The 72,089-nt window shown below is 40.9% G+C and overlaps 1 protein-coding gene across 8 annotated transcripts; it reads right to left on the bottom strand.

Moving 5' to 3' along the window:
• Positions 1-20,218: 20,218 nt before the first annotated feature.
• On the bottom strand, positions 20,219-70,968 carry SLC12A4 (solute carrier family 12 member 4). Of its 8 annotated transcripts, XR_012634177.1 has the most exons (26): positions 70,615-70,967; positions 50,640-50,734; positions 48,341-48,472; positions 41,900-42,046; positions 41,262-41,316; positions 40,800-40,930; positions 40,117-40,358; positions 37,987-38,201; positions 36,859-37,023; positions 36,678-36,776; positions 34,539-34,596; positions 32,952-33,126; positions 32,399-32,517; positions 31,809-31,907; positions 31,334-31,453; positions 30,499-30,603; positions 29,317-29,485; positions 28,012-28,207; positions 27,154-27,323; positions 26,845-26,976; positions 26,639-26,746; positions 25,336-25,520; positions 24,600-24,614; positions 22,530-22,663; positions 21,212-21,387; positions 20,219-20,481 (listed from the first exon to the last, which is right to left on the bottom strand). XR_012634177.1 is itself a non-coding variant. In XM_074912881.1 (25 exons), exons 1-25 carry the CDS (start codon positions 70,886-70,888, stop codon positions 21,296-21,298), a joined length of 3,432 nt encoding a protein of 1,143 aa, XP_074768982.1. In that variant the 5' UTR covers positions 70,889-70,966; the 3' UTR covers positions 20,219-21,295. The 8 variants fall into 8 exon arrangements, 7 of the variants coding, with proteins under 7 accessions (XP_074768982.1, XP_074768986.1, XP_074768987.1 ...); XM_074912881.1 differs by having other exon boundaries at positions 20,219-21,387; positions 70,615-70,966; XM_074912885.1 differs by lacking the exon at positions 24,600-24,614 and adding an exon at positions 63,105-63,124 and having other exon boundaries at positions 20,219-21,387; positions 70,656-70,943.
• Between the last annotated feature and the right edge of the window lie 1,121 nt (positions 70,969-72,089).

Genomic DNA, 72,089 nt, shown 5'->3' with positions numbered 1-72,089 from the left:
AGGATAGAAAATATCTTCTATTATGGCACCAAATCTTTGTGCTTACCCTCATTTGAAATTAGCCCATCACAGTGCCTGCTCCAGAAAATTAAAGCAGACCAAATGTCTGACCCATCTATCATCTCAAACCCTTCCTCAAGCTTTTCTGTTGCACCAATACACCTGCCTGTTGCTGCTTAGTGCTTAAAGAAGATACTTCCAATGAAGCAGGCGAACAGTACCACCACAAACAAGATTTGGCAATGGAACTACAAGACAACTACTGATTTTAAATTAAAACCTGTATCTGATGGAGCTGAAGTTATACCTGTTAAATGAGGAAGAAGATGGGAACTGCACAGCGCATCACAGTCACATATCGTTAGTATTTCCTCTAGCAGCACAGCATTTTACCTGTGGTTGGTTACATGTTGTAACCTGAAACTGCGATTTACCATATTTTGAAGTTCAGACCATATTGTTCAGTTTCTTTCCAGGTGAGCTCCTCTGTGTGAAGCACACAGCAAGGCAGGTGCTCCCCCAGGGCACCCTGAGGCCCCACACGCAGGGCCGTGGTGTGAGGTATCCCCAGCAGCCTGACGCCCCTCGCTTGCTGCCCAGCTCCCAGACGGCCATGTCACGAAGGACAAAGTGCTGCCGGGCAAGGAAGCTCGGGGCCACCTGCAGAAACCAGCAGCCGTCGGTGTTGCGGGGACCCGCGCTCAGCCGCCCCCAGGCACCGCCGAGCTGCCGCCACCTTCGCGCCTTTTTCCCTGAGGGCAGCTCCGCCTGCGCGAGGCCGCCCCGCCCCGGCGCGCTGCGGGCGGCACCGCCTGCCACAGCACCAGCACCAGCGGCTGCCACAGCACCAGCACCAGCGGCTGCCACAGCACCAGCACCAGCGGCTGCCACAGCACCAGCACCAGCGCCTGCCACAGCACCAGCGGCTGCCACAGCACCAGCACCAGCGCCTGCCACAGCACCAGCGCCTGCCACAGCACCAGCACCAGCGCCTGCCACAGCACCAGCACCAGCGGCTGCCACAGCACCAGCACCAGCGCCTGCCACAGCACCAGCACCAGCGCCTGCCACAGCACCAGCACCAGCGGCTGCCACAGCACCAGCACCAGCGCCTGCCACAGCACCAGCACCAGCGGCTGCCACAGCACCAGCACCAGCGCCTGCCACAGCACCAGCGCCTGCCACAGCACCAGCGGCTGCCACAGCACCAGCACCTGCCACAGCACCAGCACCAGCGGCTGGCGCCTGCGGGTGTGGCAGCCACAAAGCCGGCCGGGACACTCGGCTGAGCTGGAGGGAGGCGCCAGGCGCCCTCCCCATAGTCACCCCTGTATCTCCCCAACACTCGGGTGATTACTGGCCCGGCCGCCGGCTGCGGAGCCTCTGGCACCTCCCCTCAGCGAAATGTGCAAAAATGGTGAAAAAAATCCTTGGTCAGCACTTCCCACGACGACGCTGTGTAGCGGCTCGTGGTGCAGCCCGCTCCCGCCGAGCGCAGGGCTAGGCTGGAGCCGTGGGAGGGCCACAGCGGAGAGCGAGTCAGAGCCTGCCCTGGGGTGTGGGCTGAGCCGAGGTGCCCCCATAGTGGTCTGGAAATGAAAGCGATTCTGAAGTCGGTGCTTCCACAAGCATAAAGCTTCCCCCTCTCCACAGCAGCTTCCCCCAGCAGTGCCCCGCGGGACGGGCAGCGCGGCATCGCCCTCGACAGCTCCCACAGCAGCTTCAGGCACCGAAGCACTGGTGTGCAGAACTGTCCTGCGGAGAGACCCGCCTGAGCAGTGAGCCCGAGCTTGCCGGAGCTAAGGAGGCGGAAAGTTAAATGCTTGTTTAAATCTCAAACTTGTTGATACACAGATAGCCACCTGGCAAACAGATCTGCCACAGCCTTAAAAGGTTGAGTGCTCAAGACTACATTTTTGTGTCTCATTTATAGTGAAAAAAATCTGCTTATACACACTTTTGGGCAGTTGAGTAACAGCTATCATTACTTCTATTTCAAATAATGTGGTATGCCATTGCTTTCCCCCCATCCTCTGTAACTGCCCTAGAAGAATCCTTGGAGGGCCCCAAAGGTATCCCAATTAAAAACTAAGTTCTTAAATTCCGGGTATCCTTACGGATCTTTATTTATACAGCATGTGGGTCTTCCCCTCCCACCAACTGTAAAAAGCAAGAGGTAGTGAATAAAGGAGAAAAGAGGGTAGAAGAAATAAGAGATCTGGATCCTAGCAGTCAATGTTTTCATAAATATTCCTGTCTAACCAGCTGCCATAAGAAACTAGGGGTCAATGTCTACCATCTATTCAAATACCTGGAATTGGATTAACAGGTAACATGCCTATAGCAAATTCCATTTATTGGGGCAAAAGAAAACTAGAAGGCAGGAGGGATCCCCTCTACCTTTTCTTCTTATGCCTACAGGGCTGCCTAGGTATCAGCTGTAGCATTAGGGTGAAGGGAAGATGAGAAACAGCCCCTTATTACTGCAACTCCATCAGTAACATCGGCACAATTGTCTAATTTGGTAAGCTCCTTTTCTCCCAAATATCAGAAAAACTAAAATTACTGTTTCCCCCTTACTAACCAGACTTCTGGACTAGTTTCATGGTGGAAAACTCTATCAATAACATTTTTAATAAAAACATTTTGACTAATTGTGTCTTACAAGCAGTTAGAAAATGCAGTAAATTGGAAAATTACCTCTTGTATCTCTCTATGTAAACAATTAGAACTAAGGTAACTTTGCACTTGCTGTTTGCTTTGTACCTAGCCTCAAAGTATTATTTGGTGCTAAAATATCACAAATATTCTCAAAGAATAAACACTGCAAGAGAATTTAAGGTTATTCTTATACAGGTATTTTTTAGTGTGGTTATTCTTTAGATAAGCTTTTTGACAAAGTCTGCAGCCACCAGAACTGCAGCTACGTACAGCCTGTTGGAACGGATTAAAGAACACAGCCCTAGTTCAGTGCTGTAAGACCACCATTTAACATCTATGTATGGATAACCCTTTTTACAGTGCCACAAGGGTATATACACTAAAGTACCACTTGCTCAAGCAAGCTTTGCCCAAACTCAAACAGAATAAAGTCTCATTTGCTACACTTACTTTCTGACAGTGTCCTCCGCTCTGACAACCTGTTGTTCAGTTCTGAAACTACGAAACAGTTTTGCTTTCACATATCACACACAGTATGATATGCTTTGTTCATGCATTAAGGAGCAGAAACAAGGCTATGACTCTGGGCATGTTCCGTAGTCATGCACCCCCATTCAAGAGTGCATGGCTTACCATTTTTATTAACCTTGATATTGTAAAGTTTTATGATTGCTGGAAAGTTTCATATAGTAAGTGTAATTGTTATGCTTATAATTTACATTCAGTTAATGAGATCTACTGCATATTCGGGGTCAGAATAAAAATTCAAGCCCCCTTAGCTCACTGCAGCATGTACAGATAGTAAGCCATTGTAAAAGAAAGTAATACCAAGTTATAGCAGATATATTCTGCAGTTTCTCCTTTGCTTGTAGGCTGTGCAGCACATTGAAAAGTTTGTCTTCTGTTTCTGAAGTAAATTCCTCCCTGCGCTTTTCATCTGGTTTAATTCAGCTGAAGGAGTTGTTACAGCAGTTAGCATTTTGTTTTAATCACATGCGCAAGGGACAAACAAGACTGTTTATACAGTTTGCTCACTCTTGAAAAAGAAGTTAAGGCCTGTTTGTTGTAGCTGGTTTTTAAGACAAGCTAGAAATTGAGTATTTAGCCAGAAGTTGCCACCTTTTACTTCCTTAGTGTTGCACATGGTCTAACATGGGGATAGATTATGGAATAAATGTTTGGACGTTAGTCAAGCAAAGGACTGCTGGTTACTACATTATCAAATTATAGGGTCTGTTGTAGGAAACAAAAGGAGCAATTTCCTATCCTATGTTTGTTTTCCTCCAGAGTCGCTATGTGAAGTAAATCTTCTTTAGAGAAGTCTTGTCATCACGGGGAGTCTCAGCTGTTCTTTGTGGAAGACCTACCACCCTCCAGTATCCCAGTGCCTGTGTGACAAAGGTCACTGAGAAGATACCTTGTTAGCTTGCATTGACAGGAAGTGAAGTCCTGGCCTAGATCTGTATGTAGCAGTTTCTCTGTTGCCATTCGTAATGCAGTATTCATTGTGATAATGACAGAGGTGAAGCGTTTTAACTCATTATAATGAGGAAACATTTTTGCTTCTGCCCTCTCAGAAGGACGGCCTGCTGGCTCAAGCTAAGACTGAAATATCTTATTCCAGGAGGAGATAAAGGGTTGCTGTCTCCACTCACTTAGCTCTGGTATTCTGCATGTGGATCATTCTTAGCAACACACACCGTCATTGGTCCTATAAACATGAGTGGCAGGAGGAACATGCAATTTCAAAAGCCTTCTCCTAAAATTCTTTGTAATCCCCTCATGGGTCATCAGACTTCTTTCATGAGTCCCAACAGAATAGTAGCCACAAGGACTAAGTCCAAAATAGAATCACAGGAAAAACTGAAAACGTGTTATGCTGAGAAGGCTCACAAGCAGCACACTCAGATAAATATTCCTTACTGCTTTTCCATAAGGCAGTGTTACGTCAGACAACATTACCAAGCACCAGATGTATCTAGTAAATTGTTGCCAGCTTCTCAGTAAAGTCAATATACCCATTTTTATTATTAATCTGTTTTTTCTTCTTCTTAAGCTGATGCAGACCATAAACTCTCCTCTAGAGACACTGCCAGCCTAGGAAAAACATCTGAATTACAGTTAAACAATGAGACTCTGTTGTCATCTATAAATATTACCAGGAACAAAAACCCTAGTGAGGGTGAAGAGTTCTTTAGGCTAAAGGGCAGTTTTGCTATGAGAACAAGTGCCTATAAACTGGGAATAAATCTAGGTTAGAAATTAGAAGGCTTGAGTTCTTGAACTAGACCTTCTATCTTAGAAGCTAGGCAAAAAAACCCCAACTATTTGAAATGTAGAACTCAAGTTTGAAAAGAATGCATCCTGTTTTCCCATATTCAGTCCTATCAATATTTACAGCTTACTAACATTTGGGCAAGTCAATATGCTGCCCTAAACTCAGTATGTGAGCCAGTTATTTTATCTCTGCTGTTCTGAGATCTGAAGATATTCACAGTGCACTCCCTAGCTAAAGAAAGTTATAGTGCAAGTCTAAAATATCAGAAATTTTATCTCTGGCCATTTCAGTGCATGAGCTGAAAGATCTTCCAGGTGGAATGTAAAGACTCCTATGAGGAGAAATAGGGTATTCTACTGGTAATGAAAAATATAGAACAAAACAAGTTATCAGTGCAGTCATACATATGCACTGAATGTAAAGCCTTATTCCATAAGGTTCTTCAGGCTTCAGCAACTGCTCTGGATTTCATCCTGCCAGCATTCCTCCTGGAATTCTCGACTGTTCTTTGTGGTAGAAAGTTCCTAATGGCAGGGAGCAAGGGCACCACTTTATCTTACCTAATTCTTCAATAATCACATTAACACTAAAGTTAATGTAACAGGGTTGTCTTGGATAGGTAATAGTACTATTAACTGAACATCACAGATGGGCTAAGCCTGAACAAAAGTCACAGTGGTTGACACACAGTACCCCTGGGAATATTTTGATATTTAAGGAAGAGGGTAGAGCAAGCAAAGTTTGGGAATAGGTTCTTTATTACACGACAGATTTCACCCTTCTGTTGTCTCTCATAACGTAATCCTCCTTCCTTGCCTTGCACTGACTTCCTTTCTTCACCATGAAGCGTTATTGCAAAAACTCTATTGGCCTTACAAAAGTTACTTGACATTTCACAACTTTTCCATACATTCTTCCCTCCTACAGCTGAAAGAAATCCCACAATACCACATTAATGAGACTGTCAAATGAGGTGTAATAGTTTTTTATTTACTGCAAGAATCAGTCTTTGCTATAAGTGAAACAGCACAGCCTGGAGTCCTCAAAAATACCCAAATTTAATTTAATTGTTCTCCCTGTGGACATCGTTAAAGAGGTATCATCACCTGCTGTGCCTGGTTTCCAGGATGAGATCTCTGGTGTGTATCAACGCACAGGTCTGTTGAGTTCTGTATTGTTAAGGACGTAACACTATTGCAAGGTTTACTTGCTTTCATTCTGGCAGGAGCCCTGGGCAGACCCTATCCCTTCTGAATCTGAAAACTCCAAGTTCCTGTCTAAAATGGAGGTTCAGTAAGAACTAGGAACTGTAATATGGCCTCTCAAAACAAAGCCCAGAAGCTTCTTTGAGGTAACTTAGTACTCAAGCAAAACTTAAATCTTGATTTCTTAGCACAGTCAGGAGCATTCTCCATAGGTGACAGATATTAGTTTCTAAACTCAAGTTCACAACAGACTTGCAATTAACGCAGAAACATCATCCCCTAGTTGGGTAAAAAACATCTCTCACCTCAAACAGGTTTAATGAGACAGAATAATTACTATAAAAAACTATATATAAATACAACTTTCCTTTCCTCTCCCCACCCTACATAACCTTTAATTCTGACCAGCGTAAGCATCCACCATAACTGACAGTTTTTTCCCACCCCGTAGCACACTCCCTACCAGCCATATTCGGACTGCAGCTCACCACAACAGACTCCATATTTCAGTAATTGTGTTAAGAGGATTAATAAAAGATAGGCTGATTGGGTAGAGGGGAAGGCAGAATTTGCCTCCTTCCTTTTTCTTTGTGCTCTCTTAGATTTAATATCTTTAATTTCAATCAAATTAGCAGCTGTCCCCACTTGAATTTTTCAACCATACAGCTTGTCAGCAGTACATTCTTCCTAAATCAGACTTCCTGCCAGCTCACAGGACATCTTTAATATGGATTACTTTACATCTATGTATTTGCTTTGCAGCTTTTGTGGAAGAAATACAACCGGTCCCAGTTTTATAACAAACTTTCAGTGCAACAGGACTAGAGATTGGTGCCATCAGTCACATGGGTACCAGCATTCCAGAAACATTGCTACACTTCTTCCATACAGCTCCAGCAAATGCTTTGAGATCTTTCTTGAAGGAGGGATGACGATAGAATCATTTATTCTGATATAATGGCTGTCAAAGTGATGATTCTCTGGAACAAAAACTCCTCATAAAAACTTTTGGCAAAGATCTACTTTGTTATCTGACAACTCATGTATGTAGCATGTACACATCTGGAACAGGGCAACACAAACCAGACAAGGATGCTGTCAAATTTACTTCATTTCAGGTTGTTAATCATCAAGTTTCATTGCAAAAAAAAAGTCTTGTTTTTTTGTGGGGTTTTTTTGTGTTTTATTTTTATTTTTTTACTTTGTCTCCATTTGGAAGATGTTTTTATAAACAAAAGTTTTTTGCATAATGTGGAAATTTTGTCTCTCAGCCAGTTCTGATTATGGTTCTCACACTAAATATATCATAAACATGTATTTTGGCAGTGGTAAAATTACTGTCTTCCAAGTATAAAGAAACCAGAATCCTGCTGGTTTGAGCTTTCTCAGCTCCACCTTCAATTCATTGTCCTTACTGTTCAGCTGCAAGATTTTTTTCCTATTGCTTCAATTGCAGAAAAAAATCTAGTATAGTTGAATCATACATACCACTTCCCTGCACCTGTCCATCTAGGAAAAAAAATGTATACTTAAAGTATCCTGAAAATCAAAAGAGAAGTCTATGCTAAGTTTCTGTTTGTTTAAGTACAGCCATGAGCAGAAGCAGTGACAGTAGGGGGCACAACTGCTGAGAGCTCACAGCTCTGAGACAACTTTCATCCCACCCTGACCTGGCTTGTTTACCACTAATATATATTCCCCACAGATGAACTGCTCCTCTAAGCCATAACAACCAGCTAGCTGTTTGATTGAAGCATCTCTTATGCAGGCCAAACAAAAATACTATAAGGTCTACATATAAGCCATTTTATTCTACATATATTTTCCTGCATTGTAGGACAGGAGTACAGCTCTCAGATCATCATGGTGCACTGAGGAAAATAAGGGAATTTTCCATACTCCATCATGGAAAAGGATTTGGTAGGAGCTTTTCTCTGTGTATTTGCAACCCTTGCTGTTTAATTCCAGCCACATAAAGAACAAGTGCAATAGTTCATATTTGGAGGGCACAGGAAAGGAGGAGACTAAATAAAGAGGCAATTCTAGATGAATCGCTTTTTCCAGAGCAGCAATTACTGTCCATGCCTTGCTGACTTCCTCTTGTAGAAGCAAAAAGAATACAAGCTCTAGCAACTCTAGAAGAGCAAGTGACAGCAAGAGAAATCATACTCCTCCTCCACACACACAAGTAGTACTAACATCAGATTAGAAAAAAGTATAAAACAAGGCAGACTGGATCGGCTTGCAGTCATTAAGAGGTGTCAACATGGAAGTTATTGAATGGGGTCCAATTCTAGAAACAGAACATTTCAGTGTAACTGTATACAAGAACATCTGTAGTTTCTTTCAGTCATAGGGAAGACATTAGTTCCATTCTTCACTCTTGTGGACTTTTTACAACAGTGCACACAAACTCTGGATTTCATACAGAGTATCTTTTAACACCATCTCAACAACACTACTGCAGGGTAGAGTTTCTGCTAAATAACTATGCCTTATTTCTGTGGTAGTGTGTATGTTCTTGACTACTCAGAGTCAGTGGTCCCCAATGTGAACTCCAGAAAGGAGAATTTGTCCACAAAGATACTAATATTAGTAGAGTAGACTTGTTAGTAACTGTTGTTGCAAGCTTTTGCTCTCATAATGACAGAAGACGTATTTGAGATAATGTCACTCCATCAGAGAAGTTCTGACATTTAATCAGTTCTTCCTTAGATAGTCCCTTTACATCTTGATATAAATCCTGTTTATCCCAAAGGGCTCATAACTGAGCTCAGCCTCTGGAACCTCTAGGGAAGTGTTACTGAAGAGGGTTAGTCAGCACTGAAGTCTACTTGCTTGAAAACAATCTTAACAGAAGTTTGAAAATGTTAAGGTAGTGGAAAGGTAAACAGGACAGCATTTTGTTTACAATAACCAGCAAATCTCACTGGAGCTTTCAAGACTTGATACATATCTTGGAGCTTTTAAGACTTAACATCTCTTGCAATAGGCTATTGAGCCTGAGATAGAGACGGGTTCTATCTTACACATTAAAAGGCTCAAAAATAAGGGCTTACTGTACAATAGCACACATAGGACTGAGTATGAGACCTCTCTGAACTGGCAGTTGCATCTGTTCTGTGGCACATGCTTTGTGAACACAGTACACTGCGACCCGTGGGAAAGTGTAGTGCTACAAACAAGCTCTTACAGATCACAGTTACAACTCTTTTTCACTCCTCCCCTTCCCAACCTGAGAAACTTCAAGGTCAGTACTCAGTAATGATGATTTCAGAATGAATTTCATAATTGAAAAGCCGAATCAGCTGCTCACTGCAACGTAACACAATTTCTTCTTTTCCATCCCGCAACTTAGATGTAGAAGTAATATTTGTTCATCACACCCTTCTGACCATTTCCTGTGATGTCACAGAAGTTTTCCCATAGACTAGCCAGGTTTTTCACCTAAAACAAGATTTAGCATTGATATTTCCAGTAAGCCCCAACAGCACATAGTAGCACCAGGTTGCCTTTTATTTTGATTACTTACAGGTCATTTGTGTTTGGTTCTCTTTACTAGGCTCTGTGCTACTTTGGCCTCCTTGCTGTTTCATCACCTGCTTCTTAAAGGATTGAGCTCTCCAGTGACTGTGGGAGCACAAGTTTAACTAAGCAAAAGTCTTATGCTTGTTGCAAATCCTACACAAATCAATGGCAGATTTGCTCAGTGCTGATACTGAGACACCAGAAGCAGAGGAGAAAACTCTTTGGGATTACCTCAAAGCTAGAATGAGAAGCTGTAGAATCCTGTTGCTTGAGCTGCAGTTAGCTTTTTCTTGAAGAATACTTCATATCTTGCTGAGACTGACAGTAAAAAGGCAAAGGTATGGCATTTTAGTGCCTCATTTCTCCCATAGCCGTGAGCCCTCACACAAGACTTCTGTCACTGACTTAGCTGTCTAGCAGGACCTGGTTGGTTTTCTTTATCTGCAGGGCATCTTGTGAAGCCTTGAGGCTGTTTCCTCAGTAATCCTGTTCTGGCCTCTGATATCTAGAAAAAGAAGCAAGTGGCACCAGCAGCATTTCTATTTCTCATTTAGGCACCTTTCCCAAGGCACAGTGTTTTGAGAAGCTCCACCTATCCTCTCACTGAAAGCAATGTTCTAATGTTTGGTTAGCTCTGCAGGAGCTATCAGCAGGCAGTAATGCAGGTATGCACATAAACAGGGCAGGTAAGATAAACAAGGCAGCTTGTTTATTCTGTGTCCAGTTTATCCTTTGTATGAGGGCTAAATATAAGCTTTTCCCCACAAAAATTTAGCCAATGCAGCCAAAAAAATGGTAGCCAAAGTAGCCAAACTGCTTCTCACATCTCTCACTCTCTATAGGAAGAGTTTTTGATTGTTTACTTTAGAGGCTTTGAGCTTTTTTTTTTTTTTTTTATATACCTTTCCCAGTTAGTTCTCCTATGAAACTGCCATGTAAGTCTTAGGTTTACCCTCAGCATCCAACAAGATACCTTGTATGTATCTTGCCCTTCTCTTTTCTGATACCTGAGAACCTTCTCCATGTTTCCTCTCCTTACAGGGCTGCTTTTTCAGGAATTTGGTCATGTCTTTCTGAACCATATAATCATGTTTAAAGAGATTTGTCTAAAGTGAAAGGACACCAGGGAGCCCATTTCCTTATTTGCTGTTGACAAACCAGTCAGGGAAATAATTGCAGTTTTCTGAGTTACAGGTGTTTAAGGCACTTGCCGCCTCCCCACTTACTTGTCCGTACTAGAGATGCACATGCTTGTTAACTCACTCCAAACAGAGTCCTTAAGGTCAAAAAATAATAAAAATCCCAAATTATACTGATCATAAGCCCTCCAAACATCAGAGAAGGTAACACAGTGAGAAGTAGAGTTTACATTCTTAAGAAGCAATAAGGCAAATACTTCTTTCCAAGCCTCAGAAGACAACCAGTACTTCCAATGAGATATAACAATGAAAGATAAACAGCTAACCACAGACAGACACACCTGGCATACAGTACCATGCTGCTCCCAAGAATTTCACTGTCAGGGAGGAAGCTCTGGTATACACGAAACTCCATTTTAACCAAATCAGACGTTACATCAACCAGAAACTTCAAGAACACAGTTTCAGCCTTGAGAAAACAAGGCTGTTCCTACCACAGGTGGTATTAATACTCATCAGAAGAGCTGCAGACCTGAGTGGCAGTCACTGCTGGCCTACAGAAACCTCAAGCAGATAATTATCATTGCTGTTCTCTGGACCTAGGAATTCTGTGTCACCTGTGGGGCCCCCAGGTGCCCTCTCCAGGTATTCAGGATTCTTTTCCAGATCACCAGTAGCAACCCAGTGGTGGGTTTCATTACTCTCATGGTCCAAAAGATCCAAAGTAGCTAGAAGCTACTGCCAAGTAGAATGTAGAGGGCAGCCTGGAGGCTGGACTGTAAGCGTTGGTATCTCAGAAAGAGTGCAAACATACAGTATGCAGAAGCTACTGCAGAGGAAATGCTGGAGGCCAAACAAGGGAAAATGTGGAGTAGAGAAGGATCAGCCTTCTACTGAGGAAAGAGATCCCTTCTCTTAAGATTACCAAGAATAGGTGCTGTAACAGAAATGAACTCAATAATGTGATAGGCCTATGTGATATACCATGTGATATAGTGGTATCCAGGCAAATAGGCCACTAATGGAGTGGCACTACTGACTATTTCTATTCATGTTTTATCATAGTGATATGCTGAGCGTCTGGCAAGTTCTGTTTAAGAGATCTTTTGTTGAAAAGTTTCAATTCAGGGAAAAACAAACTTCTTCCTGAAAGCAGGTGTTCAAATGTGAAACTTCATGGAGTTACCAGTGAACACATAAAGAACATATTTTGAAATGTGGAAGAATAAACATTTCATTGTGCAATTCTAGTTGTGAACAAGAAATTAGATAAAATCCCAAGGCTCCTGTTCCCACGGCATGCCGAGAAACATGACATCAGTATACTGAGCACATCCTTACTTTCTTTGAGAATTCAGAAGGCTTTTAGAAATGGCTAAAGAGACTGCTAGAGGTATGACATACATAATGTCACCATCCCAGTGACATTAATGGAAGTTGTGTCTATTAATAACATGTTTAACATTTATTACCAAAAAAAGAGCAATGAATAAAAAGCATGGGGGTTTTCCTTGCTGCTGAGCCTAGCAGCAGAAAGGCTCTTTACTTCATTCACTTCATGTACTGAGAGTGGCCACTTAGACCATCTGTGATAGAGTCAGAGATTTTTTTTGCTTGGAGCAGAGATGAGAAATATAAATTTCTCCCTGAGGATGTATATGGTCCATCAGGAAATGATGGAGATGAGTTTTATTTCACATTTCTGATATGGCAACAAAGATGACATTAAACCTAGCACACTTTAACTGTCCTTTTGAGAAGAATGGTTATTTGAACATGGGTCTATGGGACCTGCTGACTGAAAGAGAAGCTGGATTTTTATGTTGCTACTGTCTATTTGGTTTTCAATGGTAAAGTGAGCAGTATGAAAGACCACGTACTTATGCTAGTAAATAAAGCTGTCAAGTGTAATTCTGATGAGGAGAGTTCAACATAAGAAAAACTCTAGCCTCTTCCCTTGGCTTGTTAAGATTTCTTTTTTGTTTTATTTGTGGTATGAATAACTTGTGGAGATGCCTTGGCCTGCAAAATTTTCATCTAAATTCCATTTTAATCCAGTAGCTCGGACTCACAGTATTACATTTGCAGTAATTTCTGATTTTAAACTGAACGTCAAGCATTCATTTTAAACTCCAAAATTTAACAGAAAAATTGGCCCAGATCTGAGTCTTGTTTCCTGAGGAGTTCAGCAATTCTGTGAGCTCTACTATCTCCAAGAAATTATAGATGACACTGGCTAGGTATCCTAATGCAGCAGGTTTGGAGTCTCTTTGTGAGTGTTTGATGTGGGTTTCTTTAATGATGCTGGTATATAAAGTGACTTGGACATCTGGGGTTGAAGCATGTCTAATTCTTTAGTTACAAAAATGAGATCAATTTCTTGGCCAATTTTTGTATCTGTGAGATACACCTTAAAGCAAAAGAAAAGTCAACATCAAGAAGAGGTCAACTTTTCTAAAATATGTATACTTTTTTCTTTATTGACTTCTAATTTTTTTTTTCCAGTTTGCCTTCTCCACTACTTAGAAAATTTGCTACTGTATGCCCAATTTAAAGAAATTATTGAATTTCCCTAAAAATACTGACAGGCAAGTTGTAGTACCAGGATTTGATTGTGGACATATATGGTTAGTAACGAGAGTCTAATTAGATTTCGATACTTAAGCCTGGTGTGAGAAGGGTCAGTCTTTTAATCAGGTTAGACTTTGAAGAGATTACAGGAGTGACTTTTTCCTCTTTACAGACTCTGCTCTAAGAACTGCCTTTCTTTAACTAGATTGCAACACTAAATGCAACTTGATAAATGTTGGTACTTTGCTGTATTAGCTATAAAATTCCCCCCCCCCCCCATTTATTAATTTTGTAACCTATAGCACTGAATTGCAGCATGAAAAAGGACACCCCACATATACGCCCACTAGACTAAACTCTTGGCATAATCCCAAATGTCCGATTAAACATGCATTGTGAATTCTAACAGAATTTGGCCTCTCTGCAGACTTCACTGACAGAGTTGAATTAACACAGAAATAAGACTACCTCTAACTTCAGTTTCCCAGTAAACTTTTTCTGATTTGCTACTTCTGTGTAAAGAGCACCTCTGTCACTTCTATTGTCATTTTTGTTCTAACTTCATGCAGAATGAGGGTTTCAGGAAAATGAACAGCATTCCTGGTATTAGAGGAAAGCTAAAGGGGAGGGGAAAGGGGTATAAATCCATTGCCTTAGAGGGCATGTGGTCTAACACTTATGACTTGGCCTTCTCATCTCACATACCTATGCCTCCTCCACCTCTTCTCCAACAGGGACTAGTCTTTACAGCCATAAAACACATTTCAAGTAACTACATCTGTCTTACACAGTTTTCAACATAAAAATTGACAGGGGCTTTAGATCAGAAGCGGTATTTTGAATTAATCTCACTGATTTTGCATATAGGTTTACATCCATGGGAGTCAAGGAGCCTTCAGAGTGAAAGATCTCTAACTGTTACAGAAAGAATAACCTACTTTCTCAAAAGCTGCCATTCTGGGCTGCCATTGTGCCCAAGGTACAGGAAGCTAGAAAGAAATCTGTGTGTGAGGTGGCAGAAGATGCAAACATCAGAATCAGATTTAGCCGTATTAGGATGTAGCTGTATTGACTTTCAAGACAATGTTATGTACTCTCAGTACGCATTCTTAAGATAGGGGGCCTGATTGTAGAAGGTGAGGTGAAACATTACTGGTTTGCCCAGTGATGTGGATTTTACGTCAGTTTCCATTAATTACTGACATAACAGCTGGCAAAAAGAAGAAAGTAGATGAAGGGAGTGTTCTGTTCCCAAACACAAGGAGTAAATCATGACTGTTTAAAGGAATAGTTTTCAAAATCCCAGAAAAAAAATACATTGTAGAAGCCATGTACTACTCTGGGAACAATATAACTGCTAAGCTTTGCTCACAGCAGAATGTTACACAGCTTTAGCTTTAGTGTGTGAAAAACAGGGCATGGGAGTTAAACTGAATCCACCTAAAATACAGGCTGGAGTAAAGCTCATCTGCTTTTTATTTTCAGTATGTTCATTTTAGTTGACTGGCCTGGCTAATCACTTCAATAAGCTCTTTTGAGGTGAGAAATATCTCCATAAATGCAAGTTGTTGAAGATGGTAATGAATGGAGCCCAACCAAACACATTTTTATGAAGAACAGAGCTGAAGCCACCCTGACAAGAGTTGAACTAGCTTAAAGTCCATAAACAATAAACAGGGCCATGCTTCCCCTCTAGCACAGCTGGCCTCTGAGGAAGCTAATTGTACTTGTCCTTGAAAGAGAAAAGAGCAGATAAGCCACAAAGAGTTATATTGTGGGAACAGCTTGTATGGACCCTGGTGAAGGACATGAAAGGAGCCAACTAAAATACATTCAGTCCTAATTGTAGACAGCTTTTTTTGATGGGGACTATTTACATATTTCATTTAGATCTTTAATGTTTCTGTGCTGAATTTCTTTTTCTTTTAAAAAGCCTCAGCAATTGATTCCTTATTAACTGGTTTGTTGTTTGGTTGGGGGGGTTTTAAATATAAAGTAAATCAAGGTATTTAATCACAGCCATAAATTTAAAAGCAGAATGAAATTAATTGTTACACTTAGGAGATTGTTTCAGATGCATAACAAGAAAATCCTTTGTATTCAGCTATATAAAGCAGGCAAGTTTGGCAAAATACTGCATTCATATGACTTGCCACCTTGTTACCTACATGAAGTCTTGAATTTAGAACTTACGCCTCTCAATTATAAGCTTCAATTCTTACAGTCCTTACTGTTGCTTGCAGGTTGAGAGTGGGTCTTCTGTAGAAATAGTAAACTGCCTGACATCTGAAAGACCCAGCCAAAAATGAACTCCCACAAACAGATTATGAGAAACTGAGGAGCAATAATCAAGATCAGTCCATAAACTTCTTGTCTTTAGATTCTTTCTTTTTCTATTTCTACAAACTATTTTTTCATTCACATGCTCTGCTGGCTGCTGGTTTTGCCTCTTGTCACAAAGGACTAAGTTGTCAGAGAGGGACCACACCTCTTTAGCATTGACAACATCATATACAACCATACACAACTGTTCAATGTAAGTAACAGTGTGTAAAATAGACATGGAAAAACTCATCTCCTGAGCGAGGCTCATCTCAGCACTTATGCTTCAGTTTGCTGAAGAGAAGAGCTTTTCAAAGGTATCACTTTTTGAAAGTTAAATGTCTGGGTCAGGTTGGAAAGAGCTTACCTTCACTCAGATTCACTGCCCTGACCTCCTGCAGAAATGCCCAGGACAGGCCAATCCCATCTTACAAAAATATGAAGCTGGTGTTTCTCTTGAACCCTCTCACTAAGAACGTATGTGGCACATTCCCTACACTGTGACAGCTATAGTTCAGATCCTCTCCAATGCCTTACTGTATTTGAACCTTGGAGACAGCCTTATGTCTGGAGGTGTAGGGACAACAGTATTTTATTGGCAAGAGAAGCTACATCAAGAAGACAGGCTGACAGGCAAAATACATGGTGAATTGCCTACTTTGGTTTTTCTTAAAATGCAGCATTTTATGAGGACTGACTTTGCCAGATATTTAACTTTTATCTCACATCCAATACTTTAGTTTAAATAGGCATAACTTGTCACTGCTGCCAAATGGCATGGTCCCATCCCATTGCGACATGGCTGTGCAACTGCTTGTGCCAGCACAAAATGGACAGAGGTAGAAAACACAAGAAGCAGCAGGAGAGGGCAGGCAGGACTGCCTCCAGAAGCAGTAGCAAGCTATGGCAATTCAAAACCTTTCATGACATTCCCTAGATTAGAGCTGAGAAGAATGCTGAGGAAGAATGAAATGGTTATATGCATATCTGACAGCAGAAACATAGGCACCTCCTGGGTTGGGTGAAAGGGAACAGAAGAATAGTATTGAAGCATCGAATATTTATGCATCAAAATGGTAGATTGCTGCTTTCATCTCCCTGTTGAAGCTAACCCAGAATATCCTGTCATAGATCCTGACTGCCTTCACCTAGAAGATTAGTGGCCCAGCTGGTATTTTCATCTTCTAGCAATTCTGTAAAACCACTTTGGTGAGATAAATCAATTTTTGTTTTACTTAATAATGGATGAGATTTGTGCAGCATACAGTCCCATCCTCTCCCTCTTACATTTCTTTTATCATCATAGAATCACTGGCCTACTTCCACGACACAGATCTCTGAAAGGTTGAGACCTCTGCCTGAGGTCTCTAACTTTCCCATTAAACCACTAGCAATGCCATCTCTGTGGGCCATGGACACATCCTGCCACTTTTCTGTTTCAGTAGTGACATCTAGATTGACATTGCAAGGGAACAGCAGAAATCATTGCAAGCTGGAGAGCCTCAGACTTCACGGTGTCAAATGCTGACAGCTAGCTTGGGAGCCCCACAGGATGGTGCAGAGAAGTGAAAGAGAACCTCAGACAAAGCCCTGTGCAGAGACGTTAGGGACACCTCCCATTGCCACACAGCACTAGCCACATACCCCTTTTCTTTTGAAACTGTCCTGTTTGCTCAGCCTTTCACCCATTTCTCAGCTCAGATGTCACCCATCACACATAGTAAGTGCACTTCTTGAAGCACTAGGACAGGCTCGCTTCAGGAACTGCCAGCAGGGATGACATGAGGCCTGGCAGGAGTCAGCGGTACCTGCCCGGCTGGCAGGCACCTTCCCCAGGTAGAGGAAGAGACATCCCCTTACGACACTTTTCCCAACAGCAAGAGGCCTGCCTGCATTATTTTAAGAGCGGAGAGACAATTTTGGCCAGAAGTTGCCAACTACAGACTCCATTTGAGTCGACAGTCCACTGGCAGGGTGCGTTCTGTTCAGAGAGCTGCCTGAGCTTGGAATATAGAATGTGACTATGATGGGAAATTTTCTTCAAAAGCTGCTGGACTGCACTGGAGCTCTGAGTGCTGCTGCCCAAGATGGCAAACCCGGAGCGAGGAGGGACCTCTCCCCGGGGGAAAGAGGCACTTTGTGTGGGCAGCATCTGCCTACAGACCTGGGCCGGCGCTTGTGCAGGGAGATAGTTGCTCCAGAAAGGAATGAGAACTTCTGACCTTCGGAGCACAGCACGAGGCAGTTTTTCCCTTCCCGAGGGAACTACTGAAGAAGCAAACATTGTTATGGATGACGCAGATGAGAAAATGAGAAATGGGGACAGGGGAGGAGGATGTATTGTTTAAACGGAAAATTTTTAATTTTTCACGTTTCATTTCCTGTCAGTGCATCTAGAAGTCAGATGAGGAGCTGCCCTTGCCCATGAACACCCACATCACCCGGGTACGGCGCCGTGTCCCGCAGGCCCGGCCCAGCCAGGCGGCCGCCGCGCGCCCTCTGCCGGGCCCCAGCGGCCAGGGCCCAGCGGCGGGAAAGGGCCTCCGCGGCCCGGCCCAGCGACCCCGGGCCCGGCCCAGCGACCCCGCGGCCCGGCCCAGCGACCCCGCGCCCGGCCCAGCGACCCCGCGGCCCGGCCCAGCGACCCCGCGGCCCGGCCCAGCGACCCCGCGCCCGGCCCAGCGACCCCGGGCCCGGCCCAGCGACCCCGCGGCCCGGCCCAGCGACCCCGGGCCCGACCCAGCGACCCCGCGCCCGACCCAGCGACCCCGCGCCCGGCCCAGCGACCCCGCGGCCCGGCCCAGCGACCCCGCGGCCCGGCCCATCACACCCCGGCGCCCCCGGGCCGCGGGGTAAAGCTCAGGGACATCTTCGCGCCTCTGCCGGGCTCTTGAAATAGCTCACTCATCATTAAAATTAGAGCGTGGAGGGTTTAAGTGTAATTCTCTCTACCCATATACAAAAGGCTTGAATCAACTGTGGCGTGTTGTATTATGGTTGCAACGTTCTCATCTCCTTAACAAAAAAAGGTTATGGTGGAGGGACAGGAGAGGAAGGTAACCCTCACAGAAGTTGACTCAACTACAGAAACTACCTTTTTCCTGATGTTTTTCCTTCACAACCTTTTCCATGCTACTTCGTTTTCAGCAGCACACACCCCTAGACTCTGCACTTTGGGGTAAGCCCCTTACTTTGAACCTTCTGTTTGTAAAGAAGTCTTACATAATGGGAGCCTATAAAATCCTTGGGGTTCACACAATGCTGAATTAGGGGGGTTTTTAATCCACATTGAATAGAATCACCTCTGGAAGGATATTCACTTGGTTTATTTGATGTTAAAAACATAGTAAAGCCACAAACAGGTTACTTGGGTCAGGTAACAGAAGGCATTGAAATGCTTCTATGGCGTTAGGTCATCCAAAAGCATAAAATTTCATAAGCAGTAAATTTCTATATATTTCTTAGCATGTTTATATTAGAGGTTTACATCTGGTAAAATAAAATTAATATCTCAGACCTACAAAAGCCTGAGGAATAAAAAAAGTTTTCAGAAACTTTATTACTCCTGTAAAAGAATGCCTGCAAATAGGTGTTAACTGTCATGATTGCTGTACACTTGCATACCACTACTCTGTCCTCTGAAGATGTAAAAATTCTATTTACAAATAAGCAAGTTTTGTTCTTTCCCTTGGTTTTAAAATGTAAACAAAATGAATTTTGGTTTTCAACCCCCCCAAAAAAAGCAGTTGGTTAAAAAAAATAAAATAAAAATCCAGTAGGAAGCGCACCCTGGAGTTGTTTCCTGGCTGTTGTGTTGCAGGGATCTTGCACACACTAACACCATCCTGCTCCCATCAGGTATGTCCTGTTTCGCAGAGAGAGCAAACTTAAGCTTTAACTATAAATATCTTTTAAAAGAGCATTTACTATGTTATTCAAGATAAAAGCCTGAATAGTTTTTCAGATTTCTGTCTCATGAATTGGTCATGCCGTTATCAGTGAAACAACCAGGAGTACTACCACAAGAGGGCTGACAGAACGAGTATGCTAACCAGGAAAGAAAGGCACACTGGTTGGAGGAAGGTATCAGTCCCCACCTTTCTTCCCACACCACCACTACTGCATCCCATGGAGGTTTGCCCACATGTGTCCCTTGTATGGGAGTTCCGCTTTCCCAGCCAGCCGGCAATCTTGAGGGGTATCAGCTTGTGTTTCATCATCGCCAGGTGCGGCGTTCCTCCTGGCTATCACACATGGTAGTAACTCCAGAGCCAGGAGCCTTGACTCACTTCCACACGCCACCAGGCTGCTTCAAAGACTCAGCTGGCACCTCTCTCATGCAGCACTTGCGCCAGCATCAACACGTCCCCACCGCCTTCCCCTCACGCCTGCTCCTCACGTAGTGGTTCCACTGGTGCTGGTGAGCTGAAGTCAGATCACAGCAGCGGTGCACAAGGAAGGAGAGAGAGGGTCTTCCTAGGGAATTCACCATAGCACACAGAACAGAGAATAGGTTCAAAGTGTATGCAACATTTTATTGAAAAAATACGAATGTTCTGTACATAAAGTACAACTTAATGGGCTTGATAAAATCTCCAGAGACTTATTGGTTAATATAGGTCTTCTTGTCTTCTTTTTCCTCTAAGGGCATAAAGCATACAATGAAGCAGCAGGTCCCCTGTACTTGCGCAAGTGCAATCCCATCGCTGTGCGTGCAGCGTAGCACCTGGCTCTACACACGGGACTCCAACATGCTCAATGTACTTTGATGGATGGTCTGCAAGAAATTTAAAGCATGGAAAAACTGCACAGGACTGGTCCTTCAATGCACTGATGAGTCAAAATTTATTGTGAGATCTTTGTTATCCTAAACAGTCTGCATCAGCGTATCCAATATTTCTGACAAATAAATACAAAAATAAATAGGGATCTGGCCTCACAGAACCTCCAGTCTCAGAAGCAACACAATTTGTAGCAAGCTACATACATAATTTCAACTATATCAACATAATTTATTTAAATCTCTATCAATAAATGTATTAAAAGTATAAATTCTTATCCAATACTGAGAATTTAGTTCTGGAAATAAACCCAGAAAAAACAAAGCTTTTTTTCAGTCCTCTCTTACAATTTAGTGTGCTCTTAGAAAATGCTTTATAGCTGAACTTCAGCAGAAACTAGCTGCTATATAATGTAATTCTATCCCCCAAACCTAATATAAAAAGCTTTTAAAATCTTTTTACAGTAACTGGCTTTCATGTCCTAACTTTACATACAGTTACTAAAAATACTGCACATCGCAGTGCTGACTAAAAATAGGTTTAGTGTTAAAACTACATGCACAAATGCTGGAGTACCAAAGCAGAAACTGAATAATGTGGCAACTTCACAATTAACTTATGTTGCTAATTGGAGGGTGTAACAATACTGCAATCTCAAAAGATATGTATGTTGCAAATGGAAAGACAACAAATAGGACTGGATGAGGAGAAAGTTAGGCAAAACACCTTTTTTTCTTCTCCATTTAAAACTGGAATGTCCGTTATCGCCAAGAAGGTAAATGTAGACCAGCATTAGAAGCTTGTACTAAATCAGGAGTAAATTGTGATGACTTCTCGGCCGCCTCCTCTAACAAGTAATACTCTCTCCAGACCCTCAGTCAGGACTTCAAGAAACTCCATGTCTGTTTCAGTAAAGTCAAGGACAAAAGAAATACCAAAACCAAAACACACAGTGATTAGCCCCTGTATTGGGTTTCTGTAGCAAGGCTTTGGCAGCAGGGAGGCTGCAGGGGCATCCTCTCTGAGATAAGACCAGGGGCTGCCCCCATGTCAGACAGGGCCAGTGTCAGCCAGCTCCAAAATGCACCCGCCACTGCCCAAAGCACAGCACATCAATGATGCTGGTGGCACCAGGCTACACAGTCACACTCCCTCCCAGCTGCTCTTCATGAATATTGACTGTTACTCAGCCACTGTGGCTCAGCCTCTCCAGGGAAGTGTGGAGAAGTAAGCATCCTCACCTATAACCTCAAGTTTAAAGTCTCTCCTGAGCTGTCACAGCTGTGGTTGAAATCCCCTTATGCCAAGAGGAATGTTTTTATCCTTCCTTTGGCCAGCACATTGTTATGAAACAGCCATTACTACTACTACTACATAGATCTAGGAGAAAATAATCATTTGGTCTGCGATTTGTTACTTGTCATTTTTTTGGGGCGCAGACCAGTGAAAGGCTTGCTAATTTAATGATACAAACCAAGGCTGAAGAGCAGCCATGGACAAAGAACTGCTGTATCAACAGGCTCACCAGATCACAACCCTCAGCTCTGGCCTTGCTTAGGGGCATGGTGCAAATAGCCCTTTAAGTGCCTAAACACTGTAGGTTTGAACTTGAATCTTAGCAGAGCACTGCACTTGGAGCCAAGCTCCCAGATTCTGAGGTGTGAGCTGTGCGCAAGCTACGCCCTCTCCTTCAGGACTCGAGTTCAATCATTGCTCTGCCTGAGTGCTGTCTGCTGTCAATGCCTTCTTAAACATCTGCTACATCCACTATTGAGAATTAAATTAATCTAATTAAATTTGAGAAATAAATAAAATCAAGTAGGAATTTAGACAAGACTGAATTCAAACCTACAAGGATTCCAGATCAACCAGTGGGAACTTTAACAATTACTACATAACAGCCACAACATTACTACATAACCGTACCCTCCACTCAGTGAACACTTTGTCACATACTACAGCTTCACAGTATTTGTAACAAAATGAATTCAAGAGCACAGATTAAAGATCTTCTATGTAGACCAGGCCTTTCCTGAAAGGATACAGTTTTCATCACCATCTGTATTCTTTGGAGGACCAGGCATATTGAGGAGAACAAGTCTGGCATCATGGGATCTATTTACAATCACTTCATTTAGCTTCACTGCTGTGTGCATTCTTCGGACATTGGACTGGTTCCTGTAGAAGAAGCACATTCAGACTTACTGTTAGAAACATGCCTCTGAAAACTCAATTATTAGAAAGGCTCTTAAAAGCACACCTTATATCTCCTAAATACCCTGTGAAATGTCAACTCAACACACAGTAATTTTTTTCAAACTTAATGATGAAGATACAAAAGAGATTTCACAGAGTTCTTCGCATACAGCTAAATCCATTGGTTTTAAGATCTCCGGAGTCAAGTCTCCAGTTTATGAAGTTATATTGGTCTTCAAGTAGCATATTTTTATAAAGATGATTTAGTCTTGCATAAGAAGTTAAAACACATTTGCACAAGGCCACATGCTTTTTGACTGTGGACACTTGTGACTACAGAGCCTTCTCTTCAGACAGCCCTCTCCAGATCCCCTCCCTCCCACAGCGGCCCAGACCATGCCCCTCTCTGGACTCAGTACCAGAAAACTCTCTCTCAGAGACCCGTGGGAACCAAGTAGGAGACTGGCACCACTGCGCTCAGCCCACACTTCCCATGAGTGCACTTGTCTTTTTGTGTTGAACAGCAGTTGACATCTCCAGAGAAAGCCTGGTTTGCTACAGATCCATAGGCTAGAAGGCAGCCTCCAAATGGCTGAATGTATGCCTGCTCATGGAGCTTTTCTGGTGGATAGTAAGGATTTTAACATTTCCTTCAGTTGGGCACTAATCAACCTCTTTGCCTGGCTATTTACAAGTAACATTTATGACCCAAGTATCTTTAAAATCTCAATCATGCTTTCAAACTTGAGTAGCCACTTGGTTCAAAAGTTATGGGAGAGAAGGGAATACATGCAGCATGATCTCATAAGCCTCTGCTCCTTAAGAATCCAGGCTGAGAGGTAACAGGATTAATTATTAAGACTATATTATCACAAAATAACACCAATTCATGCAGGAACAGAACTGGAAAGTATCCTTTGGGAATTTTGAGCCAGGGAAATGTTTCCTTCCTACAGGAAATCAACCATTATTTTGGTAATGTAAAAGGAAAAAGCATACAGAAATAGACTTAACAAAGGGAGAAGATATTTTCAGCTTTGAGGATTTTCCACTTTTTTTTCTTCATTTTAATATATTAAAAACAAGTATTAGTAGAAATGTATCAAATATGAATCTATAGTTTTGTTAATTCAGCTTTCCATGTTATGAAAGTCTTTAGTAACCTTGCTGCTCTTGCAAATATTTAGGTTTACAAAGAAACATATAGATATAAAAGAGTATAATATACATTATTCTTACTATTACATCTTCTAACAGCACAATCTACCCACTGTGAGTCACCTCTCTGTTATTTCATGTTCTTACTTAATTTAGAGCAAGGACATCCTCTGTCTTCACCATGTCAGCTTCAGAAAGCCAGAGACAACAGAGAGGCCAGATTATATTTACAGGAAGTAAGGAAGAAGCCAACACCAGAAACAATATAGTGTTATTAATGACATATAGTTTTGGAAAAGAAATTGAAAACTAAAGGTTTGGTATTCTCTAAAGTGACATTTAAAATCGGCATCTTCCCAGTGATTTGAAGGTGTAGGCTGTAAGAAAGGGTTTGTTTGGTGCCCAGAAACTGCCAGAAATTACATCAGAGCAGTGTTGTGGAACAAGAGCTTGTCTAAATGAGTAATGTTTCCTACATCGTGTGTCATACTCTGCTTAAGAAAATAGGTTCAGACCTGTAATTGTTTTCTATTCTGACTTAATTCTTGTCAGGACAACTCTTGTAGTTTGTTATGTGCTATTTATAATGACACTTAGCTTACATGGCTAATCCTGCTCCTTTTAAAAACATTGCTAAGACTGCTCAACTCTAACTCCTTTTCTTTCATAATTAGATGTAGTTTTCCTGCTTTTAGATGAGAAAATTGGGTCTTCCCTCTCAACCATCTTAATGTACTTCTAAGTTAAATAACAAACTTACAAGTTTTCCCACTCTCTGAAAGCATGGAAGAGGAAAAAGTACAGGTAGTTAACACCAAATTCAGCAGAATTTCTACAGTATGATTCAGACTAAAAACAGATTTGAATTTTCAAGTGATATATTAGGAAGAAAAATCTGGAACTTTGCCAAGTATGCAAAACTAACTGAGTGAACTCTTCGTGTAAGATGTAGTACACCAAAGAGGTCACAGGAGATTCACACATTTTTATACAAAGCCAAAAGAGAGCTTTACTTCTAGCCTATTCAAGGGATACACACATGCTAATACTAAGGCTGTTGTTACATGTCAGTGCTCCTTCAACAGTCTGTCTTAGAGGGATTTATCACACGCATATTCTATTCACAAGTCATTCATCACCATCTCCACAGCTTCTTCCTTGCTGTGTTAGACATCTGCACTACACGTTAGATAGTGAAATTATCAGTCTGGTTTTCAATTGTGTGTTTTGTTGAGGTATTTGGGAGACAGAGGGAAAGTTAAAATAGGATTTGACAGCTCCAGTTCAGAATCTGACTGTATCAAGTAAAATATTGAGGGATGTGTGCCACATTTAACTGGTTAGACTTCTCAGGAGGCTAACCGCTGTCTTTCAGTAGTCAGGTCTCAACGTTTATTGTGCAAGTCTAAACCAAGGATTAGGAGACAAAAGATAATAAAAGCACAGCACATCTAGAGTTTCAGGAGGTACGAGCTGTTGATTTAGACAAGACTCACGGCTTAATGCTGATCAGATCTCTAAAGCTTCCCACAGCACTGCCTCGGTTCCGCTTCTCAGCGTCGCATTTCTCTTTTGTCCAGGTCATCTGGATGTTCTCAGGAACTGGGTCCCCCTCATCTTCTTCATCTGAGTAGAGGCTCTCTAGACGTGCTATTGAATGTCTGTCCTTTACCAGCTGAGCCTAGAGGGCACATGAATGAAAGGTGAACTCACAGACTCTATTGTACATTCTCAGGTTCTGTTTAAGCAGTGAAGGACCTTTTGTTTCACTGTATCCTTTACCTTGTATAGCCAACCTAGCCTTTAGGAAGCTCTGATAGCACACATCTACCCTAGTCAATAGTATTACATACCAAACTGTCTTTGAACAGTTTTCATAAAATCAGAGAATGGGTTGGAAGGAACCTCAAAAATAATCTAGTTCCAACCCCCCTGCCACAGGCAGGGACGCCTTCCACTAACTAGCCCAGGTTGCTCAAAGCCCCGTCCAACCTGGCCTTGAATGCTGCCAGGGAGGGGGCAGCCACAGCTGCTCTGGGAAACCTGTGCCAGTGTCCCACCACCCTCACAGGAAAGAATTTGTTCCGCACATCTAATCTAAATCTACCCTCTTTCAGTTTAAAGTCATTATCCCTTGTGCCATCACTACATGCCATTATAAAAAGTCCCTCTCCAGCTTTCTTGAAAGCCTCCATGTTTTGATGGGTTTAAGCCATGCAGGATTTGGCCTAACAGAGGCCTGGATCTATACAAGAAAAAAAGACCGTCTAGGCCCACATGACATGGTCTGAAACAATGGACAAGGCTGACTCAAAACTGACAACAAAAAAAGTTGGACAAACACATGCAGAAAAATTACATCATCTGCACCTTGCATAGCTACATGTCCTAACAGTCTAAACTGGAATTAAATCTACAGTAGGAAAACAGGATATACTATAAAATGAAACAAACCCCAGACAATCCACATAAAGCAAAACCAAGGTCAAAAATGGGTTGAGACTTACATCCTCAAGTCATCGAGTATCACATCACCAAAAGGAACACAGAAGTAATTTCTACAGCATACATACCACCATTGTTTTTCCCCAAAATAATTAATTTCTAGCATGATTTTGCAAGCAGTCAGGCTATTCGATGATGACGTGCAATTTTGGGAAACAAAAAAGCTACGCTATTTCCTTACATCTTTAGAACACATGAGTTAAATTTAAGCAGCAGCTATATAACACACTACTAGGAAGGTACTTTGTGTCATCCATCTCAGCAAACCACAATAATCAACCACAAATTACATACCTCCCTTTCCCTCTCTGTTTTTGTCAGTCTCATTTGCCTCAGCATCTGAGATCTCTGCTCCATCATAAGAGTTCTCTCGTAAGTATATGCTGAGATATCACTATTGTGCTGCAGAAATAAGAAAAAAAATATTGTGCTTGTAACCAAGTCATAACTATATACCACCATTTACATCATAAAGTGAAAAACGGGCTCAAATCCCTTACCATTTCTACCACTTCCACCTCTGCCTCTATTCGGAGTTGATAGAGGAAAGTAGCTAAGTCCTTCTTCATCTGGATGCTGTTATCATCCATCTGAGCTACAGTAAAAATTCTCATTTTGCATTTTCTCCAAACCTGGTGAGGGAACGTAAACTCGGTATTTGAACCAACAATATATTGCTCTACAAAAGAGAAACTCCTCAATATATCCACTCTCATTTATCAATTCACGCTCTGCTACCAGACATTGTTCCTTTAAGCTAATGCACACAGAAGAGAGGGGTGACAAACATTCTTTGGCTAGCTCCTTACTTTGTGCTGTTTGAGAAGAAAAGGAAGCAACATCAACATGCCTCCATCATGCACAATCCACCACACATCAATGTTGCCTTCATTGTAACGCTCATGGTTGCTGGGGTAGAAAGACACATTTTTGGGAACCAGCAGAGCCAGATGGGCTGCAGTTGTGCAGCGAACAGTACCTGCCAAAAAGGAGAAGAAACTTCCAACTCTGAAAGAGTGATGTACGGTTTAAAAAAACTAAAAGTCACTCACTGAGCAAATGTCAGCAAACCATAAAAGTCATCACTTACATTAAAAAAAGCGTATAGCAAGGCTTGTATAGACAGGTCAGACCACATAACAAAGGTAGGATAAAGCAGACTTACAGGAACACAAGCCTGAAATCATGTTTGAAATAAAAGCAGCAATCTTCAAAGCTAAGTATGAGGATAAAGCATCTGCTCTGCTCTAATTTGACTATAGGGAAGGACAGGGATATAGGCAAGGAAAGTGTTAGCGAAGAGAGATGAATAGGCTAGGACCTCTGAAAGACACATATTATCTAGGAAACAAATTATAGTTTGCCATAAAAACAGTATCTCTCAAGTCTGTAATTTTTTAAACACTCATCAGAAAGATTAATTTTAGCTGCTAGATTAATATTTGAAAATCTTTCATAGGTCTTTTACCTACAAGTAATATTTCAAACACAGAGCAGTTTTGCGAGAAATTATCTACTTCACAATCAATACAAAACAGACTAAAAATCAAAACCAATTTCACAAGGATTCTGTTAAAATCCCCTGTGTGTAATAAACAAAATTTACCATGTGTGTAATAAACATCTCTGTTTACAATGTTTGATGACACAGAACCTTTAAAGCTCACCTATAAAGGTCTTCCATGACCTTGGATCTTCACTCTGTCTCCAGCCATACGGCCATCCCAAAACCACAGTATTATGTTTCATGCCACCCAGTCCACAGGACTGGATCAAGTGGGCAATTCCTTCTCGAACCTTATTGGCTACAACTACTTGACAAAATCCTTTCACCTTCTCAATGTCCATCATATTCTTAATAGTCTGCAAGACAGAGAAGGAAAAATCTCACAACCAAAGGGATCTTTAAATATTTCTCTATCATGTGATTACAGCGTGAACTCCTGACTCACGTGTCCACAGGTAGAACACATTTCAAGGCAAAGTTCTGCTTATCCACTTTCCTTAACAGAACAGAAAATACGCACTAACTGTGAATACTACTTGTTTAAAACACAGGTAGTTCCCTTCCAGACATCATGATTTCTAACAGATCAAGATAAGGGTTTTTTTGTTTGTGCGATAATCTCTTATTCATAGTAGTAGTTAGTGATATCTGTGTTACTATCTCACTTTCTGTTTTCTCTAATCCTAAAACACTCACCTTTTAAAACCTAAGGTTAACTAACTTCATTTGGATTTCCAGTTTCATATTTCTATGTAACATGCTGTGTTATTATGTTCAATTTACAAATATGAGCTCCAAACCCATCACACCTATCAAGAACAACATACCCTTAATTTGTTTAAAAACTAAACAAACTTGATCAACACACAGGCCTATGAATCAGTTTTCCCTTTGTAACAGTTTTCCTGTATAAAAAGCCTCTGAGGAAGAAAACAGTGATGTGCTGGCTGATACTATACAGATTTAAACAGAGCTATGATGTCATGGTTACAGAGTAAAGATGATGAAATTATTTATTAAGAAATTTTCAAGACCATCCTTTAATGCTTTTTAATGCTTTTTGTAATGAATTTATCACCCCACTTGAAGAGACAGCACATTTGCTAAGTTTTAAAAGCTGAGTTGCTGAAATGTTTCTTGGTATGTTCAGAAAACTAAATAGTCCTCCTCCCTCCATTAATCAGTATACATAAACTTCCATAGTAATTATTTCTTATAAATTAAGACAGTTTTATGCAGTAAGGCTGTTTATACAAGTTGCAACATTGATCTTGTATTTCCAAAGCCACAACTGACAGCTGAAAACATGTTTGCAAGCCCTTTACTGAACAGCTGTAGTAGTACTACTCAAATATACTCTATGGAAGCTTTATTGATACACTTCTTCCCATGTATTATTATGAAAGTTTTAAGTTATCTGCCCACTCACCCCTTTTTACTCTAGCAATTTGTTTCAAACACTGACCTGTTCAGCAGCCTGGGCTTCTCCATAAGTTTCCAAGAAATTTCCTTGGATCACTGATCCTATGATAGTCAAACCTTTGCCAGCTTTCAGCTGGGATGCAAATGTTAACAATCTAGGGTATTTTACATGCAAATCTTCATCAAGTTTCAGAAGCACCAGCAACTGAGGCCTGGAGAAAATAAAAAAGGGAATGTATTTTTTACTAATGCTTTAACAAAAACATTTTTAAAACCTGCCTCTCTCCTTACTTTAATTGTGCTTGAATATTAACTCTGAAACAGTACATTCTCTCTGTGTCCCACACATTAGAGGGCTTTTAATTAATATTTTATTTCTCTTAATTCAAAGCAGATTTGAGGCATTAAGGGAATTCTACTGCTGCATTGTTTTGACAGTCATAAAACCTGTTCACGTATTTAGGTTAAGAGGCTTGCATTAGTGTTGTATTTACGTGGTTGATTCTCAAGGCACTTTTAAGTACTATCAGAGCAGACATTGTGCTCATACTGCAAGGCTGTCCTCCCAGATCTATCTGTATACTTGTGCCAAACAGTTGGGAAACATGAATATTTTCACCTAAACACAGATCTCACCTGCTTTCTGTCCCTTAAGGTTTTGCTACACATCAATTAAGTTATTTTTGCTCTTAAGCTATGGTTAAACAAACATAAAAAGATTTATAACTCTCTTCTTTGGTAGATTCCTACTCCTGTTGTTCAGAGCCTAAGAGTTGTGCGATGCATAGCTGAGAGGAGGGTTCTTGCCCACTTCATCTGTCTTCAACACACAAAGCCGGAGGGAGAACTGTTCCAGTTTTTAATCCCAGAATAATAGCAGTGACTTCTTTGTGCCCCACTGCAAATTACTGTGGGCCTCTGGACCTCTGTACTCAGCAACCTCCACAGTTTCCCCAAGTTCCACTTCTGAATTCACCAATTCAGAATCTAATTAAAGATCCAAAGGACAAGAGAAGTTCTGCCCATACAGGGCCCACACAGTATGGCTTGGGCAGTAACAGGACAGCTTACTGCGGACTCAACACCATATTTTTTTTTCCCTTAATATTCTGGGCATTTAAATTAATTAACACAAACCAAAAGCATCGTGTTAAGATTCCAGTTTAATTCCTTAAGTCTAAGTAGATAATCATAACAGTGCATTTTATTAGTCTAAAATGAGTACCTCCAGTTCTTTGTGTGTGGAGGGCCCTCCTCCAGCCTGAGCAAGGCGTATCTTGCTGCGCTGAGTGAAAGACCTCGGATACCATCACCCCATTCCTTCTCCGCACTGTGAAGAACACACAATTTAGCCAACATATGGTTTCATGAGCACTTAATTGCACACTTACAGTCATGCTGTAGATAAATCATTACCTTATAATGAGTTTAATATGATAAACATACACGTGATGCATGCTGTGTATCATTTGTACAGGTATGTATGTGATACCACACATCACATGAAAGAACTACAGATGTTTCAGTCAAATGTATACCACAACACCACCATTCTGCATTTAATTTACCAGCACTCCCAAGTATAAACCTACAGCAGATAATTCAATACCTGATTTGTTAAAATTAAGTTATACAGCCATACTACAGCCTGACTCCATCAGATATTAACCATCTCAGGCAATCTAACATGCAGATTCAGTTTTTCAAGGACTATTCTAGACAGACCTTTGCACCAGATAAACTGGAATAAGATGGCTGCCTTCACCTGTTCTGGGCCTGAAGTAATTGCGTGTGATAGCAGAAGGATAGATCCCAAGCACGATTCTGCTTCCTGTGACTCTCGAGTTTTACCAAACACCTTTAGAGGCTTAACAACAATGCACTCAGCAGCTTTTTTTTAGTACTGACACAGTAAAACAATGAAAAAAATTAACCAGTAAGGGAAGCCCTCTAAGTCATTATCTCTGGACAGTTCATTTTCCAAATGTGAAGGCCAGAGATAATTCACAAAAAAAAGACCCACTCTCCTTCTTACCCTTTTCTACCCAGTTATTACTTACCCTTGGTATTCAATGTACTTGTAAATCATGCCTGCAATAAGCATAGCTACCAAAGCGTAATACCAAGATGAAATGAACATCAGTGCCAGGCAAATACTCATGCCTAAAAACGAGAGGGCCCTAAAACAAAAAGCAAAGATTTTAGTGAGTAGTGGGGTAGAAAAGCTTAAGAAACAACTCAATTGTATGTTCCTCTTTTTAATTTAAATTGCCTATTCTGAACTGGTAGTGAATGTAAAGCTTCCAATGAATCTCCCCAGTCCCCAACAGTTTTAGTATCCTGTTGTTGAAATGAAACTCTCAAGCCATTAAATATCTGTGTCTGGCCCACTATGAATATTACATCAATGTGCTCTTGTCTAGAACTGATATCCAGAAAAATAAAACATGGCCACAACCCTCACGCAGAGGGCTCTTCCAAAACCCACACTACAGATTACAGACCAGGCATTGAGCCTGCTGTCCTTCTGCTTACCAGTGATAGTATTTAAATCGGGGCCGCCAGTTTGGAGTTCTAAGAAGTGTTTGTACTGCACAAGCTAGATTAACAAAGAGGTAACACATCAAGAAAAACCTGCAGAAGTAAAAAAAGCACAAAACTTCTTAGCACACACACCTATAGATTGTGGCACGTATTATAATCATGTGAATGATTTACAGTCAAAATACAGCTGCCCTGTCATATGTGACTATCCCTCTGGTTTTTATTAGCCTGAATTACCAGTATAAATGAGAACAGTTTTTTTAATCAGATCAAGTTAGATCTATCCCCAACATCAACACTTTGTTCTGTGATAAAAATAATATCTTCCCAAAGAAAGTAACAATCCAGCAATACTAAAAACATATTTATTCAGAGAATACTCCAGAGCAGAAACAAACGGATCTATGTGCAGAGCCTGAAGTCAGAGAATTCATACAAACAATAAAAGTGGAACTGAGGCTCCAGTAATTTGCTTTACTGGTTTAAGATAGGGTTCTGGAAGACAATCATATTAGCAAAACTCAAGAGAGCATTGCTCTTTCTCTCCTCCTCCCTTAAATAGCAACCACCCTGTTTCTTACATTGAAAGAATTGGAGCCACCATGTCAAGTGAAGCAATAAGGATTCCCAGCTCAGCAATTAATGCTGTTAACAGAAGAGCCCATGTCGGTTCACCATTTGCTTTTCCATGACCAAAAACCTGAAGAAAGAGAAACATTAAGCATATCTTCCGAGTATTTCATAAGATTATAATGAGGGGGAAAAAAACCCAAACCAAACCCAAATGAAAACATTTTAAAAAACAACAGTAATTTTCCTACATAGTATTTTCTCTAGAGCAAGGAGTCAAATTATTCTCATGGCTTTCTGTGCTTCACTTAGATGTTAGACTTCCTCATAAAATGACCATATATGTCTATTCAAACTCCTTTAAAAATATTCATAGTTTTTAACAAAAGAAAATGCATTAAAATAAAAGATATTGACCTTCACTTCAACACTGGGCAAACTAGGGAAAATAACTGGTTTCCAAGAGCATAAAGTCAAATAGCTGCTTAGTTACTACGTACAGAATGCCTTTTTTTGGGGGGTGTTTTTGGGGTTTTGGTGGGGGGGAGTTTAGCATGTACAAACCCAGAGGAAAGGAATGATGTTGTCCTTTGCTATTGCCTGCAGCAGCCGGGGGGCTCCGGTAAGGCTCTGTAAACCTGCTCCACAGGTAGAGAAGAAGGATCCTATCACAATGACCCACGGCGAGGGCCAGGAAAGGGTGCCCACCACTAAGTTCTTGTTCACTGCATCGCCGTACCTGCAGAGAGGAACAGTGAGACATTCATATTCAAAGGAGTATTCCGACATTCACGCTTGGTTTACTCAGCCTGTTTTAAGATGTCATTTAAATATTACACGTTTTCTTGATTAGGAAATATAGGAAGTAATAAACAATCTGAGTTATTTTTAATACACAGATAGGAAGTGTCTGCAGCCTGATTTCAACAATTTGAAAACTTTCTTTTGATTATATATTATAAATCTCCTATGTTATTATCACAACATTATTTCCTACTTTCAGCTAGAAAGATGCAGTCCTTAACAACAACAAAAAAAGTTTAATATTTAAAACACCAAATACAATCCAGTATCAGACATCCCTACAGAAGACTTCGGTGGTTTTTTGGTTGCTTTGTTGGTTTGGTGGCTTGTTTTTTTTTTTTCCAGACAATTATATTCACAAACACTTCATTGCTTCTTCACTGGAAAGAGTCCATCAATGTGAGGGAAGTTTTCAGAAAAAGCACCTGTAGACTCTAGTACTGGGAACCCTGTTATTGGGTTTACAGACAGAAATGTTTGATAACTAATAATTCGATGGTGGAGATAACCAAATACCAAACTTTGTCCAGTTACAGACATCTGATTGGGTTTCTATGCAAGAAAATAATCACAAATGCTACAAGGAAACACTTCTTCCTATGAATACCACTATGAGCAATACAACATACACAGATACAGATGTGTGCTATCTGCCTGACTTCTAAGATTTTTTTCTTTGGCACGGGTCAGGGAACATACATTATACTGGTCATTGACTTAGGGGACCATGGTCAGCAAGCGTAAGAAAGATTATTTGCTAACATAATGTAGACTTAAAATAATTCCAGCTATTTGGCATACAGTGTTGATGTCACCAGTACTTCTACAAAAAAAAAGTAGTACCTCAGATGGCAATGAAGGTAGAAAGCAATTTGCAAAGAGTAATTTTGCCAAACTCAGTAATGAACAAAGAGGACAACAAATGAGGGGGAAAAAAAAGGTTCATCTGAAAAAAAAAAAAAGAATTAATTTTTATTGTTTTCTATCTTGCTTCTCTCGGGAAAAGAAAGAAAAGTAAGAAATCTATAGTTTATTATAGTTTACTGTTAGAGATCTGATCTTTGAACAAGTAGCCCTGGAAATTGAAAAGGGTACATCAACACAAGACAAAATAGGTTGGGGGTGGAGGAATTAAGACATGGGATAAAAAAAATCTGAGGGAGTCATGCCAGAAAATATCAAATCAAATACAAGAAGATTCCCAAAATAGTGTTTACAATTTACATACAAATATGTTTTAAAAGACAAAAAAAAAAAAAAAAAAAAAGGGGGGGGGGGGCAGGGGTGGTGAGACACATTCCCTGTAAAAAAAGAAGAAAGGAGAGCAATTAAAGCTGTAAAACTTACTTATCTCTCAGGACCACACCTTCTATGCAGGCTCCAAATAATAATACACAACTGAAGTCTTGAGTACAGAGTGTGCTAAGGAAATAGGATTTATTTAGATGTGGCAGACAAAAACAAGCATAGAAAGTATTGTGGGAAGTCCAATACTTTGAATCTGTCCTATGGCACTGACAGTGCAGGATCTCCATAAGTACATGGTAAAGCTGGTGAGTAAATTAATGTCTCACTACTCATATATACCTGATAATGTTAAAGTGATAAAGTTATTATTCTAAGTTTTTAACTTAGTTAAGTTTTAAACTTTTTGAAAAAGATAGTTTAAAATGTTACAATAGATAACTTCAAAGAAAATAATTTTATATGCAAACATCAATTTAATCTGCTGGTATATAGCAGAAACTGATCCTAAAATACCTTTCTTTCCTCTCTCCTTTTCTTGTGTCTGAAGATATTTTGAGGATATAGCAAACCATTACCTTGCACTTTCTCATTTTGTGGTCTTTGACAGCATTCACATCACTAGTAAGTCTTTGAATATTGGGTTTGTTATTAAACGGTATTATTTCTGCACTGGGGAGTACAAAATACTTCAGGTTTTTTTGATCTGACACTCTAATAAAGTCTTTTTATCTTGTAATTTAAGTTTACATGACTGGCTAAATCCTAAACTCTACCCTCTACCCCTGAAATGCAATTGTAAAATACAAAGACTAATAAAAGGGGAAAGATTGATCACTTCTAAAAATTATGCTGTAAGCCTTCCACTGGGTGGCGTATCAATATCTACAGATAAAGCTACCCACCACAAAGTAAGTTTCAAGCTGCACATTTTTTAACACTAGAGCTGGGGGTTACATGTGTGACCTGTTTCAATATTTATTACGTTCATAGGAAATGCAGACTTCTTCATACAGGGTCAGGTCCCAGAGTAACATCTGGAAGAGGCTGTGCTCCTAAGAACTTGCGACAAGTGAGCTGGGATCCTGATCTACAGCTTCGCAAGTTTTGGGAAAAAACAGGTTCAAAACAGCAGAATTTCCGGAAGAGTCACCATCTCAGCCAGCTGCCCTCTGGGTGGGATTTATTCAGAAAGCTCTTACAGAGAAGTTTTGAAGTCCTTGTTCATTAACTGCCTTTTGCATTTTCTTTTTTTTAATCTCCTATGTTGATAAACTGTAGTTTCTGACACCAACAGTTAGATGAAGCTGGAAGACCTTGGCTTCATCTCTTCTCTAGCAGGAGAGAAGAGATTAAGACAGTCTTTCCTAAGCAAAGCCCCTGTGGTGCTAAGCCCTGAAGAGTTTAACCACATACAAAACCCAGCAACTTTGACTGGGACAAAGGCTGTTCCTCTGAACACTCACTCAGCATCTATGAATCTGATATGAGGAACATCTTCATATTCTGCAAATGAAGTGCTCCAGGCTCAGTGGAAAGAGGCAGGAAACAGCGAGTCATTCACAGCTACGTGGAGCTTGCTACTGAGCATGGTGTTTGTAACACTTCCACACATGCCAGCTGGGGATGTGTCAGAAGAATCATGGAATAGCATTAAATGATTAATTTGTTAGAAATCAAGGAGGAAAAAAAAAATATATAGTCCTGATGCAAGATGATCGTGTTTCACTGACTTCAGAATAAATACACAAATTCATTGGCACCAGTGAGCAGCTGACTCTACACATAAAACCTTAATTCCAGTTTATCTTGCCCTAAAATGTTCAAAAAGGCCTATACTCCTTAGTGTCACTCAAAATAAAAGGCCTTTTTTTTTTTTCAGGAACTGAAATTTATGATCTCACCCATTTAAAGCCTTCCCTCACCTTAATGGTCCACTGCATCCTAAAAAAAGATATACCTGTAGTCCACCAGCCTGAAAAGCTATAGACCACTGTGTAACAAAGAAAAGGAATGGAAATGCAACAGAACAAAACAAAACACACCACAAAAGGGGATGGAAAACAACAGGATAATACCTCTAATGCCTTCAACTCAAGGGCTGTTTGTTGGGTTTTTTTTCACTGACCAATCATACTCACACTGATAATTTAGTCACCTGAAAGCAGTTCCACCCATCAGATACACAGGCATTGATCTGAGTCACAACAAGACAAGACTCTACTAATTTTAAAAGGATACAGACTAGTGATGTCGTGACAATCGCAAGAATTGTTCCAACAGGAATGGATTTCTGTGCATCTTTGAGGTCACCTGATCTGTTTGAACCAGCCATGATACCTGAAAATAGATTTTGGGCATAAGATCATGAGAGAGAAGAAAATTCAGAGATCCAAGATGCCCTCTCATTCAGTATTCTCACCGGTCACTGAAGGGAAGAAGATGCCCACCAGCACCATGAATGAAGTGGCTATATCCGAAAGCACATATAGATGGAGGTTGTTCTTCTGGCCTGCTACATCAACAGATGGGTGATGTGCCTTCTCCAGTATCTCTCCTTTCTCCATATAATTGCTCCACAAGTTGTCTTTAATGTTATCATCACACCACAGAAAAGAAAAGTATGTTTCAGTTCAAACGTGTTCTCATTATAATGGGTCTACAACTGAAGATTACAAATGCAATTCATGCAGTTCAGCAATCAACACAAATTAGGACATATACAAGTTACACGAAAAGATTTATAATGCATGCTTTCAAGAGAATCTAACAAAAACAATAAATATGTATGAATAGCCTACAGAAGTCTAAGCAGTTTTTATCCTTTAATATTACTAAACATAACATTCTTTTAATTTCATACCTATTTTAACCCCAAGAAATACAGTGAGTATTTTTCATGAGCCATACACATACATAGTAGCTCAGAGAACCCAAAGCAGCAATACTGACCAGCTTCCTAGATATAAATGGATTTATTCTTTAGACAGTGGAAGAATTACAGAATTATAAGGTTGGCAGTTGAAATTTCACTCATAAATCCATTTTAGAAACTAGACTACTGGTTTCTGTGAAAACAAGAACCTTAGGCACTCAGCACCTGCATAAAGCAGCTGTTCTCTGGAGTTAATTTCAATAATTAACACTTTTCAATGATACTATATTCAGGAGCAGACAAAGGAGTAGGTACACTGTTTTTATACAAGTACTCTTATCTTTCAGGGTGTGATCTTAACCTGTCTAAAATGGAGACTCACAGCTACACATAGTTCTGAAAATTTTAACAACTTACTCATGTTATTACAACTCATAATTACAGCTGACTTTCTGCTGAAATTATGAGATGTACAAGGCAAATTTATTCAATCTTACAGCAAGCAAGTACTGAAGCGCCAAAGATTGTAAAACTCGGGGTTTTTTATTGAAGATAATTTTCTCCTTTGTAATTACATTTCTTCGGTCCCTCTTTCCTAACCAGCAAGGATCAGTTCAACCCATTTCAACTGCCCAGCATGCCTCCTCTTTGAGGGAATAAAGTATTCTATCATACCTTTTAAAATGCCACTAGCAGCTCCCGGAATTCCTGCTATCTCAGAGACATTGTTCATTAGGAAATATTCATCACAGTTCTCAGTGGTTAAGTTTGTACTGTGGCAGAAGAGCTCCCAAAGCTTCGAAGCCACAGTAATGTTATCCTTAACTATGGTTTTGGCACAAACATCAAACTGATCTCTTGACAAAGTCCTGTTGCCCAACATGCAAATCCTGGAAGCGAAGCATGAAAACCAGTGTTATTATATGGTACCAGGAAAATGAAATCCACCCTTTCCCATAATTCTTCTTTCACATCATGGGAATTTCAAGTGGCTCTAGTCTGCTACATCACTTCTCAGCTTCAAAAAGATGGTGGCAGCATGACAAAGACTGTCTATCTGTCTCCATTAAGGGTCAGAGTTATAAAGCTACTTTTCCAACAATTTTGGGAGAGGTATAAAAAGCTACATCAGTGTGATTTATTAAAGTTGGTATATTCATTTTAAACAATGAAAGATTAACTGAAAAAAAAAGTGGCTTGAACAGAACTACTGGAGTAGAAGAGATCTGAAGAATACTTAGCATTCAATTTACTACATATTTAGGATGTCTAAATACATTTGGAATCCCATTATGCCAGTTTCTGTATAGCAGCACTCAAATGACCCCTGACATTTTAGCTATATAGGAACATACATTTCTATCATAATAAGCAAAAGTTGTTCTTGTCAGAAAATACTAGGCATAATTGCTAAAATTCTCCAGTGCTTGTTGTGTTTCACCTAACCAAAACCATAGTTTACTCTGGTACTTAAAATTTTTTTATCCACTTCTCCAAAGACAGTTCCACAAGACATGTTGATACAACATAACAGCTTGCTGCCACTAAAAAGTTCATTTAGCTTCTCTTCCCAGTGCCAGAAAACACAGGGGAAAAAAAAAAAATTCATTTCTTCCATTTTTAATAAGTTTAATAGTTTCACAGGTCTTATCAATCAATAAAGTCAGGAAAATGGAAGAGATAGGGACATTTTTGTAGGGTTCACAGGCCTGTGAACTGTAACTTCAGAGAAGCCTTATGCTCCAGAATTAAAAATAAATACAGTATCTAGTTACTTCAGCAAAAGAAAAAGGAATACAGCCCAAGGAAGAAAGATAAAGAGAACATTCAAGAACAATCCAAGAGATAATGAGGGGGAGGTAGAAACACTGTTTTATTTTTACTGCTGTAAACCTGCCACTGTTGTAAAACATTATAATCATTTATATCTAAAGGGAGCACTTGAGGGTTGCAAGTCATTAGTTATGGTCACAACATTTTAAGATGTGAATAATTATGCAGACTGAACTCCTCTATTTCCATTCCATTCGTCTCTTGTCAGCAGTATCAGGAAATACTGTTTGCATTTCTGGTAAAACATGTGTCCATATTATTGCTGCTCCAGCTCTGAGTTTAAGAAACTATATTACATGTTCAACTGCCAACACACCAAGGAACATGCGTTGTGTTCAGAGCAGGGCTTCTCATATGGGAGACTAATCTGTTTTCAGTCCATGGGGAAGTTTTGCTGGAGCCTCAGCATGGCCCCACTGTCACACCTCCCACATTCCTAAGAGATGCCCTATTTCTCAGCAAGCTGCTGCATCACACCACCACAGTTTCCAACCATGACGGCAGCACATCATGTCTGACTGGCCTGGGGAAAACGGACCTGCCATACTGCTCCCTATGAACTGCCATAAACAACCCAGCAAAATTCTTACTAAAATTTAACTCGGCAGCTGTAGGCCCAGATACTGGATTGTCTTTGCAGGAAGCAGAGAAGTGTCAGCCTCCATCAATCTATATACTCACCACGAGACCTAATTCTTCCAAAACAGTTAAAGAACATGATAATGTATGCATTTTAGCCTAAGAAACTTCTATTCCATGAGTTCTGCATATGGAAGACTATCACTGTCACTATTTACAGATTAAAAAAAAAACCAAAAAAAACCCCAAACAACCCAAACCCCCAAACTGGAAGTAATTCACTAAAAAGGTAGCTTTGACAATGTGTTATGCACAAGTTTTAAGTAACTTCCACTGAACCCCACCTTCCAGACCTGTAGGCAAAGGTACACCCCATCCAGAAATATTACTCACGGAAATTCAGGTGGATCAAAGATGGACTTGATAGCTCCAGCATAAATGGACAGTATAGATATTACTACGCAGGCCAAGAAGAGGGAAGCAAATTTGTTAACATATTTCACACCTACAAAGACCACCACTGCCATTAGGATGAGGAATACAGTGCCATACACCCTCATGTTGTTTAGCATAGCACTGGATGCATCATGGGCACCGGATGGATGAAAAATTGCTGCTTGTGGCACAATATACGTCTGAAACAAGAAGAAAGCAAGCTGAAGGAACATGGAATAGAACTCTGTCTATATTACTGTAGTGATCTTGTTCCTATACTAGAAATGTGAATCACTTTCCAATTTGCCACATGCTCTTCACCAGGAATCTTCAATTTATAGGAAAGGTCCAGGAATAACCACCCATTTTATTTCAGTAGTACAACTGAGCCAACTTTATCAATGATGAGCACGTGTCTTTAAGGCATACTTCCATCTATATTTTCAGGAGAGCTTCCAGTCTGGATACCCACAGTGTGCAACTTCTGAAGGGAAGCACTATCGGTACAGAATTGGACACTGAAAAACTGGAGACCTTCTGGTGTCTCCCTATGAATGTGCACACAAACATGGGACATGAACACAGTGAAATTTTCTATATGCTCTTTATCTTAAAAGCAGGACTATTTCAGTGCTACTCACCAATAAAATCTCAATGGCACCAAGGATATACATTGCTCCTGCAAACGTTGTTCCCAAATAAAAGCATAACCCTACAGCTCCACCAAACTCTGGGCCTAATGACCTGGATATCATGAAATAGGAGCCACCAGCTACGAAACAAGAAAATTAAAAGTAAAATTACTTATTTATTTATTGTTATAAATTGTAAAATATTCACAACAAAAATACAACAGAATTATACACTGTGTAACTGTGTTTTGGGAGATACAATTGAAGTATCTTTTTGTTAGCACAGGGGTAACTAAAAACCAAATTAATCTTTAGCCTAACTGATAGTAAGAAGAAATACTACATATTAATTCAGGCTTTGTATCCTGGTTTAAGCAAATTTCTCTAGAATAAAACCACATTAACAGCTTATAACAACTCTTTTTTTCTGTTTTTAAAAACAGAAATGAGAAATTTGCTAATGACACTTACCTGGAACAACACCATTTGTGGCAATAGCACTCATTGATATGGTTGTCAGCATAGTCTGGGGAAAACAAGGACAAGGAAGCAATTGCATCAACATTTTTTAAAACATAATTTATTTTCTTGATAGAGCAAAGCTGTCACTGCACATATGATACAATATTTCTATTTATTCTGCCTTGACAGGTCATTATCTGAAAGAAAACAAGGGTAGGAGGAATTCAATCATCAAGTTGTTGAGACTTTTGCTTGAGAGATGACCACTGCTTCATCAGGTCAAATAAAGGGCATCTGCAGACAAAGCAAGATAAAGACAACGGAGGTGTCCCTCCATCTGCAGAGCTGAAATTCCAACAAAGGCTGATCTGGCAAAGCAAGCAGCCGTTACCTGGGACAGGCAAAGAAAACAGCTGTTTGCGGAACAAACACCATTTTTAATTACATGTTTATCTACTGTTTGATAGTTTAGAAATACTAGGGGGAAAAAACTAAAAAAAGAGAAATCACATGACTACAAACATAAGAGAAGTGTCTAGCATAAATCTGGTTTTTTTGTACATATACAACTATAATGGAGCCTCTCCAGGTTTCTCAATAGTTTCACAGAAGTTATGTCACATGTGTTATTTTACCTATATACTTACACAACAGCAGCAAAGTAATACAATCAGGAAGGACTGAAGAACTCCAGCCATTCCGACCATCCAAGTCAGCCGAAGGAAGAGAATAACCCCGAAGATATTCTGCATGCATGGTAAATACACCCCCATCAGGGTGCCCATGCTGGGTGACTGAAAAAAAAGTTGATTGACATTCATTAACTGGAATTGTTCAAGGCACAGATAATCAAAAAACCCTATAACCTCAGTTTTTCAAATGGTAGTTACCTGGAAAACATAAGGTAGACACACACAAATATTGTGCTGAATTTCCACAAAACATGAAACAAACTCCAAAACCACGAATTTCTGAACAAAATTCTTATCCTATCACATTTCAAGTAATTATAGTCAGCATTTAACACCAATTACTAACAATACTACAAACATGTATTTGTTTTATTGTAGAACTAGAGAGTTTCTAGTATGAGACCTGTTCAGTGCTACAGACCCCAAGTAACATATATTCTACCTTACTCCCCAGGGTTTACAAATTAGTTTCATGGAAAATATACTTTTGTGATGTTACAACTAGAAAAGAATTGGAATCATTCTGGAGACATGCAGAATATATTTTCTTCCATTTTATATATTCCATGTAAAACTAATTATTCTCACTTTTCTTATGTTTAATACTAACATCAGACTCTGAATTACTTTTGACAGTGACTGAGAAAACACAAGTTAGTTATGTGACTTCACAGGACTGAACGTGACTGGCATTCAACACAGTATCTTGTAGAATTCTCCTCTGCCCAAATAGTTCTTGTCAGAGGATAGTCAGATCCAAAATAATGACATCAAAATGTCACTGATAAAGGGCTTTATTTCAAAGAATACAAAAGCATTCCCTGCACTGGCACACCTGGCACTAGCAGCATTTCAGAGTCCCAAATCTCTGTGGTTTCCTGCCAAGATACTTCATTGTTTCTGCTTTGTGAGGTTTTATTTTGCATTTAAGATTACACAGAATGTTGAAACATACGGCGAATAGAGAGTGTAACTTCTCAAAGGTTCATCCCTTTTCATAATTCTTCCTATAAATAAACCTGAATTCCAAAACATACTACAGATAGACAGCATTTAAAGACACCCATGAACAATCATCTAAATGAAAAGGATATTAAAGGGAGGTGACAACACTTGCTCAAATTTGACTCCACATAGCATTAACTAAATGCAAAAATACACAGGTCACACACACCCTTATAGACCAACTAGTCATGAATCTAAAACAATGGTACTTAAGACAAGCATATTACTCTTAAAGTGATAAAATGGCTGTCAAAAACTTTGTTGTTGCCCTGTCTTCACTATGGAAAAATATAGTTACCTAAGGTAAGTCAAAAGTATATTTTATTACACAAAGCATAATCCTAGAAAAATCAAGTGGTTATAGGTTCACCAGGTCAAAATAAGCAACCTAGGAATTTAGTGCTTTAATTTGGAATTACATATTACAATTCAAAATTTCCTCATCTGCATTAGGAATCTGCCCTGCCAGAGATGAAAGAAAACTGTCCCTAAGAACATGATCTGAACAGTTCTTTGTTACAAATGCCAGGAATTGCTGACTGAATATTTTAAAGTCAGCTTTGAATTCCTTGTGTGACTAAGGCTAAATCAGATCAACCAGACTTTCCCCATACACGCTTGAACTCGGGTGAACCTCCTGAAGTAAAGTGAGGAGCAGAACAGTGTGCTGATGGTTTCCAACAGACTTTACCCTATGAGACCACCCAGCATGGGGCCAGAGAGCAGTTACTCAGCTGTTCCAATGCCACGGTACAAAAAAAATCCTTAAACCACCACCTGCCATTTGTACAAAAATTATCATCCTGACCAGCTTTCTCATGATTACGTACAAGTACAAAAGGAATTGTTGTCTTCTGATACTAACAGAAATGACTTGTACATAAGTATCCTGAGCAGGCTAAGATAAGGATTTTTAAATGAGTTGTCCCAATGCTACAGTGGAAAAGGATCTTCTCAGGGTATTCTTTATAGTGTTACCTGTTTCCTCAAGAAGGGGAGGTTTAGCTACTTTTGATTTACAATGTGTCTTCAACTGCAGAAACATTAACTGAGAAAGGACTAAATACTGTTGCCCCAGCTTCCTATTATCACATTAATGTACTCTCTGCCCCTCTTAAAGAGACACTCCACAGAAATTTATCATATATCTGACCATTCATCCCTCAGTCACTCCCTCACAGTATCTCTGAACACAGCAGTCAGCATCAAGTGAATTTATCAGTTGTGTGGGTATCTCGGGGGTAAAAGAGTTTCTAAGAGTTTGTCAAAACTGGCATCAGGGAAAAGGAAAGAAGCTCAACCTACTGCTCCTACACAGGAGGAGCAAGTGGAGCATAGTTATTATATATTCCATATGACAGTTTTCCAAGGGCTATCAAAGCAGGTGAGTTTTCAGCCTGCCCTTCACACATCTCCCAACACCTGCTTCCTTTGCATAAGAATTCACCTTAGCTCAGCTCACTCCTATCTTCTGCCCTCAGCGGCCCCTGCAGTTCTGCATCGTCTCCCTCTCCCTCTTAAGTGGCCTCTGATGCATATCAAGTTACAAGCTAACTTCAGCCCCAGAGGAAGAGAAATTGTGCATTAGTTGTATAGTTATTAGACTACTGCAGAGCAGAGCAGTTCCACGAACTGCACAAGTGTCTGCCCGCAGACAAAACCCAACCCACAGTATTACTAAGTGTACCTCAGGCATAACAGTTTACTCTGGATTTTCTTACCCTGTGGAATGAAAAATACTGGTATGAAAGAACCATCCTCAAATAATACCTGAACCAGCTTGTTCACAGCAATATTTAACACCAGTAATCTGCAGTGACTTGACCGTTTTTTATAGCATCTTATAATCAGTAAGTGATCCTAAGCCAGTGCTGGTCTCAACAGAATGTAGTCTGAAATAAGACTCAAGTCTCAATCAGTCTCAACAGCTATCAAATGAAAAAAATTAAACACTCCATGCATCATAAAGGAAATAAAACACAAAGACGTTCTGAAGAACGCTGGTTTACATCAACAAGGAAGGGACAGAAAAATCTCGAAAACAGTCTCAGTTTCAGTGATGCAGACCATGTTTCTGTTCACTCTAATCAGCTGCAGACACATAATTGATACAAATATTGATTTAAGTCTGAAGGACACTATTTCCATTGTGCCGGTGTGATGGGTTATCAAAGCCCTTGGCTGCAGGGCTCAGGGACATCGATCACTAATGACAGCTCCCGCAGTTGCTCTGTAGCATGAGGACAACAGCACAGAACTGAACTGCCTTATTAAAGATACATGAACTGAAACAGTTAATCTATCTTTTTTCATCATGAGAAGGGGATATTTTTACAGCACTGCCTCTAAGTGCTTTAATAGAAGACTGTACTTAGAAAAGATAAAAAGCAACCAAATTTCTACCCTATTACATGGAGTACTGTCAATTTTATCTGATGAGTATCTAACACAGAATGGGAACGCTGAAACAGGGTCATATGTTTGTATTAAGCTGTTTTGCACTGAAATTGTCCTGATCTTCATTTGCATCTTCCACAAACTCTGCAGCAATTATTCCAAGAGATCAGAAGGGGTATAGCCAGGTAATGTATTTTCCAGAGCTTGTGGAAATGTTCAGGTCTCTTTTGGTCTTCATCACTGTAGAAAGCAGGCGCTGAAAACAATGATGTCCACAAGCTTAAGCTTAAAGGAGTAAGGAATGATGTGCTTTAACTTTGGAAGAGAGACCTCCTTTTTTCAATACCCATCCCTCAGAGATTTGGCCACTTTACGTACACACAACTGCCTTGTCTTTTTTTTGTGTCTGTGGTTTTTTTATTGGTTTGGGTTTTTCGTAGTTTGGTTTTGGGTTGGGTTGTTGGGTTTTTTGTCATTTGAATGGGTATGATTTGACAGGCAGGGGTGTGTTAGGTCACAAAAAGTTATTCACCAACAGACCTGTCTTACCTGCTCAGAGACATACATTCACTTATTAAAAGAACTGCTTTCTTCATTCAATTTTTGAATACCAGATCTAGAGTCTGCTCACCCTGACACATCAGGACAGGCAGCTTACCCTCTGTCACACTGGCTGGGTATGTATTTGCTGAGCACACCCAGTAGAGCACTCAGCAAGAAGTCAGTTAACAATGCTGGAACTTAAAAACAGAACCTGCTATCGTGCTGGGGTGGATATTCATGCTTCTGTACTAATGCTCAAATGGAAAGGATAAGGTAACAGCAGCACATTGATTTACACTTCAGAGAATGTTAAAAACAAATGTGTGCACAGTTTCTGGACACCTTCAATCCACAGCACTGTACAGTTACAGCTTTTGAATTTCCTTGTTTTAATGGTTATAATTATTGGCCAAGTTAATGTTCAACCTCCTTATATTCTGGTGTTGTTTAAAATTTCATATTGTTTATGGCAAGAGAGGGAAAAGAAATTCAAACTACAGTTATGATATTGCAGCTGATGTAATTTATCCCAGAGACAGACATGCTAGACAAAGATTCACTTAAGGAAACTGCAGTATTTACATAGAAAATACTGAGATATTAACACAGGATGATACTGTCACTTTTGGAATAGTTACCCAACCCATTCTACAGAAAACATCTGAGAAGTGTGCAAACACACATTTTTGGGACACAGTAAAGCACAGTTCAGGACAACCCAAGTATTAAGCCCAAACTCTATTTTACCACAGAAGCATAGCTTTAACAAGGATAACAGTCCTTTTTAATGGCAGTAAAGAGTTTGAAAATCTGCAAGCATTTACATAAACTATACTCAGACTAGACATACTAACACCAAACATTACATGTTACTCTACCAGGGATTTAAATCAACTTCTCAGTTTCCTGTTATTTGCTCCATTTTTACTTCATGAAGCTATACTGCATTTGCTTTAATCAACTTTAAACTACAGACCCATCACCAAATTCTCCCAATTATTTTTGCAACAGGGAAGTAGTAAGTGACTAGCTTTCAGATTAGACTTCATCTTACCCTGGTATTCTGGTCAGGCAATCAATAAGGAATTAAACAGCAAAAGCAATCAGAACTTTCTCTAAATAGTAAGGACAGTACCTATTGTATCCCCCTCCATTCTACCTTTGTTAGGGTAATAATCAGTCTGCTTTTGATACTAAGAGGATGAAAATTATTTTAGATTACACAGTAACACAATATTAACGGTTGATGCCTGACATTATTCCCACCAAAAGCATGCTAAAACAGAGACACAGCTGACATTTCATATTAGTAATGTGAAGGTAAAAAACTTCGGACAGACTCAGCAATTACTGTAACACCAAGTACCACACTAAAGAAATTCACAGTTAAAAATATTTAAATTGCTTTTTTAATGTAAGCTTGTAGTACAAGAATGCAGTACAAGAACCCAGATGACCTTCACTCAGTCTTGTAATGATGTCGTATTAACCACAAAATTACAGCACTTTAGTTCATGTAGTCTCAGATAAAATTGAATTTTAAGCTTCACATTGACAAAACAACTTTGTTAACCCCAGTGTAAGACCATGCAGAGCAAGGAGATGAAGTGTGAGTAAGGGAGCTGGAATCCAGTATTCAGCATGGGGTAATACGCATTCTCTTGGAGAACAATGTGCTGGTTTTTAACATTATCGTTGCCATCTCTTTCTGAAATAGCTCAAACTCTGACAGGGCAGTACTATAAAATCTGTAGAATTTAGTGTTATCTTAGCTTTTTGGAAAACTTTCTTTCTTTGAACAAAATTTGCAAGCAAACTGACAGGCCTGCAAGTGCCATAAAATGCAACCATACCACTTGAGGGTTTAGCACTGAAACACTTGCTGGACTGCCAGAGCAGTAAGAAGAGCAGTTAGAACACAGCCTTCCTGATAGAAATCTAACTACCTTCTAGTTATTACAAGGCCAGCCCAAATGGGCTAACCATCTAAATGCAGATCCTTTGGGGCAGAATTCAGTTGCCTAAGTGCCTAACACCAGAATGACTCTTGAGCTGCCCCAGGGTGTTGGATCTGACCTCCACCCACCACTCTACGAGGGTGTTGTCTCCTTCAATTCCTGTGTCATACCTACAAGGCTTGTAGAGATGTGTCAGATACTGCTGGGTAGCTAAAACAGCACTAGGAAAAAGCTGGAGGTTTCGCTTTGTTGTTTATTCGATTCACTGCTAAAAGCCTATCCATACCAAATGTATGCACAGTGCTTAACCACGACATCTGCCCCAATTCTTTGGTAACATCTGGTTACCTACAGACTTCTATGTTATTTCTTTGCAACGCTGTCATGGCTCCTGGCAGAAGTTAAGATAAAGCAGAAAGGAGTCCAGCTCCCCAAAAATCACATAGGGAATCATCTTGTTCATGAGCTGGCCACTGAGAGAATCTTTACTTACTTTTGATACTTTCTTCTTCGAGCCGTCAGTACTTTCTGCTTCTTCATGTTCCTTAACACCTTGGGTAAGATTTGTGTAGTTGACCAACTTGCCAAGCAGAGATGACACTTTTGGTCGTATATCAAGTTCTTCCTGTGGAAGAAGACAACTAGTCAAGTTCTGCAATCCACAGCGTTTATTAAGAGTGGCTAGGGTCATGCCTGCCTTGGCATGCCTGAGGCTGCCAGGACACACACCAGGAAAATCATCCAGGGAACGACAGAATATTTCATTGTGCCTGAACCACTGATGAGAGGACTTAATTTTCTGAAAGGAGGGCAACTCTGACAGGAAAAGGCTACATCAACAGGTCTGCACTGTATGCACCCTTCTCCTTAGGTGCTGAAAAGCATAAATCACAGCAATAAAGAAGTCTGAGCCTTGGGACTGTAATAAAATGGATGCGTACCTTGCATATATCTCTAATGTCAGCTTACATCAACAGATAAACTTTTAAGAAGCTCAATGTTGCCAAAAAAAAAAAAAAAAAAAATCAGAGATTTAGTGATTAAACTCTGATCATTGTAGGCATGCACACACTCTGATAATTTTATTACATTTTTCAACCTATGTCATCTAATTCACCTGGATCTACATAAAAATCCCAAAAGCCATGAGTACAGAGACCTCACACCTTTATATGAGTCTCATCCAACTTCTGTGTCTGAAAGTAAGTTCAAGGGGAAAAAGGAAAAACAAACAAAACAAAAATCAGAACAAAATCATTCCCTTCCCTTTTCTCTTAGAAATTAAAACATCTTACATGTCTAAATGCATGGTAAAAACTTCTACGTAGGAAATAAAAAACAATTAAGAAAGATTTCACTGTCTGGAGTTTTACCATATCTTCATGTATCATCATGAACAGTTCCTGGTAGGATCAGCAGTGTCATGTGCTTTATGCCTGATGCAGAAACTGACCCCAAATGGCAGAACAGATGCCATGAGCCAAGCACACCTTTTCTTACTCCTTCCTCTGATCTGATCTGCAGTTCACATCTTTAAACACGTGATTACAATTCTTTACAGAAAGAGGCTGAGGCAACATGTGCTTGCTGTTCAGTTGAGCAGCACAGCCTTCGGGATGCTCCTCCCTCTCTCTCTCTCTAGTACCACAGAAAGAGCCTGCAGACCTGGTGTGGCACTGTATTATTGCTTACGAAAATGGCAGGTGTGTGACTAGCAGCAGCCATGCCACAAGTGGCCAACTCTCCATGACCTACAAGTGGGTTTATCCTGATCACAGATTTACCATGCCTTGGAGGGAGGGGATACCATAGCTGGGAGCATGCTTCCAAGTCTTTTAGCTCAACCACACTGCCTGCAAACACGGCTGGAGCATTTCCACAGTGAGTTCCTATCTAGCAGCAGGTTCATTATACTTGTCCAGGCTCAATGCCATGCAGCTGAACTCTGCAGGAGCCAACCCAGCAGGGTGTAGAGCCAGCTCTGGCTGCCCCACACCGAGTTCCCAGAATGGGAAACACAGGGTACATGTTACCAGCATTGCTGTGAAGCTGTAACTCAGCAGCTCAGCTGGAAAGCAGCTGCAGAGCCACAAAAAGGCTCTCTGCACCACTTACCAGCACCTGAGCTTCTGAAGACATTTTCCAGAAACTTGGTCTTAGCGCACCGTGATGTATTTACATTTAATGCAGTGAGGAGGATTCTGCTGGACTTGGTGTGGCTCCAACTGGCCTCCTGCATGAGAGTCTGGTCCTCCTTACTTTCACATGGAAACAAGAATACCTCTCTGCCTCACAATCCCCAGTGGTCATAATATTAGAGCTTTTTTTATCACACAGGGTATCTCTGCCTACTGGTACCTCAGACAACAGACACACACCCACAAAAAAGCATCTGGGGGAGAAATCTGTACTACTGACATACCACAGCTGTAATACAGGATACCCAGGCTAATCTGAGTACCTCATTTTAGGCACTCTCCTACAGAATAATATGGTCCTTCTTAACACAGTGAATCAACCTGTGCTTGTTTTCCACAATGATTAGCCCACAGTGCCACAACTCCACTGTTTAAATTATTCATGTCACCGCTGGTACATTAATATTTTGCTACATCGTAGACATACCTCTAAACACACCAATGGCTTTTAGATTTGACATGCAGCAAGAGTTAGGTACCAACCCAGTGCCTGGAACTTTGCAATGATCTGTCTTCCACTTAATATGATGTGCTTGATCCCTCCCATCTTGGAAGATCACAAATCACAGTAGATGAAAAACAGTTAGAAATTACCTCAAACAAGGCCAGATTTCTGTCATAGTAATCACCTCCCTTGACAGCTTCTGAACTGTTCAGGAAAGGACTGTTTTCTTTATGGTTGCCATGACCTGCAAAGGGAAAAAAAAAAAAGCAGGTTTTGATAAGAGCAGAAAGACAGCTCTGCCAAGGAAACTTTGTAACCTTGACAAAAACCATAGGGAATAAACTTGTTTGGTCAATTAAATCTGTTTATTTTTAATATCTAAAGTTATGCAACATCATCAGAGGTGTTACTCTCAAAGTAGAATTTTTTCTATTTGTACTTCTCCATTTTCATTAAAATAGAATAAAAAGTCACCTCAAAGTAAAATGTTCAAGTAAGGTCACAGCTACAACACTATGTGCTTTTATTCTCTAATGTTCCCTTTAATAACTACTTCTTATATAGAATGGTGACAAGTGAAAATAGTTTCTGTGTACTTAGAAATCATTACTAAAGCTAAGAGCAACTTTTGAGCAGTATGTCCAAACAGATTAGATAGATTTAGAAAGACTGAACAATTCAAAGACTAGATTCTGCTATTACAATACAGGTAAATATTAACCAAAACCCACCCTTTTTTTTTGTTGGTGGCAGGGGGTTTTGTTGGGTTTTTACTATGCACACTAATCCTAGGTATCAAATGTGCTCACTTGATGATGCCTTTATCCTTGCTGTATTTTGAACATTTAGACTGTGCATTCTTCAGACTCCTCTTAAGCTTTTAAGTTAAAGCCTAACCTGAGGTACAGTAAAAGTAAAGCATTCACATCTGCAACAACGTTAAAAAAAATATAACATGGAAGATCAGTAGTTTTTTGTAATAATTAGTAACTTTACAAAAAACCCTAGGCACCACAGTATAAAATGAGCTTTGGAGGAAAAAAAAAAAAAAAAGAAAAAAAAAAGAAAAAAACTATTAAATTGATTCCAGTATTCAGAAGTTCTCAGGCCTGTGGCTCCCACTACACTCTGCTTGACAAATAAAAATCCCTTTCTTTTGTATATAACCCTTCACTCCCTGCTCTTTCAGCCAACACAAACTACAGAGATTTCCAAGAGTATCTCCTTAAGGAAGGATCAATCCAATGAATACTTTTTTTTTTTCTATTTACACTAAAGAAATTGAAAATTAAAGAAAAATCTTATGATCTCAAATGAAAATACTGCAAGTTAAAGAAGCATTGTACACTGAATACATAAAAAGCAAGAGATTGAACAGCTGGATTTTTTGGTACATATTTTCAATGATTAAGGTAATCAATTCAACAAGGTTACACTAAATTATTTTAATGTAATTAAAGTGAAAGTATCTCTGCATTTTGAGATTAAATCAATTTAGAAAATGAACCTAACACACAAATAGAAGACTCCTCCGCTACACACAGTGAGCACTGTTACAAAAGTAATTGCTATAAGCAAAAAAATTATGAGAAAGTTCAGTACTTTTCTTATTGAGGGAAAGGGATGCATAGAAAGAAGCACAATTTGCTGTAAATTGCTCACAAGTGCTTTGAACAAAACTGCTGGAAAAACTATATTCACAGAGGTCTTTTTAAGCTTCTGGAAATAAACACTTAGCTGACCAAAAACATCTGTAGGCAGCAGCCCACTGTGTTTATGCATCTATTGCTTTTCTCACAGCTCTGACAACTAACACCAAAATGTTAATCAGCAGTTGCCTTGCACAAGTGGCCTCAGCTTATTTGCTGACCCCACCTACACGTAAGAGATGTTCACGTTGCTGTACGTTGTACAATTTTTTGCACTACTAGAAAAATGTCAGTAAGCTTAGCAACACAGCATCAAACTAAAATGTTTAGCAACTTCAAGAAAGGTAAATACTAAAAATCTGCAAAAACTACTGGCTTGCTGTATTTGTTATGTCTATATTGTCAGGAGTATACAAGATGAATTCTGTTGCAGTATGTATTGTAAGCTGTGCTGCAGTCCATTCTGTCCTACTGTGGCTGAAGTACATGTGTGATTTTTGCCCAGGAAATGGAGTTCTCTGTCATACAGGTTTTACTCATTAAATTGAACACAAGTGCAAGTGATAATGACAACATCAACAGAAATACTGTCAACTTGATTTTTCCAGGACTTCGGTCTGTTCAGTATCTTCTCATCATTACACTTACCAAACACAGCAAGGTCATGAGTAACTTTGGTTTGTTTTCTCATTTCCTATATACTAGCTCTGGTAACTGAATGTTTGAAAAATCAAAGTGATTTTTTTTTTTTAATCCCTTCTCTGCTGTCCAGTTTTCCACGTTCTTCCATCAAAAACCTTACCTTACAGATGCATCTTACCACTGTCTCAAAAGTATAATGGCGTTTCTTTCTTTGTAATGCTCACAGAAGCTCTCGCCCTTTTTATGTATAAAATCACACTGTTGTCAAGATAACTCATACATTCAATCTCTGATTTTTATATAAGATGACAATTGTTTTACTCTTTCAAAATGTGAAGCATCTCATTGCTGTCATCAGTATAACCTATCCTTAGTTAAGAAAGATTACTTCATACCCTCTCACTGAGCCTGACAAAGACCAGTGACTTAAGATGAATCTTCAAGTTAACTGGCATTATTTTTTAGATGCATCTTCATTTTACCTCCAGTAAATTTTTCATAATTGGTCTCTTCAGAAGCTGGCTCTCCAGCTCCTCTCATTCTCCATTTGCATTTTCAAGCATCACCCAATTCCTTCCCATTAGACTTTCCCTCTGAATTTGACTCCTTGGCGTGCTTGCTTTATACATCTTCCTGCACACAAGAAGCCCAAACAAAGCAATAGAAAAATCAGTAGAACTAGTGACTGGAAATAGAGCATTGTTTTTGCAATTGCTAGGGTACATTTTTCTCTTGATGGAAAAGTTCAGATTATAGAAAAATACAGCTGGCTTTTTAACACATTCGCAGCACTAGCTCCATTATCCTGAAAATATATACAGATTATGAATTACTGAAGACAATGGAAAAATAAAAGTGAACTTTCAAACTGCATGAATCCACTGATCCAATGAAGTGTCACATTAAACCCCCTCTCAAACACTCTACACATTCAACAGGAAGTAAAGGATAAAAGTTTATATTCAAGTTGATTCCAATTACATTCTATTTTAACTTCACCAATATGTAGAACTAGGTTTTGCAGAGATGTGTGCCGATTCAGGAAGAGTACTACTTTTCTAAGTTAAATACAGCTAATTAAGTGATAGTCAAAAATCATCTGCACCACAGTTGCATGTTTAGTGCCATGTCTACTTTTCAGACATGTTTTAAATTGCAATATCAAAGAGTTCACCTCATTTTCTCTCTTTCCATACTCTCTCTCCAATTTCATGACTAAAATCTATGGCAGATGACCTATTTCAACAAGAATCACAAATGTACTTTGGCTGTAGCACAGTATACAGTATGTACGTACTACAAGAAAAAAATGGTCTAGTATATTCTGTCTGCTAGTGAGCAGCTTCAAAGAGACTTACTTGCATGGGAAGAGCTCATTATCTCCATCAGTTTTGGAAGAGAGTGGAGGTGACCTCGGAAAGCTACTCCGGGGAATTCTTGCCCCAGCTTCACACGAGGACAGTTTACATTCAGAAGCATGAAGTCTCCTGGGCAAGCACCATCTTGTGACATGCGTACTGTTTTCCACATTCTTAGTTACCAAGTCTTTGGTCTTGGACAGTAGCTATTTGGCGTTAGTTTTCATCATGCAAGATTGTTTTGCAAGAAACTTTTCTTAAAAAGGGAGTTATATACTCTGCAACAGAGAATAATTTATTGGCCTTAGTCCCTAATTAATCTCAGTTTTTGAGGCAGGCAAGCTATATTCCAAGTAGGTTAATGTTTCCTCTTCACTTGTTTCACTGCTTCTCAGTCTTCATTATCATTCAATAATTAAGGCATTTTATTTCTGCATGCTACCAGTTCTCTCCCACACCAAACAATTCTATTTGTAGCCACCACTACAATTATACAGTTTATCTAAACATCTTCACCATAGTTCCCTGAACTTTTTAGAGCTCCCCTACTCAGGTACAGACACAGGTCTGCAGAACAGAGTTCATCATCGTGTGGATCACCCGAGTTCCATAAAACATCAAAGATGGTCCATGGAACAAAATCCTAAAATCCTAAGTGTGCATCCTCTCATACATGCAAATACACAACACCAGGAGTCAGAATAAAAGCAATAAATGGGTGTCCAAATTTTCATCTCATTGACAAGAAAAAACACTGTGGCAAAACAGCAGATATTCTACTGATTGATTTTATTTTGTCCTTCTCCAAAAGTTTAAAAAAAAAAAAAAAAGATTAAGAACAGAGAGGATAGTGTTCACATTACTGCTCTCCTTCTGGAGAGGATTAGGCCAGAGAGACACAGTTTTACTGCTTGAGCATGCCAAGTACAAGTCTTTTGTGCAAGCCATTGTGTTTTCTTTAGTAACAGAGGGATGCAAACCAGAATTTAGAGAATTACTAACAAAACAGATATATGAAAGTAACTATAAGAAAGATTAGTGAGCATAAATAAAAGCTGGACAATTAGGCACAGTGAGACTATTGTAAAGAAAGACCAGGAAGCCTCACAGCGATAAAGTCTGCTCAGACAGACTACTGAAAGAATAATCATCCCTGTGAGAAGGTGGCAGGAGCAGTTGCATGACTCAACCTGTTGAGGTTTTATACTCCTCTATTGTCAGTTTCTAAACTCCCTTAAAGAAAACCACCACTCCCCTACTTCATCATGTTCAGTTAAATAAGTAGAAATTAGTACATCTTAAAACAACTTCAGATCTTTCCATTTGGACGTGACTAACTCAGAGACACGCTCACCCAGTTCTTATGGAGGCTCTATCTACCTGACAAGTTAAGGCGTGCTGAAGGCACAGAGGGACAGTCTGACTAGCTTTAGTCTAGCCAGCACAGATAACATAAGTAAAAAATGTAGCAGAGATAATTAAGCTTCAGTAAGTAAGGTTTAAAACATTTAAAAAAAAAAAAAAATCTCAAGAGGGCTGAACTTTGATAACAAACTTATGTCACCTTGCTTTTACAGGCATATATCTGAGCTAATTAAATGAAAGCGGGTAGAGGCACATACACCACATTCATCACATCCCGAGAGGAACGCACAGACTCAGACATGCTTTGCTAGGCAGGCAAGCTGGGCAAAGCTCCAGATACAGCTACGACCTGTGACAATGGCATGCGGAGTTGCCATAATCCTCCCTGCCTGAAATATCAAGAGCGAAATCTTAACCGAGGGCCTAAATTTCTTCAAAGAATTTTAACATGAATTAGAGTTAGAACTGAAATGCTAGGCTTGACTAAAGTTAAACCTGTTGGTTTATTTGCCTCTTTATAACTGACAAACAGCAGACACTTATTAGAAAACCAGCTCAAAGGACACCCCAACGCTCCACCCCTCAATGCAATTTCATTTCTGGAGCAGCATAAGAGCTAATATCTCACTTGTAATTGTACTATGCATGTACAGACTCCTTTGTGTACACCACAGTAAAAAAAAAAAAAAAATTGTAACAAAATAAGACTGTATAACAACTAACACCAAGGTTTTTTTGTTTTTCAGACACTATTTTATAAGCACCACTGGCCACAAAGCCTGTGACAGCTAGGGACACTAACTGAGCCATTTTCATGCACAGAAAACATTAAACATTTTTTTTTTTAATTTAAAAAATAATTTGTATTTTTAATAGTCCATCTACAAATAACACTGGATTCTAAGATTAGCAATTGGAGTTGATGCCAAAGCAGTTGGTGTGGGTTTCCTTTAACCTAATTTCAGCTATCTAAAGAGCGAGCAGTTATATTCAACTAGTCATGTAGGCTCGCTTTTTACTCATGAAGAGATGGCTCAGTTAGCTGATCCCTGGAGTGCCTCTCCTGTACATGCATCTTGGCATGCTGCAAATTACCTCTAAAGAGAACCTAAGTTAAATAAAAACATTTAATTTTATTTAATTTTTTAGTTTATGGTATGCAAAATTTATCCCACTTTGGAAAGCAAGTTAGTTCTGTTCTGATTTATTGATGCTTTTCCAGATTTTCACATGTCAACATCTTCTACAAATTTCTATACAACTGGTAATTAGGCCAGATTTCAGTCTGATTTTTTGATGACAAAAACAAAATAGGTTTGCTACACTTACTGTTCTCACAAGACCTAGAAGCAAATGAATACACCCAAGACAAGTATTCTACAGGAAAAAAAAAAAAGGTAGAGGAACAACAGGATTGCTGCAAACAAATTATTTTCAGGTAGAATATTTCTTCCTTGCATAATCGGGTAATATTATCAATCTCAACATCATTTCTGAAGACATTTGTTCACAGCTTTAAGGAAAAAGTTTTAATATTAAAAGCTGTCCATGCCCGTTTTTATTACACTTTAGGGGTTTGGTTTATTTGTTTCTGCAAAAGAAACTGTTTTAACACAGTTGTTGAGAAAAGCACTTTCCAGATATTAACAATTATACTATTTCCCAAGCACTTGTATTGTGAGATAAAAGTTGGTTCCTTCTAGAAGGCTGTGCTATGTTCAGATAGCACTGTCATCATCCACAGCAGTAAAGTTTTGCAGAACTGAGTATTGCTGAAGAACAGAAAACCCTAAACAAGTTTGTTAATAGTAATTCAAGAACCCCGATATCTCCCCATTTCAGCAACAAAGCATTCAAGAGTATTCCTGAAGTATATCAAGGGACTGTCATATTAAGATAACTTAAGAAACATGTAAGTGACAATTCGATTTCAAATACATTCTGAATCTGCTTATACACTTTATTTATGTGGCTCCTCACATGTGGCTAGACTAAAAACTCTTATTTGTTCTCAGAACTGTTATGAAACCTCTTTCTTGGTTCATTCAGAAGACAGCAACAAATTATTCAATTTACAATTATATTTTTGCAGAGATCATTATCTATAAATTTCATAAAAAGAAGTCAGATAATGCTGCAAAAACTGAAAGTCATGATTTATCTTTTAGGGTTTTCAAAACTGAAAACAAGAATTTCGTTATTTTGCAGTAGCAAAAGACTGATAGTGACATTTCAAGCTCAGAAAAAAAGTTCTCAGAATATTTTGAAAACTCTAGTAAGTTCTTTGTGTTGCACGGTGGGTGGGGGTGTCTTATCAGGAGTGTTATATTTACAGCAGAAATGGGAGAAACAGGAAATAAATAGCGTCTAGTTAGGTAAAGCTCTTTTTTTCAAACTACAAACTAGGCATTGATAATGAAATAACTAACTGAAATCTGTTAATGCCAGCTCACTTAAGACCTGGGCTACCAGGTCTTTTTCACTGAAGGTGGCAGAAAATGAGCTGTACATTTCAGGCTGACCCAGTATTTTATGATAACAAAGGCCAAAGTTGCACTAGACAACAATCTATGCAACAATAAAGCTGTATGAGAGGAAAGAACAGCAGAATCACAGGATAGATCTTTACCTGGATAGCTTTTAAGACAGCAAAGAGATCCTCTGTACTTTAAAAACGGGCTCAAACTATCAGTCACACGGACAACACTGAACTCTTACATGCCAAATTCAGACACACGCTTCACCAGAAACTGCAGCTTAAAGGCCAAACTATTAACATTTATAGGCATTTTAAGAATATAATGTATTCATTCACCATTTTAAGAATACATAACATTATTTCACTGTTAAATTGACAGTTGTTAAAGTACTGAATCTTTCCCAAGTAAGGGTGTGCTTCTTAAAATTCATTACACGCTACACTGCAGATACCATGTACATATTTATAATCAGCAGCAGCTTTGGCATCTATAAAAGTGACACAAACAAAGCAGTTTTACTAAAAAGTAAATTAAAAAGCAAATTTAAAAGCTGTATTGTTGACAATATATTAGTTCCTCTGAAACTGTTCAAAGACTGCATTTGTTTGTGTTCTCCATTAAAGAAACAGCCAAAACTTTCCCAGACAACAACGTCTGCCATGGTTAGACTGCATCAGAGTACAGAATTAAGTGTACAATTAAGCACAGATCTTTGTTTCATCCCTAGATAAACACGTGTGAAGTTACTATCGGACTTCTACTGTACTTTGCAAAACTAGATTAGAGAACAGCTTTACCAATCAAGTTGACTGATACTACACAACTCAAAGGATTTAGCGATTTAATAATCCCGTGTTTCAGAAAGTGCAATGATTTTATTCTTCAGTTCGGATACACTGATAGTTTCAAAACACTATAATCCTTTGTAGGTATTAATATCAACATGACGTACTTACCCTGTAGCAATAGCTCTTTGCCATTTTCAGTAATTTGGTTGACCATTATTCTTCTTTCTGCTCTTAGTACACACTTAAGTAAATGTCTCAGTGAAGTCCTGAGGATGGGATAAGTTTAATAATATCGTATTCCCAAAAGAACTTTTTTCTGCCTCTTCTGACAAAGTGACTGCTGGCTGCAACGTTGAATGGGACTGATGTCTTTCAGGAAGCAAAAGGGTTTCTTACAGAAAACTAAGCCAGCACCAGTATAATCCTGGCATTATAATCCTTTCAACACTGAGAAAAATATACAAATGTTGGGATCTTACTGAAAATGCTATTTGTGAAATCCAAACCCTGTCACATTTTGGAGGCACATTGCCAGCTGTTTGCACACTTATTCAGAAAAGTGTGTGCACCACAAATCTGCTGCTTGCTGAGTGTGGAATCAGACAGCGTTTTAAACCTGCTAATGCCACGAAAAGTATAGCTCTGTGACGTTAGCCCTCCAGGCATTTCAGCTTTCAAGTGAAAACAGTGATGTGTTTCTTTCCATCTTCAATACTTTTTAATATGATTACCCATTAATGGACAAACCCTATGCAAGCTCACCAAAAAAAAGCAACAGCACAATGAAATGGAAAGTTATATAAAATACGTAAGTAAATACTAACTTGTTGATTCTACGCAGTTCATAATTACCAGAACCTCCTCCATTCTGCTCATTCATAAGGAGATCCTCTGGATACCAGCAACACCACTCTGAGACTTGTCTGCATCAGACAGTAGGTGTAATCACCAAGAATGCCTATGTAATTGAAGATGCCAAGTCACTTTTGAGAAATTGGATTTAGGAACTCACATCACTTAGGAGCTTTCATAATATAACTTGTCATTGCCAGCTGAAAAAAACACTATAAAAACAACCTTTGTACTTCACTGTAATCCACTTCAGAGATTCTTTCATGTGGAACGACTCCAAATCATTTCTCATGGTTATCCTCCCTGAAACACTGTCCCTTCACATGCATGAAGGCACCTCAGATGCAGCATACTCTGTACCAAAATACAGGGAGAAGTATTCTAACATTTTCCCTGCCTCGGGAAAAGCCTCTTACCTTGCTGTAAAAAGCTCTCACTTTCTCTGAAAGACAGCAACCTACATCTATGAGAGGAGCATGCAGACTCCATCAATATTCAATTTGCCTTTCTCGCCAATATCGAATACAGAAAGTTGTTTTCAGCCCTATACCGGTTCAGCTGACCATGGCTGCACAGTAAGAAAGATGAGAGGACAACACCAAAAATCCAAACTCAGAAAAACCCCACAACACAGACCACAATTTCAGACATATCTGCTCCCTTCTCCAGCTCAACATGTGCCAAAGAAACAATTGTACACGCACAAACCACGGAGTGAGAACAAGCAGATGAGAACAGTGAGCATTAAGTCAATACTGCCACCAGCTCAAAAAACTTCCTACAGGAAACAAGTGGAAATAGAGGAGAAACGAGCCGGGGTGCTAGGTATCTCCAGACATACAGAAAGTGAAGAAAAAGGAGGTACAATTACTTTAAAAAATTCAATGTATGTACATGCTACGAATTACATACTACACAATGTACATTAACAGACATCTACTATCCATTTATGGAAGACAGTAGAAAGACATCTGTAGTTGGTTACAGCTTATTGTGAAACCCTGAATGTTTTAGTAAGTTTTCAGTTAACTCATATAGAAAGTGCTGAATACCAGATTTTTCTTACATTTGAGAAGTATTTTGTTCCATGTGAAAACAAAGTGTGCAAGAGATTGTTTTTAACTAAGAAAAAAAGAAAGAAAAAAGACAAAAAAGAGCTAAGCTTGTATATGCTCCAGGGATGAAGAGCTGACCTTTCAGTGCAAAGTGCTACAAACAGCCAAAACTCACTGTAACTCCAATCATAATACTCAAAGAAAGTGTAAGTCAGCATGAGACATCTCCAAGCAAAGGAAGTCACTTCATCACACTAAACAGTTTAGAGGGTGGAAAGCACTCTGATATTGCACATGATAAGCAACAAACACAGTCCCTGTAAAATACATATATTCAGACACACATTTATAAAGAGCTCACAGGTCTTCCAAAATAGCACGAAGTATTTCACATCGCACAACGCACAGCACAGACTAAGACAGAGTCAGGTATCTGAAGAAGCCACAGTGGCTTTTATCAGCATTTTACAAAATGTCAGTTGGTCTGTAAGAGCATCAGAGCAAAACGAGTACAGCACATTAGCTTACAGAAAGTCTTCAAGAAGCAATGGGCAACATTAGATCACTTGTCTTCTGCTCCACCAGTCAGGAATTAAATCAAGTACATGCAACAGAATCTAAGTCAGAAGAAACTCGGTGACATACAGTGGTGTGCTTACTCCTGCTAAACACACGCTTCTACTACAAAGTCCAGAATACAGTGCCTTAAAAGGGCAAAGGCAAAATATTGCAACTAAATTATTCTCTGTGTGTTGCCTTGAGTTACAGCTTTAAAGCTCCCTTCACGTACCGTAACACAAGGCAGACAATCATCCCACTATCTGGCTACGTACTACTGGGATCTACCAAACATAGCTCAACTTATCTCCCTTCATGTTTGGCTGCAATGTTCCCAAAACTAATCCCTGACATTGCCACCACATTCTCTGGAACACACAGCCACATCAAAAGGGAAGAGTTTGCGTCTGCTTAGGCAAAGTAGCCAAGACATAAATTATATCCATGTGGGAACTGGATTTGGATAAGGTTGGCAAGAGCTGGCTTGTGATGCTCCAGAAACAGCTGTGCCCTGGAGATCATGTCTCAGTACAGGTGCAGAAAACACGTACGAATCAAGGGAAAGGAAGAGATACTGTTGGAGGGAGACAGACAAGTGGTATTGCTGCTGAACACTTCATATTATAAAAATCACAGATCGGACAGTGAAAACCTGAGCAGAAGAAAGCTGAAAATATCTGTGAGCAGTAGGTTCTTAAGTCAGACCTGCAACACTATTACCTTCATCCTTTACATCAACTTTGGTTACAAATATATACTATAGCAAGTAGTAGTAAAAGCGACGTCAGTTATATTATTTAGAAGTGGATTAGGAAGGCAAAGTTCCTGAATGCAAAGGTAGAAGGCAGAGGAGTAAATGTGCTGTTCTCCATCAGAGACAGCAGCAGCTACAGCGTCTTCCTGAATCGCTCCAAGCCCTGACTGAGATCTGACCTTCTACATGGAAACCCAGAAGTGGACTTTGCACACAGTAACCACACTCTGGGCTGCTCAGCTTGCAAGCACAGACAGGGTCATAACACAGAGTAGCACTGCTATAGATAATTTTATTTAAAAAAATTATACTCCAGGGCATAAAAATTGTGGTTTACTGCAGCAATCAGCAATCTAAAGTATGCAAGAGCAAGTCTCAACAAGTTGGCCCTCCTTAGGAGTAACCTTAGCTCAGCAAATGAGCAACTTCTAATGGCACACCATAAAAGTCCTTTTTTACCCTTTGACATGGAAGTGAAAGCCAAAAGTTTCAACGGTTTAACCTGCTTCACAATAAGGAGGTATTTGTAATGATTGAATGATGTTCTAAATCTGTCAGATAAACACAAGAAATTGCTGGGTACTGGTAGGACATGAAAATGAAGGTTGGGAATTGGACTGTAGAAAAAAAAGACATATACAGCTTTGTTCTGGCACAATTAGCTTGAACCTATGCATCGGAGAGCATGCCTCTGCCCTAAACACCGAGCTCTGCGTCATCCCTCCTCTCCCAGGATCCTGTTATACAATCTCTGCTACATTTTCCTGCAAGCCAGCTTCCAACATCAGCTTACAGCTTTGATTCTAATTTTCAAAGTAATCAATGGATTGCACCCTAATTATATTACAGACCACATGTCAATCAATTTATGAGTGGGCTTCTAGGACAATGCAGGTCACTCGGGTGGAGCCGGGAGAAAGGGGCAAATTAAGCATTCGGGATTCAAGGGGATGGACCAGTGGGACAAACTTCCTGGGAACATTAGGAAAACCCAGAATCTGAACCCCTTTGGAAACGTTGCTAAGCCTTGCCCTAAGCAATTGAACTTCCCCTGTTTTCTGTCAGAGGACTGTGACCACCAAAACAAAGGTGGGATGATGACCGTCCCCTCACCAGTACCAGCAGTCTCCTCCCTCACTTCTTGCCCCAGCTGCCCAGCCCAGCCTGGCACTGGCCTCTCATCTTCTGCTCAGCAAAATGCCGTTTAGTTTACATTTCCAACAAGGCTGCCTCCCGTCAGCTCAGCACAGCTAACCTGGCAAGACTGCCAAGTTATCAGCCTTCCCCATTCATCCATAAGCTGAGTGAAAGCTCTTTTTGGGCAATTAGGGCTTTATTCTGCACTTCAAACTCCACCTCTCTGACCTATGGGGCAGAACAAAGATCAAAAGATGATTAAGAAAAAATTCTACAAAGTACCTTTAATAGCAACAAAAATTTAGAAAAGTGTGTATTCCCAGAACTGTTCTAACTTATATCTCTTGCTCAGACATGAATTAAGACTGAGGAAAAGCAAGCTGTCTTCTTATCCAGGCCAAACCTAATACCTACCACAAAATCTAAAGACCTATTACATGACCTATTAGGAAAAAAGTGCTACTCCTTTAACTCCAGTAACTTATTTTTATGGTTCAGAAGTGACAGTCTGAGACTCGGGAAACAATGTTTGAAATAAGAGTCACTGAGGATAAACAGGCAGTAGACAGCCTACAAAAGAGCCTCCAGATAGGTGTGCAGAGGATGGCAGAAGAAAGGGGACCTGTACCACACAACAGTATACAAAATAGCCAAAATCCAGCAAAGTTTACCCTACACACGTTATAAGAGCTGTATTTTTCCTGGTGATGTAGGCTTTTTATATATAAAGACAGAACATATTAAACATACATCAAATATTTGATTTTGCTAAAAGACTAATATTTGTGTGTAAGGTATTTTGTTATTTTCCTTGCTTAAAATGAAGATATTGTTTGTTTAGCATTCACTACAGCAGCCACTGTGAAAGATGCACAGTTCTCCATGCATGACAAAATCCAAGTATACTGAAAGAAATCATCCAAAGGAACTCAACTGAAAGAACAAGAACAGTACTACTCATTGCTAAGGGATCACTTGGCATCATTTACACAGATGCATACTGAAAACTAATAATTAAGAAAGAGGTTTTACTAAATCAAAAAAAAACAAAACAAAAAACACCCTGAAACTTTCTTATCTGTGAGAATAAAAATCATCTTAGTATAATTAAGAGATTCAAAATTTCCAATTCAAAGGTTACTGAAGACAACAGAAACATCCTTAAAATGCAATTCCAAAAGGCTTTAGAGCATGTCTTAGAAGGGTGCATTTTCTTCTCCTTAATTCAGGTCACAGATCAAAGCATTTAAAGAAAAACCTTGAACCAACAGTTGAAGACAAAACCTTTGTCCAAATAAATCTTGCTCCCACATATTGGTTATAATAGCAAATTTGCTGTTATATAAATCAGTCTACACATTATTTGTTACATCATAGTCAAGAACAGGTGCCAGTCTTTAACTTGGTCTTGGAAGGAGAAACTCACAAAATGCAGCTTTTTTCTCCCTGTGGCACTGAATGTCCCCCATGCTGTTACATGGGCTTAAGAAGAAAGCAGGGATCACTAAGTTTGATCTTCCTCAAAGTGGCTGCTGTTCTTTAACTTCAGCGAAGACTACCTTTGGCTACATTTCCTAGTCAATGAGGCTGCAAAGGACCCTAATCTCCATTCTACAAAGAACTTCAGAGAAAAAGCCAAATTTAAACTTTACATTGAAGAGCATGCAAAAACATATTCTTTACTTTTGTTGCATTGGGGAAAAGAAAGGCAATGTCACTATTTTCTTTAAGGAAGTGAAACACCGAAGAAATTCGCGAGGGGAAATTGAATAACACGTCAATTTTACACATCCAGAGATGTACTACAAACACAATGTAAGAAACCCCCAAAATTATTTGAATTTCTTTAGAAAATTTCTTAGACTAATTTCTTTAGGAAAGTGCAGAGACTGAATAAAAGACATAGATTCAGCATGTAAAAAAATTCTCAAACTTAGTCTCAACTCAAGTTTGAAATGGGCGCTTAGCAAGTCAAAACGAGCGAGCATTTGCAGGTAGAATTAGATGGAAAATCCACATCTTTTCATGTGCAATTGCTTAGTCTTCTAAAACAGGTGATTTCCGGAGGAAAGGAAAAACAAAAAATCGGCAGCTACAAAAGACCAGCAGAGAGTCGTCTGGGGTTATTTTAATCTTCTCTTAGCTTTTTGGAAAAACCTACAGACCCACACAATCACAGCTATGGGAGCTGCTTTCATATCACTTAGTCATATCACAAAAATCCTTCTGAGAGCTCTTCCAAATAACTGAAATACCAGAGAACCCACAAAAGGCCCATGTTTTTCTATATTCAGCCAAGTCTCCCGGCTGCCAGCAGTTGGCACGAAGATTCGCTTGGTACCGGACAGCTGCAGCCTCTCCATCTCTGTCTTAATCACTGCACAAATTAGAAGAGGTATGAAAGACATGCTCAGGAAAAGTAGCAGTTTATGCAGTAACATGAACTTTTCTCTCTTCCTATATGAGCATTTTAATAGACGAATTAAACCTCACAACACTGCATGCTGCCAAAAGCAACTTCAGGTATCCACCACGGACTCCATGAAAATGAGCTTCTCTGAGAAATTCCTTTGCTTACAAAGTATATACCATCTCCTTCACCCAAACAAGCGTTATAAACAGCTAATTATGTCACAAGGCACTTCTCCACTCTCATTTTTCACATACCACACTCTTGTCTTGCTTTATCTGAAGCAGAAGTCTATGTACCTGTATTGCTAAAAACAGTATTCCGGAGTTTGGCACTGCTCAGTGCTGTGCTACTTGCCAGCTGCACACACACACAAAAAACCACCCAACCAAAAAAACCACCACACCAGGACTTCACAGGGATGGCACTGCTGCTAAAACCCCTTTCAGGATCTGCGTTCAAATTAGAGCCAATCTGTTGCCTACAAGTATCTCACAAGTATCCTTTATGGAACAGAAACAAATACTGACATACTTAGCACTGACAGGACACCTTTAATATCTCCAAATGTACACATTAAACTTTACAGAGAGGGAAACTGGATATCAAGCACAGCAGAACAGAAAAAAAACCTCCTTCCTCATCAAAACGCAACTAAATTGAAGATACAGTCCCCATACCATTTTCAGCAAGACAACAGTAAACAAGTCACCAGAAGAGATAGTTCACTGACATGAGTGAACTTTCTTTCCTCCCAAACAATTCAGAGCTTCTGCCTCAACTCCTCCCCAAGCTCCCTCCCCCATGATTTCCTTCTGCAGTTTTGAGGCAACATGAAAAATGCTGAAGATGCACGTGCTACGGAGGTTATGCAAAAATATCCTGCTATGACTACTGTAACAATGCCCTTTACCCACACTGCTGCTAGCAAAAGTTCTTGAATTTAAGATAACCTAAATATATTTGGACATACATTTCTGTCACTCCTGTACAGCTGTAGTATCTAATTCATTATATGACTAATTTTATCTTACCTCTGCATTTTGCCAAAACATCTACATATAAGAATTAACTGCTTTGAAAAGGAATTTTTGAATGATTTATATATCCCCATTGAAAGCGTCTTCAGACATATTTTATGTGAGCTTTATTTCAAGTCTTGCAAAACACTTCAACCCTTTACTAGTAAGTTAACACCTATTAAAAAGCAGTGAAGCAGGAAGAAGCTTAAAGTAAAAGCACACTGCTATCACACCAGAACTTCCTTTATCAATCTTCTCAAAAATAGCTTATTGCAAATGACCAGCATCATCTGTTGCTGCACAAGGGCACTGTATGTATTGATGCAGACTAAGCATGAGGAAAAGGTCTCAAGTCTAGTCAGAAAACTGTGGGCTGAAAAGCAGCCATGTGATAACTGAAACATAAGCAGAGCAATTCATTGGCAAAAACCAAGGGTGGCAGCTGACCAAAGCTGGTTAGTGACACCAAGCTGATTAGTGTCTCATTTCCACAAACAAAAGTCACAGGAAGATAAATAACTTCCCACAGGACACATGACATTGCCGCACTTTGGTTAACAGGGTGCACAATCACTGTGGAGATGAGATTCCTATTAAAGCAAAGCTTATCTGCTTTTTTTAAACACTATTCAGACCCCACTGTCCCTCTTCTTACCCTGTGTACCCAACCTAACATGCTGGCATTATTTCAAAGACTGAAGAGATGCCAAATCCACATTTCTCATCCCTGCCGATCCATAAAGCAGGGCTCACAAGTTTATCACAGGATAATTCTTTGTACTTCTTTTTCTAAATGGAAGATGTCAAAATCTATTATAAGCAGTGGCAGCTGGTAGAACCTGCTTAGAAAAAAAAAAAAAAAAAGGCTGATTTTATTCACAAGCAAGCACTAGAGCTATCTGGGAAGACTAAATTATAGCACACAGACTAATGTCTTCTTACGGAAATTGTTGACAAGAAATTCTATTGCAGAATGGCTTCCTATCTGTGGAGTTTAGATGACACCACATCACTTTATGTCCCAAATAAAGCAAAATTCAGGAAAAACATTCAAAAACAAAGCTATGACAAATAAAAGTTGGAGTGAAAAAGTCTGAGTGAGATAAGAATCTGTCAGAAACATAAGCAACAGCCTAAAAGATTGTGCAAGGAGTACTGGACAACAAACCCACTACCTTGCACGCTGTTACAGCCCAGCTATAGACAGATACAGGACAAACCATATGCTTCAAGGGTCGTATCATTACTGAGTCACTTTAACGCAGCTCTGATCAAACCGAGCTATCCAAGGAAGTCTTTAAATAAGTTCTGAATAGCAAGCTGTTAAAATAAAATTTTCTCTGAAGAAGATTCACCAGAATAACTGCAACCAGTTCCTCACACTGACTATGGTGGCGCTACTCGATCCCACAAAAAGACTGGTCAATGGGCATTGCTCAGGCAGCTCTCTGCATGTTCATGCGGTGCCAGTATGAATTGTATGCACTTTGATAGGGCCACAACCTAAAACTCTGAGACTGTGCACTCACGTCAAACAAGGTTATCTTATGTGGAATCAGGGGTGTCACCAGCACCAAAAAAATCCCTCTGTAAGCCCCATAATCAGCTGTCACAGAAGGCTGTGGATGGAGGGTCTCTCTCCAGCCAGTGCTAAAACAGCTGGCTGTGAGCTACTCTGTCTTCAACAGGAACTTCCCACCTCCACCATGTCAGATTACCAACACTCCCCCAGTACAAGAGGCTACCGTACTCTGCACAGGATGTAAAAGGAAGCACCCAGAACCAAAGGAGTAACACAGAGGAGTTCAGATTCCCCTCCACAGGGCACTAAACCCGAGAAACCTAGGAAGAGACGGAAAAGGCTAGTGGGGAAGAGCTTGTCAGTACAGGCAGGCAAGACAGCATATCTTTATACGTACACCCTGAGGATATGAAACAACACTTAATTACTGTGAAAGTAAATTAAAAAATAGAAGGCAGTTATAGTTCAAACAGAAACAGAACTAACTACCGTATATTAATAAAGCTGTTACTAGATATTTATCGGTTTTAAAATAGAGACCCAGGTAACTTCTAGCAGCATGGTTCTGTGCTGCAGTCAGAATAGCAGTATTTAAGAGATCACAGCTTTCCAGCTACTGATAGACTGTGATGGGGAGCTGAGTATCTTCCAGCATGTTGTTCACACACATCCTACAGTCTCATATCCCAATGATAAGGGCTTTGAGTTGACCTTCCTTTATCCACCATGGCAGCTGCTTCCCCAAGTCACACTTACTAACCCATGGCCAGAGCTAGCTAGTGGAAAAAGTACTCCACGAGGTCTCCACCTCGACCTGCTGAGAAGGGTGAAAAACACCTGTTACTTTCATACACATGAACTATATACATCAAGCAACCCGGCAGTAAAATAGACCTTTTTTTCCAAAATGAAGTCAAGGCCTGGCACAGCCTTCAGTGCTAGAGCCTCAAACTGTCTGTGATAACAGACAAGTCAGGAAAAGCCCCTACTTTTCATCATTCCAAAAAGCCCACACTCCAACTGGAAGGAACTGACATAATGGACATGAGGCCTATGTAAGCAACTTGGTATATGAAATCTAAAGTTCCTTTGAAAACTATTCAAATAGGGGGGAAAAAAAAGAAAAAAAAGAATGGCACATATTGGAGATTGAAGCACAGATTCGCAAAGCACCGAACAAGATGACAAGGCAGGAACTGGACCTTGATCTCATGACAACTGAGTATCACTCAGCAAAACAACCCTCTTCTCTTCCTCAAGCACAGGCCTGAGCAGTGCTGGCTCCCTTCAGGGGTTACTGTGCATCCAGTAACATTTGCATTCTGAAAAGTTTGACTGCACGGGCAAGGAAGAACAGGTCAGGTGTTTACTAACTTTTCTTGTGTTGCCTAGAGTCATGCATGATTCACAGAGGGCAAGTCAAATTCACCACCTGAGCCCATGGGAAGATCCTCTTCCTAAAGGTTACAGGACCAAACATAACCAAGGCAGAAAAAAAAAAAAGAAACAGATCCCACAAAGAGCTAAACCAACCTCTTACCAGAACTACTCTACTCTCCCAATCTGGGTGTCCTTCACCTTCTGGCTAAAAACACTCACTTGTATTTAAACTGATTTATACCTAAAAGTCAGAGGAAACCACCAAGACAGGGTGAGCACTGATATTAGCTGCCTAATTCAAGAATGTACTTCTCACCACCCAAAATCCCCTCCTACTTACGTGATCCTCTTCTATAATTGGAATAAATTAACCACTAACAAAAAGCAGCCCTGCCTAGCAGGAGCAGTTGTGAAAGCCACAGAGACACAATACACACGCTGTAGTATTCAAGGGCCCGGTTTGAGGGAGCGAGACCTAGTTGGGCAGGCGCATTTTTTAAGATGACATAAGCCAGAAAAGCAGTCACCTGAGATTCAGCTAATTTAACCGCATTCTCTATCACCCGTTTACTTGGCAGCGGAGCCCTGAAAACACTTGAGCCTATCTCCATGTACTCTTATCGCCCCTGGAGAACGCAGTTTGTGGGAGCGACGATAACACCCGTCCCCCCGCGCCGGCCCCGCTCTCCGCTGCGCCCCGGGCTGCCAACAAGTGGCGGCGGGAGTGCCCGGGGGGGATCCCCGAGCCTGCCCGGCTTGGCCCCCCACGGCGCAGCCGGAGAACGCCGCGCCCAGCCGCATCGCCGGGGCATCCGCCGCAGCCACCGGGGCTGCGCTGCCCCCGCCCGGCCCGGCCCGGGCTGACAGCCGCTCATCCTCCGGGCCGTGCTGCCCGCTGGAGCGTCCCGGCTCCAGCCACGACGGGAGCCGCCGCCCGCCCCGGCAGACCCGGCGGGGGCTCCTCCTCCGGGCGCGGCGCCCCTCGGCGCCCCCGAGAGCCGCTACCGGCGCCCCGGCCTTTGTCTGCCGCGGCCGGCAGCAGCGGAGCGGAGCGGAGCTGGGCGGGGGGGAAGCCAGGCTCGCCCCGGCCCCCCGCCGGGAGCCACCGGCACCCCCGGACCCCCCCCCCCCGCCCCGGCCGTGCCCGCTCACCGTCGGAGCTGACGGTGTCGTAGGAGTCACCAGCCGCGGGCGCCGCGGCCGGCTCCCGGTAGTCCACCCAGCTGAGCCCTTCTACGCTGTCGTACTCGGCGCGGTGCTTGTCCTCCACCGGCACCACGGTGAAGTGCGGCATGGCTGGCGGGGCGGCGAGGGCTGCCCGCGGCACCGCAGCGAGGCAGGCGGGACGCGGCGCGGAGCCGGCGGCGCATTCCTGCCCCGTGCGGTCACTTCCTCTCAGGAAACCGCGCTCCTCAACTCCACCCATTCCCCTCCGAGCGCCGGGGCGGCGAGGCGGCGCGGCGGCCGCCGCCCCCGGGGCCGGCAGGCAGGCGGGCGGAGAGGCCGGGGCCGCCCCGCAGCGAGGACCGGGGCGCGGGGGAGGGGGTCGCTCCGCCGGGCGGGCGCGCTCAGCAGCGGGGGCGCGGAGGAGGGGCCGGAGGCGGCGAGGCGGCGCGGGGAAGGGGGAGCCTTCCTCCCGCAGTCATCGTGACAGGAGCCGGGCCCGGGGGCGGCGGGAGCCGCGGCGCGCTGGGAGGGGAGCGGAGCGGGGCGGGGCGGGGCGGGGCGGGCCCCCGCCGTCCTCCCTTGCCGGGGGGGGGGGGGAATTTCCCTCCGCCGTGTCCTGGGCCGCCTCCGACCCCCTTCCCCCCCCCCCCCCCCCGCCGCCATTTGCTGTGCAGGAGCGATGCGGAGAGGGCGGTGGCGCCGCGCCCAGGCGCGGGGGAAGGCGAAGGGGGGACAGTCCCCGGGGGGGGCCGATCCCCGGGGCTACGATCCCCGCGGCTACGATCCCCGCGGCTGCGGCCGGGCGACCCCGAGAGGCCGCGTCGGGCGAAGTGGCGCTTCCGCTGGGGCTGGCGGCGGGGCGGGGGGGGTCCTGCGCTTCCTGACGAGGGCCGGGGGGCCGCAGCCCCCGGTGGGGGCAACACGAGCGAGACGGTGGGAGATAAAGCGGGAGCCCGCTGGGTGCTGAGGGGCCCGGCGCGGCAGTGGCACAGGCTGTGGAAGCCCGGCCTCCGGCAGATCGACAACGAGCCGAGGCAAGGCGCGCTGCCACCCGAGAACGGGTTTGGTCCTGTGCAAGTTATCGTTAACTTCGGATGCAGCAGCTGTCCCCGCTTCCTGCCTCCGTGGCGGCGGCGGGGCGGCTCCTGCGCCCGCTCGCTCTCCGCTGGCGGCACGAAGCCTTCCGAGAGAAAGCGGCGAACGGAGCGAGCCCGGGGGAAGGCGGGAACATGGCGGGGGGCACGGGGGGCTCCGCGGAAATGTGAAGGCGGCGGGAGCCGCGGGTGTGCTGCTCCATGCAGAGCAGGCAGCTGCGAGGGCAGCAGACTCGGGCAGGGCCTGCCGGCCGGGCCTGCCCCATTGTTGTGTCCCGCGGATGGCGGCGGTGGGGCGCAGCCCCCCCCGGCCGCCCCGCCCGGTGGCGGCGGGAGCCCGGGCCACGGCAGCCTCCCGGCAGCGTC

Source organism: Athene noctua, chromosome 9 (genome assembly GCF_965140245.1).
Source record: "Athene noctua chromosome 9, bAthNoc1.hap1.1, whole genome shotgun sequence".
NCBI classification, from domain to species: domain Eukaryota; kingdom Metazoa; phylum Chordata; class Aves; order Strigiformes; family Strigidae; genus Athene; species Athene noctua.
The sequence above is the reverse complement of the archived record's forward strand: the minus strand, read 5'-3'. Positions and strand labels throughout refer to the sequence as shown.

Coding starts and splice junctions, on each gene's coding strand:
- SLC12A4 (XM_074912881.1), bottom strand. CDS start 70,888: ATGGGTGGAGTTGAGGAGCGCGGTTTCCTGAGAGGAAGTGACCGCACG. Junction 31,908..32,398: donor GTGGCTCCAATTCTTTCAAT/GTAAGAAACAGG, acceptor TTACTTCTGCAG/GTTTTTCTTGATGTGTTACC. Junction 26,747..26,844: donor AGGTGGAAGTGGTAGAAATG/GTAAGGGATTTG, acceptor TTATTTCTGCAG/CACAATAGTGATATCTCAGC.